General features: G+C 39.5%; 1 protein-coding gene across 1 annotated transcript; it reads left to right on the forward strand.

Annotated features, from left to right (window-relative positions):
• The first annotated feature begins 19,650 nt into the window (after nucleotides 1-19,650).
• Nucleotides 19,651-56,956, forward strand: sema3b (sema domain, immunoglobulin domain (Ig), short basic domain, secreted, (semaphorin) 3B). The gene is made up of 18 exons (XM_042491326.1): nucleotides 19,651-19,712; nucleotides 28,262-28,894; nucleotides 31,754-31,911; nucleotides 33,303-33,365; nucleotides 43,440-43,559; nucleotides 44,206-44,299; nucleotides 44,436-44,555; nucleotides 44,657-44,799; nucleotides 44,942-45,056; nucleotides 47,718-47,787; nucleotides 47,898-48,042; nucleotides 49,608-49,827; nucleotides 49,933-50,024; nucleotides 50,200-50,241; nucleotides 50,943-51,100; nucleotides 51,256-51,311; nucleotides 52,549-52,688; nucleotides 53,286-56,956. Exons 2-18 carry the CDS (start codon nucleotides 28,702-28,704, stop codon nucleotides 53,796-53,798), a joined length of 2,442 nt encoding a protein of 813 aa, XP_042347260.1. The 5' UTR covers nucleotides 19,651-19,712; nucleotides 28,262-28,701; the 3' UTR covers nucleotides 53,799-56,956.
• Nucleotides 56,957-60,948: the final 3,992 nt, after the last annotated feature.

Here is a 60,948-nt window from a genome sequence, read left to right on the forward strand (position 1 = left end):
CAGCTCATTGTTTTGGTTTTCTGGCCCGCAGCATTTCTGGTTTTACTCTGTTTCACTGATTTTCATTAGCGTTGTTTTTAGGCACAGCAGGCAGCTGCTTTTTTCAGCTGAAAATATCTCAAAACTGAACATACCTCATCTGTGTTGCACTAACCTGCAGACACACAAAGTTAGCGACTACCGGGTCAACATGGTGAGCATTTAGCAGCTAAAGAGATAAATATTTACCTCAGCAGATGGTGGAGACCAAAAATTGGGCCAAAATATAGCTAACATTTAATGTGCATTAGTCATTAATCAAAAACAGTACCCAGAGTGAATGCTTATATTGCTCTACATGTGCTAAATGTATAAATAGGCAACTGTTTTCAAATAACTTCAGCAAATCAGCCTAAAATGTAACGGTCAATGTTGGCTTCAGAGAGGTGACCTGAGTACTTTGTTTCAAAGCAGTGCATATCTCCTAACATTGCTCTTTAGTCACTAATATCCCAAAAGCCAACACAAGTATTCCTCTTCATGCCATCTTTAACCAAAACCAGTCTTGACCTACACAAATGGTCAACTTTGTGGGACCAGCTTTTTGTCCTTTGATGGGATAAGTCCCCACAACTTAATTAATCAAGTAAACATGTACAGTACTTGTTGCATGTCCGTATTTGACCAAATCCATCACAATCCTAAAAGCACGGTCCAAAAATGTCCTCAAAAGTTTCAAACTTGTCTTCACAAAGATAGAAGTGCAAGTACCGATACACACAAATCATTTCCACATCATCTTCATTATCTCTCATGTTTTTGCAGTCAAATTGTTTGCCTGGTTTTGGAAAATAATGTAATGTGATTCAGCTGGCAATTGCAGTATTTAAGCAATGACACATGTGAAGCACTAAACTGTTGTCTTTCTTTTATTGGAGCGGGTTGTGCTGCGGTCGCAGGAGGGAGGCTGCATTTAATGTGCTCGGGAGTAGTCACGTTAGCCAAGCTGGCTGTGGCGTCTTGGCGTAAGTGGCCTTGCGGTTTCATTTACACAGAGAAAGGGATCCTGTGCCTGTTTATCTGCCGTATGAGGCGTATCAGTGCTGCTGGAAAGACTCTTAATTAATCACAGTCTGTGGTTGAAACCAGGTGTTGAATCTGAAGGAGTGGCTGCTGATGCATCTTTGTATTACTACATAAATTAAACTTTGGAGAAATGGGGAATTCAATTTGAAGAGAAACAACTGTTAAAAAGGTTTTCATTGGAACTTTTATAGAAGAAAAAAATCCTATAAAAAAAAAAACTGTTGACAGGCAGTTGTGTGGATTATCCAGTTTTAAAGGACACTGATTCTTGGAAGACATGCAGAATTTCCATGTCATTACTCCATGCTGTAAGCACAGAATTTCACTTAAGTTTGGTATTTGATACTTCCTTGATTTTGTCCTCTCACCCCAACATACTTAAAGGGCAACGCTTAATCAAAGATAGACCTAATACTTTCTGGTAAAAGTTTTACTGCAGCTGCTGGATGAAGAAAAGCCTCTGTACAAGTTCAGAGGGACGGTACAGATAATACAGAACAGTTGCCTCCAAGTTCCACATGTTTACACTGTGGAAAGCAAACTGAGGCATAAACTTCAGTCTAATTAATCTTTTTAAAGAGCTGAAAGCAAAGAGAAAGAACGCTGTGTGTGTGTGTGTGTGTGTGTGTGTGTGTGTTGGCTGATGTTTATAGAGCTTTGGCCTGATCCATTCTGCCAGTGACAGGTTCCGTGTGTCCTGTCCCAGTGTAGATGTACTGTCCTTGTTGATCAGTACAGACCTCTGATCAGTGTCTTAAAGTACTTCTGTTTCTGTTTATCTTCTTCCGTCTGGAGAGCAATATTTTTTATTCCCCCTTTCCTTTACCATACACATTTATGGTAAAGTCCAAGATGCTGCTTAATGATACAGATTAAAGTTGATATTGTGGAATGGGAGATGCTTTTATGTGGCATACATCATGTGTAATAATGACCGAATCCACTTGTTGAGAGTCTTAGAGAATTGGAAATATTCAAAACAATATACAGAGAAGATTAGGCAGGATTTGCTGTTGATTTTGGGTCATGTTTGTGGAAAAGTGTGAAGCAATAAAGTTCTTTTAGAACCTGTGTGATGGTGAATGCACTTTTTGCATTTGTGACAAAGGTTCTGTTGTTTGGTGTCATTACGCAGTGAATCCTCAGCAGTTCTTATGATATCCTACAAATTAGCATACCAAGAATGACATTACATTTTTAATGTACAGTTAAGCGGTGCAAGTAAAGTTACTGTGATTGGGTTTAGAAAAAGAAAAAAAACAGTATGGTGGGTTACAATGTATCTAAAAATGACTTAAAGTTCCATCAAAGTTTACACAATTTCGAACACCGGTCTCCTGAGCAAAGTCATGTGATTTGTGACCGATCCACGTCCCCTGCCTGCTCCTACCTGGAACTTTTCTTTCTTATTTACTTCCGTCAGTGCATCGATCACATGACTGCAGCCTTCCAAAACACAAGGGTTTACACTCATGATTATGTGAGATATGCATGAATTTTGGGGCACTACTTTAATTGGAAGATGTACTAACAGTGTATGAGAACAGCCAGCATCTTGCTCTTAATATGCTTTTTCCTGTGGAGACTGGCTGTCAGCAATGGTCACTGATAAATGACAGATCCAACTCATACAAACCTATTAGTTATGAAGAGAGGGGCAATTGGATTTGATAACATAGGCATAAAACTTTGTTTCAGATTTTGCTATTTTTGCAGAAGAGTTAGAAAGCAATACGCTACAATGTAATAGGCAAAAAAGGACTAAATTGCAATGCACAAGGGGACAGGATTATGTTTCACTGGAGTTGTACCTTGTATGATTTAATGTGATAAATGATTGATGTTACCACATAAGGCACACTGTTTTGTACAAGTAACAGTTTTTCAGCAAAGTCCACGTGTCTTTTTAATGGGATCCATCCAACCATCCTGTCTACAGTGACCATCATACTGTTGATAACTCAAGTTAGAATTTAAGCAATTAGATAGAAGAACACTTTCATGTGAAGACTATCAGCTGTCTTTTTCTCATTTCCTTCCCTCTGTACATTTCTCCTTCCCTCCATCCAGATTTTCATGCTGCTCATAGTTTAAACAGCTTTGTTTTTTCCCCTTGACACGTTGGCTCCAAGAAGAGGGGAGGAGTGGAGGGAGGGAGGGAAAGTAGGGGTGGAAGGAGAAGAAAAGCTGAGCCAAACATTGGGAAATGACAGTTTGTTTGGTCAGGGCAGCCCATTACTTAGAACACTCTAATCTTCCTCCATTTGGCCGACTACCTGTAACCTCAAACAGGATGGATGGAGGGAGCCTGCAGGCAGAGGTTGTGGTGTAGAAATGAGTTCATTATATTTGTGGACTAACTTGTATATTTGACCCAATTTAGGACCATAAATAGAATAAACTACCAGGTTCTGCTTGAAATAGGCACAGCATAATATTTCCATAAATTTTAGTCTGAAAATAGGCGACACACTGCTACGAATAAAGCAACATTTATAGATTAAAACAAGCAAATCTTTGACTTTTTTTTATAATCTGGGAATGACAAAGATTACAGACTAATGCCGAAGCACAATTATATATTTCAGCATTTTTAAGATAAACTCCAGCTTGCTGTGTAACGCCTAAATAATGCCTCCTGTCTGCCAGCTGGGACATCTTGAGTTGATGTGCTAGTTTAAAGCAGAACAGGTTTTTCTATCTTTAGCTAAGGTTGGCATCAGATGAAAATAGAAGTCAATGCATAGTTCTTCAGGAAAATATAGATTCCAGATTTTATTTTAATGTGTTTGGACATTTTTTTGTGCATCTGCATATGTTTGCTCTCTGTGATTTTGGGGCTATGTTAATGACAGCTGTTGCCTCTATGATAACGAGGTGATTTCCCATGTTTCATGTTTCCCGGGCAACCAAAAATCACACCCTGTGTCATCTACTGTTGGTGTATGTTTGTGTGTGTGTGTGTGTGTGTGTGTGTGTGTGTGTGTGTGTGTGTGTGTGTGTGTGTGTGTGTGTGTGTTTGTGTGTGTGTGTGTGTATGTGCATGCAAGACGGGCTGACAGACTCCTTTTTGCCCTGCTGTGTGTCTGGAATGAATGTGGGCTCAAGTGTTCTTCAATAGATTTGCCATTCAGCTGAGTGCTGTTGTTTAAATGCCTTTGTTCTAAAATCAGGATTTGTACAAAGTCTTTAAACTTTAGAGGCATAAGAATCCTAAACATGATAAACTTGAGAACCAAATTCGTATTAAGACTCACATTAATTTTTCCACTGTCTCTCTGAGAAGCAAGTATTCGGCCCTGTGTAGGTCAACAGGAATGTGACATTGCACGATTTCCTAAAACGGCATAAAAAATAACTTTGAAGCAATTGTTGATGCTGCGTGTAGAGAGTAAAAAAATTATGCACATAGCCACTGTGACATCACCAATTGCTCTGTGGACTCCTGTTTTGAAACCTTGAGTTTGGTATTTTGGCTGAATGCTCTTTTTCCAACTTGTCACATGCTGCTGTTTTGCCAGTGGGCTTCCACATCTATTTATTATGCTCCAGGTATCCTTCTGCTGTTTATGCTTTGGGATACCACAACTGTGTTGTAAACAAATGCACATGGTGGGCTGACACTGGATGTGGTTATGTTTAGAGAACAATAGGTGCACATGGCAACCAACCCAGACCATCCACAACCACACATGGTGGCACTGATGGTTGGGTTTAGGCAACATGGGCAGGGATTGTTAGGATTAGGGAAAGGAGGTGCATGGGTAGGTGTAGATTAAAAAAAAAAATCACATTCACATAGGAATGGACCACCCCTCCCTCTCGGGTTCGGAATGAGAATGAACCGGAAGTGGTCATATTTAGACAAGCTGTTGGAGCTGTAGAGGAGCGAGGGGTGGATGTGACCCTTACTGTTGCGAAGCTTTGCAGACAACCTGTCAGTGGAAGTAGTCAAAATCTAAATTATGCAGAAATTTAAGCCTTCATAACACTCAAACTGTTGACTTGTATAAACATTCCTCCCTTTGGAAATTACCCATATGTACTAGACTGTAAACATATTTATTTCTGCTGGACAGCAGAAAGTTGGACATTTTCGCATGGTGATCTCTGGGGGTCGACTCTCATTTGGAGCCAGCCTCAAGTGGCCATTCAAGGAACTGCAGTTTTTTGCACTTCCAAATTGGTTTCATTTCTTAGCACCAGAAGTTTCCGCTTGATGCTACACAAAAACCTTAGCATGGTCACCTGATAATGAGTGGACTATCTAATGAAATAAAGTAAATTAAAAACAGCGCTCCGGTAGATGTAAACACAATTGTCTGATTTGAGTGATCATGTTGGCTGGAGCATCTGAACAGTTGGAGGAGGATCTTAGATGGATATTGCCAGGTGAAAGACAGTCCAACCATCATAAAGGTATGTCTTTCTGGATATACAACAGCACAGTTAGAAGTAACAAGGGCTGCAGTCCAGAAGGAGGTGGAGATTTTAAAATAGAACACCACAAGGACAAAAGTCTGCAACCAAGTAAAAGAAAAAGTTAAAAAAGATGATGAGGGAGTATGTGTGGGCTCTGTGGTTTCTTTATATCCTGTTCTCCCGTGCCCTCTCCTCATCATCTAATCATTTTAAGTTTTCATGTTTATGAGACTTCCTGTTGCACTCCTATATCATCTTCCCTGTTCATGCCTTCACTTTTGGCTCAAGAAATATCTTAGGTGCGAAATGGGTGGCCCCAGTGGGAAATCAACGTGGCAGTGTCTTTAACTCGTTCGACATTGGAGATGAACACCTAAATCTAATAGTCTTACAACTCCTACATATCCATAGAAGCATATCACTTTCTACTCACCCACCTCTCTTTTCATTCCCCCCCTCTAAGTGTCTTCAATTACTGGTTGATGGTGGGGATTTCTGGCCCGCCAGACACAGACAGCACTCAGTAGCATACACCTGAGAGACATGTTCATTTGCGTGTGTGTGTGTGTGCGCGCGCGCATGTGTGTGTGTGTGTGTGAGAGGGAGGGAGTTAAGTGTTTGTGTGGGAGCAGCTGTTTTGACAGCCTAAATTTAAAAGTGAAATCACAATTATGGCAAAGCTGAAAGTACTTCAACCACTTGTGTAATCTGCTGCAGCGGTTATGATCACAGGCTGTGTGTGTGTGTGTGTGTGTGTGTGTGTGTGGTTGTTCTCTGCTTGTCTGCCAGAGAGAAGCAAGCAGCTGCATTTTTTGAATTCCTCACTTTGGGAAAGTGATTGTAAGTGAAGGTTGACATGGTCTGTGAATGTTTACTTTAAGGCTTTGCTGATAGCGTGTTGTGTACAAGGAATCCAAAATAGGCGTAATTTCTTCTCACCACTGTGTTAAATCTCTGATGCTTTGTTTTGATAATTTTTTAAAAAGGACTTCAAATTGAGTTCTGAAACCTGAAAGCCTGATCTCGTCTGTTAATGTCTAAATAAAACATTTAAGGAAAATGTTTAATATTCCAGCTAGATGCAATGATTGGCAATGATATATATTATATATATATATATATATATATATATATATATATATATATATATATATTTATATATATATATATTCTTATTTAGACAGGAATGCCTATTTTAAACTTGGATAGCTATACTATAGCTATCTTTACCCTTTTTGACCACAGTAGGGTTTCAGGAAGAAGTCATCTAACCTAGGCCTGCAGGAAGTGTGCCAGGCTTTGAAGCCAGTTTGCATATGGGCAAAAAAACATTGTATCTACAACTACGTTCACCATGTGATACTATTTCCCCATAAAATTAAATTGTGAAATTTCAGCATGGAGGTTTAAAGACATCAACTTTAAACTTAGATCAACTGCCAGTTTTGGCACTTCTGCATTGGCTTCATTTTTCAGCTTTACAAAAAGCACAGAGCTTCATTAAATTAGCTCTTGCACCCTCTCCTTGTCTTCACCAAGCTTCATTTAACAACTCCTGTGAGAATTACTTCTGCCTCCAGATTAGTATAGCCTCTGAGAAATATTATATACACTGCATCCACAAATTTCTTTAATAGTTACAATTTTTCTTACAATTTCAGGCTTTGCTTTTTAAAATTTAGTCAAAAAGCTTAAAAGAATATTGAGAAAGATTTTGTTTTTTTGAAACTGGGTTCGAAAATAATTTATGTTCATAATTTGTGATTTATAACCCACTGTGCTTCCACTGCAGCAGGTTGTGTCAGACAGTGTGCATGTTACATATTTTGACAAGTAGCATCACCTGTGTGTGTCAGGACCACTAATGTTCTCATGAAATCTGCTCATTGCTGAGCTTGTTTCAGATTTCCCCTGAGGCTGTATGTGCGCACTCATACACTAATAACTGTACAATCTAGCGTCTCAACAACTCCTTGGGAAGTGTGTGCTTCAGTGTGCATGTGTGCGTGTGTGTGTGTGTGTGCGTGTGTGTGAGTGCATGCTTGTTATTAATCCGCGATGTTGCTGAGAGCAGCCTGTCTGGTTGGATCAGTGCCCATCAGGATCAGAAATCATTTCGTTGGGTCTGCTCACTGCTATCACATCTCAGGCCTTAATGAAGCAGCACAGGCAGCACAGCAACACTGCAGTGTGTGTGTGTGTGTGTGTGTGTAGGGTGGTGTGTGTGTGGGTGGGGGGGGGGGGGCATTATATACACCCTGTTCCTTATCTGCCTGCTTTTCAGCCAAAAAAAAAAAAAAAAGTCTTCTAAATCTGAATGCTGTAACGACAGTTCAGATTATGAGATTTTGTCTTTAAAATCACAGGAATAAAAGAATATCTGCCAGTTGATATGACACATTTTAAATCTTTTAATCCACCACACTCTTTTCTGGTTGTATCCAGTGCATCATTACTCTTATTTGAAAAAAAATGGAGTCAGAACATGATACTGTATGTCAACATGTTTAACAACTAAAACAGGTGCTGAAGTGACAGATTATTGACTTTGTCCTCCTTAGTGGCAGATTAGAATATGAACTAACACCACCAGAAAAGTCTACTATTTAGAACCAAGATTAACATAACTCCTTTTCCATGATTTATTATGTTGTTTATTTAATATGTATGATGGGGATTCTGGTGTTGTTTTTCTTACTTTCATTTGATTTTAGTTTAGTCAGTGCTTTGACAAGTAAAGGTAAATGGTTTTATCTTCTTTGTGTGTTTTACCTGCCTGAGTAATTGTTCTGCCTTGCCCTGATTAGATTCACCTGTCCCACACTAGGCTGGTATAAGTAGGGAGAGACACTAATTGGGGAAGTGAGAACAGGTGAGTAGACTGCAGGCCTAGTGAGGGACAGGTGAATCTAATCAGGGCAAGGCAGAACAATTACTCAGGCAGGTAAAACACACAAAGAAGATAAAACCATTTACCTTTACTTGTCAAAGCACTGACTAAACTAAAATCAAATGAAAGTAAGAAAAACAACACCAGAATCCCCATCATACATATTAAATAAACAACATAATAAATCATGGAAAAGGAGTAGAAAGAAGTCTATACATGTGAACTCCGACTCCTTTTGTTAAACTTTATTGACAAGAAAAGAATCCAAAGACAAAAACCTAAACAGATCAACCTGAAAACACACACACATGCACACTACAACACAAAGAAAACATAAGAAAACAAACAAAAAATAAATAAATAAGTCAAAAGCAACCTACCAACCTTAGTAGAACCTTGTCCCCTGTTTCACAACTGGCACAGTGAAACAGGGGACAAGGTTTTACCAGCTCATATGCCTTCAATATGTTGTTTTTAAAAATGCGCTTAAATTTGTGAAATGTTTTACATGTTTTCATTTCCATGCTACAGCTGTTCCATAAATGAAGTCCTTTGACCCTAATACAGTTATATTTAGTGGTAGTCCTCACCAATTGTTTTTTTAGCATAAAAAATCCTCTCAAGTCATGTAACCAACAACTTTTAGATATTTTTAGCACTATATATTTTTAGCACGATATTTGTAGCACTTAACTTTTTGCTCTGTAAATGATTCAAACTGTTTTGAAATCAACCAAGTCTGTGAATTTGAGTGCTTTTAATTTAAGAGTTGGTTGTCTGTAAGTGGTTTTGTTTACTAATTGCCTGTTTTTTAAGGATGAAGATTGGATGTGTTTTCCCACACAACCAGACAGGAGTGAACCTACAAAATAAAACAGGAAACACACAAAACAGGAATGAATTACATGAAACTGGGAAAAACACAGCCAGAAAAACGGCCAAAACAAAGTCCAAAAGATAACAGGCTAGACACAGAAAACTTAGGATCCTAATAGTGTATAAATGCCAGACCATAACCATCTCACTTCAGAGAGGAAGCTACTAAAATCTCAGACATGGCAAAGACAAAATGTTACCATCGCACAGTGAAATGTAAGTGGTTAAAGCTTGTTCAAAAATGAAAGTGAATCTGGGGTCGGCTTTTACTTTCGCTGGTGATATTGTTTACAAACAGTGACCAGAAATTTCTGTAAATGCTGATATTACAATACATTGTAAAATACGTACTAAAATTGCTGTTGATTTAAATGGGGCCTGGTGGGTGTGGCAATAGCCATTTCAGGGCCATCTCTTAGACAAAAGGATCTCTCTCTGTAGGGATGTTTTCCATAAAATGCCAGATACTTAGAATTACAATCTGAGCCTGTCATTTGCAAAAACAAGCAAATTTATTGGATGTAAATTGACAGTGCACAAATGCACAGAGTGGTTACATTGCATCCTGTTTCATAGCTACCAGTTGCAACACTCTCGCTCAATACTGGACCAATTATAAAAAAAGGTTGTCTCCATTAGTCACTAAGACACAAAACATGTGAAAATAGGGTCCAGGTGGAAAAATACCAAACTTACCCTTTAAGCCAATTCAAACCTTCTGCATAAATAAAAACATGCACAAGATTGGATGGCATGCGGGAACTGATGTGTGTGTGGGCCTTTAAAAAGTGAAAATTTGAGTGTGCTCTCTGTGCGGGCTTAACTTTAAAGCAACTGTCTTAAAGTAGGTGATTTCCCTGGTTTTTGTCTTTCATCCATCCTCACTGTGATCTGTCCTGAATCCCCTCAGAAATAGCAGCAGTGTGACAGCCCAGGTTTGATTAAAGGGAAGCTGAGAATTACAGGGCCCTGGCTGTACCTCTGGCTCCAAACCCATGCTTGCATACTCTCATATTTTCTAAAAATAATACTCAAAACAGTGTGAGTCTGACTTTGCCAGTGTGGCTATTTAGTACTACTGTATTTAAAAGAATAAAAAATAAAAAAAAACATATATATTGTACCTCTTCATATCTGATGGGCAATTGAGGTTACTTTAGTTACTTGTATTGTTTTTGCCTGCACTGAGTAGATACAGACCTTCATTATCTACTGATCAGCCAGCTAGATATAATAGTGGTGGGAACTAGTACCACAATGTGCATTCCACCGAGAAATAGTGCTTGTTGTGTGTGTGTGTGTGTGTGTGTGTGTGTGTGTGTGTGTGTGTGTGTGTGTGTGTGTGCCGATGTATATGTGTGTGAAAGAAACAAAGCCGTGGTCATGCAAGGTGCTGTAATCCACTCAGTGACCTTCAGAACCTTCTCTGAGGTGTGTATGTGTGTGTGAAAATGTGTCACTGAAGCTTATGCTTGAAGGTGGTCTCATCTACCCAGTGACCCTCCAAAACAGATGGTGTGTGACTGCGTGCCTGTGAGAGTGTGTGAGAGTGTGTGTCCCACCTCTGAGCCTCCTGGCACCTCAGTCAGGCCCCCACCCACCCACATAAACTGCCCTCCTGACATGCCAACCCACCATCACCCCCCCATCCTCCATCCTTTCAGTTGGCTGTGATGACATCAAAGTAAAACAGGGGGATTACAGGTTTCTGTGCCTCTGGGGTTCCCAAGCAAGACCCATCTTTCTCTCACTCAGCCTAACTGTAACACTCTCTTTCTCCCGCCACTCTCCACTGGGGCCCCTATAATCCCTGTGGTGTCAGGAGGTCAGGGCACCGTGTCACGGACTACTCGTCAGGACACATATAGTACAGCTAGATATGGATAGCTATCTGGCTCAGCTGGAGTACAGAGACTAGACACTACTACTACGAGACAGGTTAATGTTACACAGTTTTGTTTTTCTTTAGCTTTTCTCCCTGCCTGCTAAAGTTCTGTTCCTTCCTTTCTTAGTTTATTTCAGCCCTTTATTGTTTTTTCCATTTTGTTTTTTTTTTTTGTTTGATTTCTGGCCATGTAGACACAGTGACTGCTTCACCATGAAGCCCTAAATAACACCAAAATGGCTTTTTGTTCTATTCCATTTCACCTGGAATGTATGCCAACTCTGTGGACAATGGAAGGTTTCCAGTTGTAGATTGTTTGTAGAGTATTATTTACCAGTTATGTTTGTGCAGCAGGTAAGCAGTCTTTGTGGAGAGGCAGAACAAAGCGGCAACTCCCAGGCTGAAAAATGAAGCTAACACGAAGTGCCAAATACTGCAGTACCTTGAATGGCCGCTTGAGGCTGGCTCCAAAACCAACTCAATCCCTGCAGACCACCATGTTAAAGTGATACATTTTTCAGCAGAAATAAACATGTTTACAGCCTGGTATGAAAAAAAAAAAAATGTTTTGGGCTTTATAGCTAATTTAAACATACATGACATGAATTAAAAGAAAATATATTTTTTTTAAAAAAGAAAGAAGTAGATACATGGTATTCCTTCAACAATATGAAATTTCTGCACAAAAACAGCGACGTACTATGCTGTATCATTTTTTCCCCCAACCCTAATAGCCAGTGGGTTCCGACATTGCTGTGGATGCTATTAATAGACAAATTCACTTTACGCGCATTCAAACACACAAACACACAGCATGTGGTTACAGCTGGCAGCATGGGCTCCAGAAATGCAGTGATGCTAATGATCCACTTAGTACTGGTATTTCTTTCATGTAAAGTCTGTGTGTAACACCCACAGAGCCACAAATCAGAGAGAGAGAGAGAGAGAGAGAAAAAGTTCTTGGCTGTCTCAGTGGTATTTCATGCTGCTAATTTTACAGGCGTGGCATCTAGGCCTGGATATATCTGCATCTGTTGAACAAATGTTTACAATGCAACACTTGTAATGTTGGCAGGTGTCACGCTACTGCAATGTCACACCGATTTCACTGCTATGGTTGGCCTGCTGTACATACATGCTGTTTGAATCCATTGTTCCTCCCTTGCTTTTGAAGAGACTGCATCTGTCCTGCAGGATTCCTCATGCAGGTGGAGCAACAATAAAATGTGACTCCGTAGATTTCGATCAGTTATCCAGCTAAAGCAAAAGATATGTTGAGGAGAACAAACATACACAGTAGGTCGAATGGAAGTAATCATTACTAAATAGGATGGAAGCGCGTCTCTAATATAGCCAGTTTGGCCCTGAAAAAAGAGCATCACTAGAAGGATGCAGTGAACACCAAAAAGGTCTGTATATTGACTCCTAAATTGGTTTATCGACAACGTCTGTATAGGCCATAGTCAAATTCTTCAAAAGCCGTGTACACATATCCCAAAATACATTGAATGCCAGTCTGTTCTCATTTCAAACTCATAAAATACTGGTGCTTTGACAGTACATTTGCATAAAGCCACTTTTCACATCTGCATGAATCAAGGCTGGACAATGTCATGTTGAAACACTGCCGGCAATAACAAAATATAAGGGGCAAGGTGCCTATAGGGCAGGTGGGAAGGGCGGGCGGATGGTAGCACAGTAGCAGTATCGTGAGTAATGTGAAGAGCAGATGCAGAAGGATACCTATTGTGTAATATTTAGACACAGAAGTCCAATACAAAGTGGCAATATGTGATGACTTGGGATGAGAATGTGCATGCTGGCCTCTTTGCTGGAAGAGGCTAATTGAGGGCAGACTTAGACTGACACAATGGTGAATTCTCTGTAGCCTACCTCCAGCCTGTTCATCTCTCATCCATTGGCAGCTATACATTTGTCGACCATGTCCTTCAAAGGAGGTGGCTTCCAAAATATGAACACAGCTATAACACCTACGCCTATGGCAGAGAGAATGAAGCTGAAGGCTGGTGGACTCCACGGTTACATACCAGAACACATCTTGAGATGTTGAAATGACTATTTGAAGCCAATATTTTGCTCAGGGATTCTCTTCCAACAAAAACACTCTGTTTCCACAGCTCTGTTAATAGGTGCAGTTTTTAAAGTCAGTATGCCGTCATTAACTTCAATGAAGCATGACCACCTAACACTGAAGCACTATTTTCCTTTAATGCCAGGTGTTTTGTTTAAAGTTGCCTTCAAAACTGATTCGTTCCTGCATTAATATTAGTATAATACACCCCCACAGTTGAAATACCTCCTTTAATTCTTATTACCTGATTAACCTATTCTGGGCCTAGCCTTTAGTTTAAGAAGAAAGCTTCCAGTCTTACTGTATTTTTCTGTTGAGCCCTAGAAGTAGAAGGTAGCAGAGCTTCTCAGCATCTGCCATTGTGCAGCTATGCTTGGGTAAGTGTTACTGTGGCATCTGAGTAGTTTCTAACAGTATATCCTCTGGAATAATTTGCAGCTAAAGAGGTATGTTTACATAATGAACTTAACTGTTATGTTTTTGCAAGACTGATGTAATCCAACACGAGAATGTGTGTCTTTGTGGTACGTGATGTTTTGCATTGCATTATAGATACTAAGCTTTACATAACACATGTGGATAAGTTAATCATCTTACGAGACTAATAGCCTTTATTCTGATTACGCCATATGTAGAAAAAAGAGAAGAAACAATTTTGTCTAATGAAATGTGAATGGAGCTTGCTAATATCTCAAATTACCTAATTTTTAGACTTGGTTGATGTTCCCTATTAATCAAATTAACACATATTTACTTAGGTCTAAGCTTAGGTCTAGAGTTGAAGAGTTATGGGATTTGTTTTTTTTAAATATTAAAATAGACTCCCTTAAAAGTTAGTTCAGGTATGATAATCTGAATTTCCATCACATATTCTGAAAGTAGTGACCTACACAGTTAGGCCTAAATAAGTCTTAAACAAGTACATTAATTCATGTGTCATGTGAGCATTTGCCTGCTCTTCTGTTTACAAAACATTAAACATGACAAAAACACTTCATGAAAACAGTGAGCTCTGACTATAGGAAACAACACAGCACATTTAGGGGTTTGTATTCTGTATAAGTAATATTCTCTATTACTAAATGTATGAGGTTAATATGATATTGATATGTTTGTCTCAAGTTGATCTGCATGATCAAGCCAAAGTCCAAACCTTCCTGCAACTAGAGTCACAGACGGACCCTTTCTATTGACATTATACAAAACATTGCAGAAGCCAATATAATATATCATATTTTTTATGACATGAAATAATTTTGATGCAGATATATTTACTTTTTCGACATAGTTAAATTACTTTACTCATTGTATTGTAGGCCTGCTGTAGGCTACAATGCAAAGATGACTACATTTTAGAATTCCACTTTCATCTTTTGTTTTCTCTTCTATAATTTTTTTTTGGAATACCTTAATTGAATAAGACCACAGGGGGAGACTCCAACATGGGAGACACCAAGTCTGATTGTGGTCACACAACAATCTAAAGATCATTTCGGTTCATTGACTTGCAATAAAACAAAGATTCACTAAGACGCTATTAGGAAACTGAGCCCTCATCTGTTTCAAAAGCACAGAGGCTTTGGCTTAGACAAAAGCCTTTGTCAGGATCACAGCGCTCTCTCTGCAGTCTGCAGAGACATCAGACTGGTTTATGACAGACAGGTCAGCAGGGGGCCGGGCAATGGGGCTGAAAACATACCGACGAGCACACACACAAACACACCAATAGCTTCAATTGTGCCAATGCCCATGTGCACAAGAGTGTTTAAAGCACTGAAGGCAAGGGTGTATTGTGGGTAGAAATGCAGGCAAATGTAGAGGCAACACCCACACATACTCCAGTGAACCCCCAATGTGAGACCCATGACCTCTCTGTATAGGCACCCTACTTTGGTGAGAGTGAGTATGTAGGTGTGTGTGAGTGTGTGTGTCAGGGTTGCCAGGCAAATCACTGCACCGGCAACTGGAATGAAGAGTGAAGGAATAGGGCAAGAGTGGAAAAGATGGACACACTCACAATTGCGATTGTAACGGTGTTAAAATCACTGTACATCGATTGAGGGTTTGAGCCTGAAATTTAAAAAGTTAATGAAACACTACAGTTATGCAATGTGCTGGATTTAAAGGGAGGTGGGCAGAATGGTGGACATACCAAATGCAGAACTGTGACACCCGAGTCTTGGATTCACATCCAGACTCCTGTCTGTTGTTAAGTTGTTGTTTACAAAAGTACTTTAGTTAAGGTAAGGGAAAGATTGTGATGTTGGCTAAATATGGGACTAATAAAAAAGGTTAAAAAAAAAGAATTAAAAAAAATAATGCTGTAATCAGTATGGGTGGAGTCACTGTTTAATTTATTGCAAGGCTGCCTATTTTGCTGGAAAACAAATGAAATACCTTGTCAATAAACATGTTGCTGATATGTTTAGTATCAACCATAGACAGTATATAGTATAGTAAATGTAAACAGTTGAGTTATTTAAAAAAAAGAAATCAACCTCCACATAGTTCTCATAAATGTTGAAATTAGCTATCATGACCAAAACCATTTTTTGTACCAGGGTGTAAACCTCTTAATTTCTGCTGTAATGTTGGACATTTTAACATGGGTGTCTAAAGGAATTCACTCAGTTTTAAAGCCAGTCTCAAATGACCATTTGAGGAACTGCAGTTTTTGGCTTAATTTTTTAGCCTCAGAGATTGGTATCAAAACATCCTCATACAACAATTCAAATCGTATCCTCTGAATTTGCACCCGAGGGATAACATTATGCATTTAATTTTAAGTTACTAAGGGATAAGTTTAGTCAAGTAAAGTTACTATGAATACCTGTGTAAATGCTGGTTTCCTGTAGAAAGTTGTGAGGGTTAGTCCCGTGTTTTGTGAGCAGTTTACCACCCCAACCAACCTCCTTATGGGACCTCTTCCCTCTTTACTTTTGTCATTTGCATTGGCCCCCTGATCACAGCCCTCCCAAATATCTAAGTTATGCATGAAATACCGGCTCATGATTACAAGTGATAAGATTGAATTTTGGTGCATTACTCTTTACAGAAAAACGTATTAAAAGTTCATGATAACATCCTGTCAGTCTCAACATTTTTGTGCCAGGTACCTTAATTAGCAACATTTCTTTGTTATGTTAACTGAAAAAAAAAATTTCTCTCTTCATAATGCTTCCCTCAAACATAAAGGCTGTTTTAGACTGGTTGTATATGAATATAATTTCAAGGAGACAGGGCTGCATTTTGTTTATCAACTCATCATTTCATGTTACCCTCCACCCAGTCTGGGTGTTAGGAACATCGTGAGCATATCAGTGGACAGGAGTGGATTATGCTGCAGGAGTTATTTGATCAGTTGAATGGATGCTTTGATACTTTCTTTCCCTCGTGAAAACATGTCATCAAAGGAATACATTGTAGCTGAGTGCAATGAAGCAAACAACAGCAAATGTTATCCATAAGAACAACAAAAAAAGAAAACTTTCACAACCACCGATCAAGTCTATATGGGTAAGTGTTAAATATACAATTGAAATCTTTCTGAAAAAATATCACTTTAAATCCAACCATGTGAATTCTTAGAATTAAAAAATAAGTTAAACTTTAAGATCCCTCCTGGACCTTAAATTTCTCAAACTTGGGTATTATGTTTGAGAAGTGACATTACAGATGTCTTTGTATTTTTTTGTAAACTTTAATCTTTACATTATTATAGTTTTTTCCTTGCTTTCAGGACTTTGATACATTCATGTATTCAGATGCTGCTATCATGGATAGCTGACCCATACTTCAACTCTGATAAGTGCACTGGATGATGTAAACCCTCATGTGTTATAAATGTGTGCCAATTACCCTTTTACTGTATTTACAGTAGCTTATCAGTCTACATGCTGTCCACACCAGCATACAGTCACTCTGTAGTGTCTGCAAATCTTTCTCTCTGTTTTTGTTTGCAGTGATCTTTATCCAAACTGCTCTGTTATCTAAATACAGAAATAAACTGTGCGTCAAAGTTGTTTTTTGAGGCAAGTCATGTGTCTGTCAGAGTAAAGTTCAAGACAAGCCTCAAGTCAAGTCACGTCTCACAGCAGTTAACCCAAATCTCAAGCCTCATTTTTGTGGCTTGAGGCTTTGGTCTACAAACTGTGCAACCACCGTGATCTTGGGTCATACCTGTTAACCTGTGCAATATCAGTTTGGAGGCGTGTCATGTAAGTAATGCTAAGTAAGTAGAAACACATTAGTCATGTGTCATCAAATGTAACCCAAAATTGTACTACATTTCCAGAAAACTGGCCAAAATTAGGGTGCTGGGTGCATACATTCCAGTCAGATGCCTTTAATCCATCATAGAGGAACAGGGCACAACAGGATGAGGTAATTAAACAGGTGTGAGTCAGGGTGGATAACAATGTGTGAAACATGATGGAGATATGGCATTTTCATTTGTCTCATGTATTGATTTTAGGATAGTTAGTTTTCTCGTCACAGATCTGACATTTTCAGTGGATGATAAACTAAAATAGTGTATGTACGTCATGATTTCTTTTCCAAGTCAGTTTAATTGCAATTCATTGTATGTTAATTCTTACAATATGCCAAGTTTTTCATCTCAGGCAAGCAAAGCAAGCAATCAAATTGCTAACAGATTTTTGAGGCAGGAATTCTTTAATTGAAATTGCTCTGAATCTGCAAACAGTATTTTGAAGTGTCTACTAGGACTATGGATGGATTATTGAATGGATTTATTGGGCGCAAGCTTAGGATCCCAAAGTGTCAGGGACTCCCATAACTTTCACTTGCAAAATGTCAAGTAAAAGAACACATACTGAGCAGGATGAGAGTAAAATTGACCACAAAAAGGTGGAACAACAGAGAGACAAAAAAAGTGACCGAGAAACACAAATGTACCTAAAATTGACTTTAAAAGAAACACAAAGCAACAACAAAGACATGGAGAGGTACTAAGAAAGTCACAAAATTACTGCAAAGACTCACAAAATGATGGAATAAGACACAAATATACCTCAGAAAGACACAAAATGTCCTCAAAGAGACACAAAAGAACTTTAAGGACACACAAAATTACCACAAAGAGACACAACACCAAAAGAATATGTTGGCAACTACAAAGAGATGCAAAATAACAAAAAGAGGCAAAGCCAGCACAATGTGTGTTTGCTTCTATGTAGTTGAGGTGGTGGGGCCTTTTGCAAGTCTGTGCACAGGGGCCCATCATCTCTTAATCCGCCCATGTGAACCAGTGTGTTGAACTAACAAAGATTACTCATGTTTCTCTCACAATTGTCAACTTTCACCCCAAAATAACACAGTAAATAGAGACCTTTCAGACTGACCCAAGTCAAAGTCACCAGTCTGTTTTGTGGAAGGAGTCACTGCTGCTGTATTGAAGTCTAATATTAAAGTTTACTTAAGTTCAATTCAGTTTACTTAATATTAATCAACATCACTGAAGTTTTATGCAAGTATGCAAATATACAGTAGCACACACATGCATACACATATTGAGACTAACACACTGTCCCTGCCCCTTTCCACTCCCCTCCTCTCACCTCCCACCCTCCCCTCCTCTCTCCAACCCCACCCTCCCTCCCTCCCTTTTTCTCTTCCTCTCCCTCTCTTTCTCTCTCCCCTCTTGAATTAAGTCCATTATTCCTGCCTGCTCTCCCTCTGAGCACTTCTACTCCGCTCAGCTCCTGTGAAAACTGTGTGTGTGTGCGTGAATGTGTGTGTGTGAACTCCTTGCGTGTGTGTGTTAAGAAGAGTTTTATGTGTGTGCATAGGGGATGTGTGTTTTTCTAAGTGGAGCTGGAGAGCAGCCGTTCATCAGTAGAGTTGACTGCAGACAGGGGAATACTCAGATCTCACTGCGCTGCTTTTTAACTCACACACCGGCTGCTTTTTTGGGACTTTTTTAAGACTCACTGGACTTTTTGCACCAAAGTGGGACTCTGTCGCTGCTCTCTTTCTGCCCTCCAGGCACCATTCTCATCACTGGAATTACAGAAGTTTTTTTCACCACTTCTTTTTAATATAATTTTGTTTATTTCTGAATAGAATTTTTTCAGACCTGCCTCATACTTTTTAAAACCTTTTTTAATCAATTCATGGACTTCACTTTTCTGTGCATTCTCATTGAATTTAGACATGCTCAAGCCTGAGAATGGGTGCTTTGCAAGCACATAACAAGAGCTCAGTGAGTTTGTGTAGGTGTGTATACGGCACTCTCTATACTGTGAGCATATAATCAAAAGGGTTTGTCTCACAGGGGCATGTTTGTTTCCCTTTTTATTGCAATGGAAAGACTATGAGAGGTTAAACAGGATAAAGCAGAGCAGTAACTATGGAAACGGTCATTGCTGTCAGAGGCATGTCGGGCTCAGGTGGACGCTGATCCCGTCTTGGAATGTTCTGAACTCTTTCGGAATTTGGTTCCTCTTGAAACGAATGGACAGGTGAGTTCATTTTGAGTTTAGTCCAGTCAGGAGCATTCAGGGTCACTGCTTACATTGGCATGTTTTCATCATTTCAAGTTATAATCAAGATATTGATGCAGCAGACACAGAATTTGGGCTTTTCTGACAATACTATGATCAATTTTGTGGTATACACTTAAATTACACAGTTGTATCAGTGTGTGCTCCAAAAGCATTTAATCACAAACTGACTTCAGTGCTGTCATGATGAAATACTGTTCATGTTTTACTCAGCCTGTTGTGTTTGCGCCCTAATGTTGTACTGCATTCCTCCTCCTGAGCTATTAAAATCCCAAGTATCTTTTTCCAAGTCACCCTGATGACATGTGGGCACCTTCCTCCGAGAACTGCTTTGAAATCTGCTCTGTAGTTTCATTTAGGGGAGTAGAGTGAGTTGTCTTCCCTCGGAGAGCTGTTTGGAGCAGCTCCAGTCAGGAGACTAGAGGCGGCTCTGTAAGGTCCTGACTTACTGCTGCTCCTGGGTTTAACATGGCCAAATGGCCGGCTACCAGCTACCAGCAGGCTGCCCTCGCCTTGATGGCTCCTTCATTGTCCCTTTTTTTCAGAGCATGTTACAACAGATGATAGGTTTAAGCCTTCTTGTGGCCACAGCGAGGCACTTGTAATGTATCAGGCTGTGCAGGCTAAACCAATAAAATATTTAAAAGATATGAATAATCATGACAGCTTAGGTTTGGCAAGGTGCACAACTTTGGCATTTTGGACACCAGCCAAGCAGGTTGAGTTGACTCCATTTCTCCCATTCAAACTTTGACTAGTGAGAATAATTTAGCCAAACTGAACAAATGCTAGCCACGGGTTCGCAGGCTGGGAAACTTTCCTTCAATGATGCTGGGCCAGATGGCTGGGTACCAGCGACCAGCAGAGTGCTGTAGCCTCCCCGGCTCCTTCATTCACTCCTTGTCTTTTAGAACAACTAAGCTCTCTAGGCCTGGTTCGTCTCCCTTTCTCTTCCTCGCTTTGTTTTTCAGTTTAAATCCCATAAAGCATGGTAGTCACTTTTGGCTAATGGCTGCTTCACTTTAACAGTTGTGTGTGAAACCTCCATTTACCTTCCCTCTTAGCTCCGACTTTTAAAGTTCATTCATGGATCACATATGTCACAATTACAACATAGAACAGTGTTATCATACACTTCCCTTTTGGTTTGAAAGTGTTCTTTTTTCATCAACCTTTGTTTCTTTTCCAAGTTTTCCAGGAAAATGAGGCACTGCTTAGCTTTCTGCTCTGCAGGAGCAAAATTATCTCATGGCTCCAACCAATAACATTGTCAAATTTGTGGTCACTGTCAAACTCCCACTTTTTACAAGCTTGTTGAGCCTCTGCTCCCGCTAGAAATTGTTTGTTTGAGTCTGCAGCATGTTCATGTGAAACCACGCCACCCTGCATCACTTTCTCTTCTTCTCTTTCTTCTCTCTGCATATTTAAGGTTTTCTGCTTTCATGTTCTTTTTTGCTGGGATTGAAGCCATCAGACACACAAGCCGAGCAGAGTTTATCTGAGCTGAATCAAAAATGGCACAGCCACAACCCAGTAACCACAAGATGATGTTGGCTTTGTAATTTTCTGCAAACCATAAATGTGTTACATTAGCACATTTCATAGTTATCATATCAAGGTTTCTAAAGTGTTAAATATTTAAGCTGACTTTGTCATCTGAAGGTGGAGGGGATAGTGGATGGCGTGTCAACATAGACTGTATAAATTATGGACATAGTCCCCCATTGGTTTGTGGCCCCTTGTCTTGAAGCCTCAAGTTTGGTATTTTGGCTGAATTTTTGGAGCCAGAAGTTACCATATTTGGACGAGACGTTCGAGCTGTGGAAGAGCAAGGGTTGGATCTGACTCATAAAATCTGGCAACGTATCGGAGACGGCTTGTCACTCTAGTGGCCCCTCTCCTAAATATGCATAAGTGGATCCTCACAGAATGTAATTGGTAGAGTTATAAAAAAATCCCCTCCCATACAGTTTTCATGAATATTGCAGTTAGCTCTGGAGACCAAAACTGTTTTTAGTACCGAGCAGTAAACATGTATTTCTAATGTAAAGTTGAGCATTTTAACAGGGTTTTACTCGGTTTTGGAGCCAGCTGCAAGTGGCCATTCGATGAACTGCATTTCATATGTGCACTTCCATATTGGCTTCATTTTTCAGCCCCAGAGGTTGTCACCCGCAAGATGCCTGCCACAATGCAGACCACTGTTGGAAACCAACAAACAATGAAACTGGTTGTGTTTAAGCAATTTATCACTGTTTTTCCACAGGGATAGTTGTGATTGTTTTTTATAGACACATTTCTGTTTTTATATATTGTGCTCACAAAAACATTTTTTTTAAGACAAAACGTGATCATTTCCTAAACATAACCAAGTGTTTTTGTGCCTAAATCAAACCTACTGGATTGTTAAAACATTTTAACATATCGACTATACAATAATGTACAAATGTATTGTATTTGAGGGTTGAGCGATCGGGTTGACAACCAAGGTGAAATAGTGAGTTTAGAGGTGCATCTTTCGACATGCTGGCTGCACTTGTACTTCTGTGCTGTACTTGTGAAGACACTGTGTTACATTCAGTCCCTGGATGCATTCCCTAAGCTTAACCATCACAATTACATAATGAACACCAACCCCTCTCTTAGTTGTTATTTCCAACCTCAACCCCTAAAACCAAGTCTTAGCACTGAGATAAATGGTTAACCTTGTGGGGATCAGATCAAAAATTGTCCCCAGATGAAAGGCTAGTCTTGGAAATGTTATGAACACACAGCATGCACGCACACGTCATTCCTCCGTAGCCTTCGCATATCAGATTTAAGGCAAATTTATGAGCCTGATTTAGCACAGAAGTAAATGCAGCAAAAAATGCCAAAATCAAAACAGTTAGTGGCCTGAAACTTGTGCATGCAACTCCAATGCATTTCAGATGTGTTTTATAAGCAGCAAAATGACACAGCTCTATAAGAATGTCTTCAATTTAACTCTTTGTTTTGTGCTGACTAGGGTCAAAATCAGACACATTTCATCATTTTTGGGAATATTTCTCTCAGGTTATTAAACTCACCCCCACCAGCTCCCCTCTTGCTCACCCACCCTGCTTCCTCCCTTCTCTCCTCCCTCCTGTTTCCCCCTGCTCCTCTTCATCACTTTTCTGCCCTCTGCTAAAAATATTCTCCATAATTTGCCTGATCTTCCACCTTCTCTTCCCCTCATTAAACAAGCTGGTGCTAAAGCCACCAGAAACCTGCTGTTTTAGTAATTTTGCTCTGTAAAGCTGCTCCCTCCTTCTCACCCTCTCCGTCTCATTCTTACTCTTCCTCCCTCCATCCATCCCTCCTTCCTTTCATTTCTCCCTCGCAGGGAGGCTTAGACTTGTTGGTCACAGGCCAGGGAAACTCTTTTCTCCCTGCAGGAGAAACAATTGGCTCCTTTCTCTCCGTCACCTCTCGCTGCGCTTATTTTCTCCTCCATCCCTCCTTCTCTTCATCAATTTTTTTTCCGTGGGACAGGATTGATGTGTTGTAACGTCTGCATCTTGTTCTGTCCTTTCTCCTTTCTCAACTTCTTGCTTCCCCCTTCTACTACTTTCCCTTTATCCAGCCATCTTCATACAGCCCTCACATACAGTTCTCCTCCTTTACTCTCTTATCCACTCGCCCTTTCTACCAGCTCTATTACAATTTGTCTTCCAACTTTCACCCCATCTCACATTTTCCTTCTCCATCTCTGCCTCACTATTTCTTTGCCTTCCCTTTTCCTTCTCCTAGGATAAGGTTTGGGTTAAAATGCAATGCTTTTAATGAGCACTACAAGGGAGTGTCAAAAACCCCTATAAAGTTACTTATTATTAAACCTCAGGTTGGTTAATTAAAAGCCCCTTGTAAAACTATTAAAAAAATGCATTTTTCTTTTTTAGGAGTCAAATTAGATAAGATTGAAGGATTAAAAGGAACAGCGACCAAGGTGAGGCAGCTGGAGTTTAAGTTCTTATTCAAATTGTAAAAGCTTCCACAGTCTCTCACCTGGCTATTAAAAATGATGGTGGGGAATAATATGACTCTCTTCTTCTCTCTCTCACTCTCACTTTACCCTTCTTCCCACCTCCTTTTGTCCAAAGAAGAAAATAGGGAGTGACCTTCCTATTCCTCCATGACCTCTAATTATGTATCCTTTCTATCTTCATATCTTCTCATCTTAATAGCTTTATTCATCATGGCCTTTTCATCCCCCACCCTATGTGTCCTACTCCTGTTGTTTCAACTCTGAGTGTCTCTTCCTCTACCCATTCCCTTTTCTGTAACCTGTCAGGGCTACAGGTTTAACTGCTGATATCCATTCATTCATTATTTTTGCTGTACTGTGGAGTTGCACTTTAACCTCACTATGAAAAGCCCGTCTCACCCTGGAGGCTGGCTGCTTTGTCTGCCTGTGTCTATTTAGGCTGGTTTTTGACAGGACGCCCACCACCCCCCACCCACCCCCCTAAAGAATCTTTCTCTGTGTCTTTCTCTTTATTTTTAATCCACTCCCTCTTGGCATGCCGCTGCTCCGTGTCTATTGAAGCTGAACTGAATGCAAGTGTCAGCGGGCCCAGTGGCTTTTTTATTAAGATGCATTATGGAGCATGCAAGCAGTTTGTATATGTGTGTGTGTGCGTGTGTGTGTGTATGTGTTTGCAGTTCTAAGTGCTGAGATGCAGGAGTTTCTGGCTCCTGCACGTGTGCACATATAAATGTGCATGAGTGTGTGTAAGTGTCTGCTCTGGGATGAGAGGAGGATGTGTGAGGAACAATGATGCTCTCTTCAACTCATGATGGCAGATTTGGAAGACACACACAAATGCTGGCACACATACACACAACTCTGGGAGACTCGGAGGAACAATGGGAACGGCCGTTCCTTTTATAGCAGTCGACAGGAGTGTAAGGGCTTCACTGCTGCCCCTGTCACTCCCAGGGACTGTGACATGAATTGTGTGTGTGTGTGCGTGTGTGTGTGTTTGTGTGTGTTTGTTAGTGTGTCATCGAGCTGCAGCTGACGAGGGCGCTGACGTCCTTCTCCTGGAAATACTGCAGCGTCTTTACAGCTCGGCACAGGACCTTGAAGACGCTAACAGTCTCACTGGCTTTTTATTCTCACTTACAAACACACACAGATAATTTATAAATACATTTTACACACAGAATCACCTCCTTGATATTGGCTGAGAGAAATGTGATGTTTTCTGCTTCACACCTGAACTCATATGACCAAAGCTATAAAAGTATCCCAGACTTTTTGCACCTCACAATACCTTTTTGTGCACTACTGAAACAGGGAATTGCAGCAGAATATGGCAGGTTGTGTGCTGTTCAAAGCTTGTATATGTGCTTTTGTTCTTTTGTGTGTGTGTGTGTGTGTGTGTGTATCTCTGTGTGTGTTTACATACTGCAGGGTATGTGGGAGTTTATGTTCCTGCTCAGCTCTGTCCTGTTGTGTTGTGGCCTGGGAGCTGTGAGCTTATGAGAGCTCTCCTGTCTCCACGCCTTAGTAGCTCCATTATTCATAAAACTCTGTGCCAACAGCCTGGACGATTCTGTGTGTGTAGAGTTTGTGTGTATATCTTCATCTTTGTTGGTGTATGTGTGTGTGTGTTAGTGATTCAGCATGCTTTAAAGACAGTTGAGATGATGATAGTGAGTCAAAAAAAAGTCACCCTGTTTACATGGTTTCAAACACAAACATTTCGCAAAAAGGAGGCTCATACAAAAATTGCTGGGTCATGATGACTTTTCGTGGGCATACGTACAAACAGTGCATGAGAACAGCCTGAGACTGGAAAAGTCCATCAAACTGCAACTCCTGTCAGCAACAACCTGTTTTTATTGGTTGTCAAATACTGAGATTTTGACATGCTCCTTGGCATCTGACACCAACCCAGAAGGCACCCTTTAGTGTCTGCATAAGACGCACAGCAGTCTGTAGGTGAAACAAGCTGCATATGTGGTTAAAACTGTGAAACTGTCTCAATTAGCTTTTGGCAACAAAACTACTTAATTAGGTTTAGAAAAGATCATGACTTGGGTTAACATAAGTACGTTTATTACAGGGTAAGGGTTAGACATAATGTGATGTACATATGTAATGTGATGTAACCTCTGGGGCTAAAAAATGAAGCCATCTCAGAGGTGCCAGGAACTGCTGTTCGAACGGCCACTTGAGGCTGGCTCCTGAAGTTAAAAGTTCCATAAAGGTAATCACAACAGACCACCATGTTTTTTTTAAAAAAAAGGTCTCTATAGCTGATTTCAGCATTCATGACAATTGTACAGGTGGTGAAAACTCACCAATTTACATTTTAATAAGGCTTGAAGTTATGCATTATTACGGGTGTGGCCGTTATGAGTGACAGGCTGTCTGCGAGGTATCACCACAGTCAGTGAGTCAGATCAGTATCATAACAGTATAAACCTCTTATTTAAATATGTCAATCTCTGTCTCCAAAAAAAACCCCCAAGATGATGACAGCCGAAATGCCGAACTTAAGGCTTCAAACTTTAGTCCACAAACCAATGGGTGACATAATGGTAACTATGTCAGTTACTTTATACACTCTATGGAAGTGATGTATGCTTGTCATTAAGGTAACGTTTCGATAAAGTAAGTCAACATTGACTTTTATTTTCATATGGCACACAAACAGTGGTCTCCTGAGTAAAAGTTCTGTGTTTGTCCAACCAATCCCCCATCCAGACCACCTCTCAATGCAGATTTTTTGCGCTATGAATTTACCCTAGATTTAGTTGAAAGCCCACTGTGTCTCTTACAGACACTAAAGGGTGCCTTGTGCATCCATACCAGATGCCAAAGGGCATTGGTTTTTGATTATCTGGGAGTGTTAACAGGTTGTCACCAACAAATTTAAATCAAGAATTCCCTCAGTTTCTGCATGAACATATGCATGATTAACCACCACTCCACATGCACACATGCATTTTATTACGATAAACAAAGCAAATCTGTGGCATTTGTAATGACCCACTTGTAGTTATTCTCATTAGACAGAAGTTCTTTAAAATATCCTCGAATCTTATGCATCACAAGCTTAGTTGGGATAATAGCAGCTGGGTGCAGGCTGTGTTCTGTCACCAGGAGTCAAAATGCAACTTGGTTCAGCCCATATATGGCTACAAAATTGGAAAAGTCTTATGGTTGCAGAGTGGACAATTTTGTCCACATGGCTTTCCTTAAGAATTACAAAGCGCCTCATTACTTAAGAACCACAAGAAATATAAAGAAAGACAACAACTGTTATTCAATTATACCAGATATTGCCCCAGTCATTGACAGACTGATCCAGTCTGATGGACAGTGATACAGGTTATTGTTAGGAGAAGAAGCAAAGACTGAAAGTGAAAAGGGAAAAGCAAACTGTCTGCTGTTACTGACTGAGCGCCAACTGTGAGGTGTAATATAATAAAGGGGACTGTTTCTACTGAAAGGCTTTATTGTCACGGCCGACCACAGAGTCCAAAGTACTGAAAGAGAGGTGTGTGTTAGCGTGTGTCTGTCCCGTGCGCACTTTTAACTACACAACATTCATATACGTGTAGGCTTAGAAACCAGTGACCTCATTCCTGCTCCTGCTGCGGTAGAGTTGTGGTTTACAACAACACACTCACAACTGAGGCACAAAGTTATTGGGGATTTTTCCGAAACAATAACATATCTGTCACTTTAAATCTGACTCCTGTTCTCAAATAACTTTTCAGAGGTTCTTTTTCTATACTCTGACCATGCTCAATTGACTCCAAGTCCCCATACACTCCAACTGAGATTATAGAAGACGTGTAAACAAGATTATAAAAAACAACATTTTGAAGTTTTGGATAATGTATAATGTTTTTGATCTACTACTGTGTAATTCAATGTTGACACCAATCCCATTACAAAGGCAAACTTTGCTTTGTGTTGCTTGGACTTTCTGTTGAGCACTGATGTTCTCATCCATTCAAACATCCATCCACGTCACTGTCGGCTCATTAGTGCTCCGCAATGAAGAGATCTCATCTGGTGACACCGTCTGCCAGTGTGGAGAGTGGGAGAGAGCGCAAGAGGGGGATGCCACTTTGAATTGGCAGAGCCACAGACATGGGGAGATTGTGCTTGGCTTGGCAGTGGACATGGCATATCTCTATCACACACACGCACACACACACACACACACACACACACACACACACACACACAGTCTTCATCCTCATGGTCAGTGTGTGTGTTTTGGATACTGTCCCTGAGCCTTTCTGTAATGTGAAGAGATTATAGTGGTGTTGCCATAATGGAGGCTGGCATTAACACCGCCTGGCAGGAGCATCAATCTGACCTGGACTAAATATACCTCAGACGCCAGGCCTTGTGTATGTGTGTGTGTGTGTGCGAGCGCGCAGGGGCATCCCTGGCACATGGAAACGTATGCTAGTAGTGTCCATTTCTAAATCCTCTCCCTTTCTGTCTCTATTTTTAGGTTTCTATGTCCATGTGTGATGTTTTTGCCCACTCTTGGATGTGAGAGTTGAACTCAGACGTCCTTCATGAGAAGAGTGGCAAATCTGCCAAGGGAGACTTCGGAAACCAAGGAGGGCGTTATAAAAATTGCGTTGAATATCAAGGAAGCCTGGAAAAGACTGAAGCTCTGCTAAAGCAAACAGCAAGAGGGAGAATCTGTTCTGGGCTTGCAGAGCTGAGCTGGTCCTTAATCCTTGCCAAACAGGACTAAGCCCAAACCAGAACAAAGACAGGTGGATTGCGTCTAATATACAGAATCAGAGCCAGACTCAAAGAAAAGAAAATAAGAAAAACCTAGGTGGAATCTAGGCCAAAATCCAGCTGACAACTACAATAAGGTCACTTTGCAGACCGAAACCTTGGAGTTGAAAGGAAGGAAGTCATTCTAAACGTGCCAAGATGATGACCATGATGATGATGATGGCGGCCATGATGGTCACCTGCAGCTCTCTGTTCCTGCTCGGTCTGGCCGCCGCCCATGCTTCCTCCAGCACCATGACCCGCACTTCCTCTACATCTTCATCCTCCTCTTCCTCCCCCTCCTCATCCTCCTCTTCCTCCTCCTCACCACGCATGAAGCTCTCATACAAAGGTAAGAACCAAAGCATTGAGGCTGAGCGTTTGGGGGTTTGGTCATGTGAGTCTTTGTCTCTTCCTCTGCACAAGTATCTCACTCTGTGTACAGTACGTGTACATAAACACTTTCTCTGTTTCATGTGAGATTCTGCCATATCCCTTTTCAAAGTAAATAGTCCTGAACAGCAGCCAGCTGTAATTTGCGGTTGCTGTGATTCGCGCATACACACATGCACACACACAGCTTAAACACACAGTAGCACGGTTTTGTGTTTCATCTTGAGCATTGTAAGTTAGAAAAAGGCAGCTCAGTGCCCAACACAACCACATAAACCAAGGATGTGTTCCATCATTGAAAGCTGACAATTATAGCCTGAACTAACTCACCAAGGACGTGAGGCTGCTGAAGGCCGTCTGCCCGGCTAAGATACAATATGTGTTCTCTTTAATTTAGACTGAAGGTAACATGTAGCACTCAGGATGTAAAGTCAGCAGAATTATTTAGTTTTAGTTGACACATGAAGGACTGAATTTATTTCTAATGATCTCATGTATCAGTGAAATTACTTTTTATTTTATCTAAGTGACTTGTTACATAACCAGCATCACAGTCTGTTTATTCAAGCACCTTCATCATTTACACTATCAGGTCAAATACCAACAATTAGTCCTAAACGTCAACCTATCACGCTCTGGGTACCCCTCCAGCCTCAGTTGCAGAGATTCAGGGACAGCGTGTACTTGTTACACACATTATTTCTTTTCAAAATAACCTTCAGTTTTCACACGAGAGGAAAGCTCCATTCGTAAATGACTACAGTCTCTTTTTAAAATAAACTTAAACAGGTTAAACACTTAATTTTAAAGTTTACTTCCTTGGGTTAGGCAAGATAAGCACGCGGTTACCCAGAGGTAACTCTGCTCACAATGGGTTTTTTTGTCTCATCAGAAATAAAACAGTTTCTTATTTGGAGATTATTAAATTCTTATCTGCTTCTCATAACTCCTGACACATCACAAGTGCAGTTTGCTAGATATACTAGCACACTACATTGTCATTAAAATAACTCAACTGACTTTTTGTTTCGTCCAGGACACAAACGGTTGGCTACCAGGTGAAAGTCTTTAGTTTGTTTGACCTTAGTTTGATCCACCTCCACTCCTGCCAACCCTATGCAGACTTTCTCAGTTTTTATTTCGTGTTGGTATCTGACGCTAAGGGCTAGTAAGTAAACATCACTAATTCCTGAGTTGGAAGTGAGACTGCATTGGTTTATTTAAGAGTTTTCAGTTTTGTCTGACTAAAGAAATGCCATTTGTAATGAGCAAAGTAATAAGCAGGATAATGTGCAAGTAAGTGATCATCAAAATAACTCTTTGATGTGGTAAATTAAGTCCCAGAGGAACTCATTTTAGCTACCCTAGCAGGACAGATCAAGGATTGACAATTTAAGTGGTTAGTCGTCTGTCTGCTAGTATATGACATTCATATGTTAGCATTACAAACTAGAATAATGAACATAGTAACATGCTAAAATATCGTCTGTTGCATACTAAATGTTAGCTTGTCAGTGTAAATAATTCTATTAACACACTTCAGACAACAGGTGTCACCGTCGGTACAGTAGGTGTCTTCTTTGGGCCCCATTACCATCACAGCATGGTGGAACTGAAAATGGCACAGTAATAAAACGAGCAGTGGACCTACAGTCCCTGATGTCATGCAGGCAGTAGTTGGGTGGCGTCACGCTCTTAATAAAAGCTATAAATTCTCATTAGAACAATGGCAGACTAATAAAGCCATTTTAAAGTCTCAGCTGAGAAGCCCTTGGTCTAGTTTTCTTGAGCTCCTGGTTTAAGCACAGGCCAATAGGGGAGGATGCAGTCCCTTTATTTCTTCAGTTTCTTGGGCCAAGAACAGTTTTTTTTTCCACTGGCTTGGGGTAACTATTATAGCTTAAGTTTACAAATACAAGCTGAATTTTCCTGGGCACTTTTCCCCCAGAATCTCTCCTTGCCAGTTTGGAAACAGCAAGGACACTCAATTTTTCCATTGAAACTAATATAGTGTCATTACTGTCAGAGGAGTATGTCCAGCCCGTTCACAAGTCACTGGCCCCGGGACACTGCCCAGAAATGTTAATCAAATGCTAAAATCTAATCTTCTGTATCAACCATATGACTTGTTGCAGCCCTGTGGCCAACTTACTGATTTGGATCTCGAGACTCTGATGACTCAAAGTTGTTTTGGTGTTGAAACTTTGATAACAAAGTCTTTTTTACGTCATTGTTAACAGTACTTGATATTTTATTCGTGGTGTACTGAAAAAGCAGTAAGCATACGGATGATGGCTGTAAATTAGGTATTTGTTCTTATTTTGCCCAACTGTTGACAGCGCACTGTGAGTTGAAGTAGCTTGCTGTTTGCATATGCCAGGAGGAAGGCATGTTCAGCTCATATTGTTATCTTGCCTGAGTCACACCTAAATTGTCTTCAGACACATGTTTCAGTGCACTGCTTAGTTATAATATGAGAGTTTGTGAACAGGAATTGGGTGATATGCTGTTTCCTATATTGTGAAAAATGAAGGCAAAATTAGATTAAACAATTAAACGAAGCAGTGTTGATCATATATAAACCAAGATTCTATTGCTGCATTGCATTTTTTTCTCACTTCAAAATTTTTCACAGACATATTTTAGCTTTCTGTTTAACTATAACATGAGATTGTTTGTTACTAGTGCCAATTTCAAAAGTCTTTGCGTCTTTCGGGTTCATAGACAACCCAGTTTTGCAAGGAGACTGCCTTCCACCGGCAAAACACTTCTTTATGAGGTTCCACCTGTCTATAATCTCACATATCTCTGATTTCAGAGTTGCAGCAGTTTCATGGAGTACGGCGGTTCGAGCTTGAGCGTTCCTGCTGCTTCAGCGCTCTGCTTTTGGATGAAGAAAGAGGCCGCCTCTTCGTCGGGGCCAAGAACTTCCTGCTGTCGCTGTCATTAGATAATATCGCCAAGCAGGAACATAAGGTTGGTCAGAACCAAAGTACAAAAACCCCTTCAATAAAACAGAAACTATTTTTGTGGGACAAACAACATAAAATCTGGGGGGTATGGAGGGTTGTTGATTACTTATGACTTAGCTATTACTTGCTGAGATTTCAACCCTTTTTAGACTTTGTTTTGATGAGCTGCTATGTCTTTAAAATTCTCATGAGCTCAGGGTGTTTGGTCTCCAAAAACAAAGGAGTATTATTCAATACTGAATGCTGCATTATCCATTGCAATACCCTATATAACCTAATCAAGAACTAAAGTACTTTTACTTGAACTGTGTTCTGATTAACCACCTTTGTGTCTGTTATTACAAAATTACTTTATTACTTAATTTGCCTTTACAACCATCTAGATCAAGGAGATTATATTGGCAAAGGATAGAAATCTGGGAGTGCTTTATTTATAGCCACTGCCTTCTCTGACTCCTAAGTATTATTAGTTGCTGTTTGTCAAGCCACACATACTTTATGAGTTTGTTTTTAATGTGGACCCAAAGGCATGGAAGAAGGAGAAATATTCAAAACCATGGACACGTTTTACCAACATGTTTCTTTTAGAACAACTGAATCATATTCTTGCACATATGAGACCACTCAAGTGAGCAGCTTCACATGTAAGAGGAGAAGAAAGAGAAATGTGTGATTAATAGAGAAAGGTAAAAAAAAAAAAATCAAAAAGGTAGACAAAGATTAAAAAAAGAGCATTTTTCTAGTGATTAATATCTAAAGGACATGGTTTGATGGAGGCCTTTGCCTTTGGGGTAGATAATGGTCATAGCCAAGGCTCACTTACATGGACTACCATAAACACAATTGAATGGACAATATATATGTGCCCACTGGCAAAACATTTGTGCAGTCAAATGCATAGAGAGACACAAAAACACTGATACACTAACAAAATACAGCCCGCTATAAACATCTGTTCACAGCTGTTTGGAGTAAATTGCATGCTTGGTGTGTTAGATGTGAAGCTTCTGTTGGTTTTAGGTATAGGGGCGAGTTTGATTTATGACCTGGGTGTGCAGATTCACCATATCTAAAGCTGTTTTTCATCGTCCTCTACAATAAAAATGGAGGATGAGGATGAGGATAGAGGGGAAAGTAGCAGATGGGAAAGGATGGAAGAGCGAGGATCAGAAGGAAATGAAGTGAAGATGGTCAAAAGTGAGAGAGGCTAAAAGAAAGCCAGATGCTAAAGGGCATATTATTAATTTAGGGGGAACAAGGCTTCTTGTTAATGATGCTTCAAAGTTACATTTTCCAAAATTTGATGCAAGCAGGCCTAAAGTTAGGAAATTAATCCAGATAATGACTTCAGAGTTCAGCGACAGGATCATCTGACCTTTGCCTGTTGTGTTTCAGATCTATTGGCCTGCTCCTGTCGACTGGAGGGAGGAGTGTAACTGGGCTGGCAAGGATATCACTGTAAGTCAACCGCAATCAAGCATCATAGTTGTACTAGTGCCTTAAGTATTCTGCAACAGAAAATGTGAAGCTCACACTTTTTTTGTCCAAAGTAAAAAGAGTTATTTTGAACTTGTCAGGTAAACAGAGTGACTGTATAAACCATAATGCATTACATAACATCCTTTTTAAAAAGCACTCCTACAAGGCTCCACGTGGAGGAGGTAAATGTCCATCCCTACCCAGCACAACACAATGCTACCTTTTAATCCACTGGAGTCATGGGAGTCATCACAAGACAGAAACACCACATTTAAACAAATAACACGTAATAATAGGTGTGACACTCCTACTTTGGACCTGCCCTGTGGTAAGATTGCTTCCTCAAAATCTGTTTGTTTAAAACGCTATCTGTATTCTGACTGATACTGAGCGAGTCAAAGAGATTTGTCTTTTCCACTGCAGTTTACAATCAGTGCCTTAGCAAGCATTCTGTGGCTTTATGCAGTAAACAAATTTCTTTAACGTCATGTACTGTAAATGAGAAGCTTCAGTTTTGTTTAGGAATTAGATAAATCCAGTTAGCACAGCTAGATTCCTAAGAAACCTGATTTCTTGGCCATGTATACACATTACATAGGTTAGCCTAGAGTTTTTACACGTGAGCATGCACGACACAGAGGGGAAGTATTGCTCTGACAGCAATGCAACGGGATAGAAGGAAAGACTGGAAGTGGCACTTCAGTTTACAGTTTACCTAAAATTATGATTTCATCTGAAATTGACACTTTGTAGCTTCTTGAGGTCAATGATATGTCTGTCTCCTTAAGTCAGTGTCACAACTGAACCAACTTTTTCTCATTCCCAACTCATTAAATACTGATGTGTGGTGAGTAGCTCCTCAAGTCACAATATGGCACACGAGGTATCCCTTCTGCATTCCGTATTTATGCTCCTGAGTGTGATGGCTTCCTGGTCCTATGTTGCCCAGCTTAAAAAAATCTTAATATGACACATTAAGGACACTTTTCAAAGAGCTTAATGTTCTCAGCAATGTTTGTACCCTTAGTCAAATATTTAGTATGTATTTCCTTGGGTCACTATGTTGACCAGTAAACTGTAAAACTACAGTTTATACTTTTTAAAACCTATGCCCTCAGAATTGTAGGCAGGACAGTTTTTTTTCTTTACTTTAGACATTAGTATCTCAACAGTGGCTGTACAGATTTTTACCTTTCAAACTGCATTAGAAACATCTATTTGTTTATAACCCTACTGTGTCTAAACATTTGTTAGGTTACATAAGATTTCAGTGTATCCTTAGACTTTCTTTAACAAGGAAGGCATGATTGAAGTTAAAACTGTCCTTTTCAGGACTAACAAACTAACAACATTAAAGAAAATTATGATCCAACACATGTCACAAGATCAGAACCTTTAAAAATGCTAATTGTGAAATCATAAACCAAAGGTCACATGGTTTCCTGTGTGCTTGTCAATGCAGTATGTGCAGGAAGGGTCTGACAAAAAGTTAAAAAATCAAGAATTTCTATTTTGATCTGCAGAAGAAAAACATTTAGTTTCTAAGAATATTTCAAGTAAATACTGTATGTGATGATTATGTGTCTAAATGTGATGTATATGGATGAAGTCTGGGCAGATTAGGCTCTGCTTCACTGACCAACATGTAGAGGCCACCAAGAGCATATAGACCACCCAGGATTACATCACACACAATTAGCTTACTCATATATGTGTGTGTGTGGGTGTGTGTGTGTGTATGTCTGTGTGTCTCAGCGTGTACATGTGTGTTTTAAACAGTAACTTCCCATCAATGTGTGCTGACATGCCACAAATCTGCCTATATATACTGTATTCATGTGTTTAACAGCGTGTGTATTCATTTGGTCATGTATGTTTAAGTGTCCTGTGTGTGTGCCGGTCAGTCTTTGTGTGTGTGTGTGTGTGTGTGTGTAAAACAAACCCTTCATCAGTGTGATTACACAGCTGTAGCAGACAGACAACGAGCTCTATTCATTCAAAACTCCAGGCTCCAGTTTCACCTGACCAGGAGTCTGTCTGTGTGTCTGTGCGCGCGTGTGTGTGTGTGTGTTCAGGTTTCTGTGCGTATGTGTGTTTGAAAAATAGAGTCACAGAGGAGACAGGGAGTTGTGGAGAGAATTAGTAAAATTGCTCCAGAGGAAGAAGTGAAGGGGAGGGTGGAGGGAGAAATAAGATAAGAAAATAAAAGAAAAATTGGGGGGATTTTGAAGACAAATGTTGCATTGAAAGGACTTTTCCCCTAGTCAGTTGTTATCCCTGCCTTTCTGGCCTTAAAATGTTATTTCTATTCTTTGTTAAACACTCACTCCCTTCTTTTTCCTTTTGACTTTTAGTATCTTTGTGAACACTCACCCACACACTGAGAACTGAACTGACCTCACACCGTTGACCCTAATTACAGAGAAGTGTGTTTCTCTGTGTGAGCAGGCCAACATCTCTCTCCCCCACTGGATCTCTTCTCTCCTACTTCCCTCTCTCTCTCAGTCCTCCCCTCTTCCCGTGCTCTCTCTGTATCTCATATTAGTTGCTCTCTGGGAACCAAAAGTTTCTCATGTTGTTTGCGACCCCCCTCACTTTGATCATTATTTCGATGTACTCATTAATGGAATTACACTACACTGTGATAACTTAATATCACAATATTAGTCTCTTTTAGAGTTGTCTTCATGACACAGGGATGATGCCTTAGTAAACACCACAGAGATTTAATCTGGGGTTGGTTGCTTCTACTTTGGTACTCCATCGAACAAGATTCGGAAGTGGGAAGCCAGTGAGGGATCTGAACACTGCAGTAATGAATGAATGATGTGTTTCACATCATCTGAGATGTGGACTGTGCTTCAGCTGAAATCAGGCTAACTTCTGCTTGACCGGGTCAATATTGCGGGGGATAGCGTGAACTTTTGTGAGTTTACTCTTACTTTTTTGTCTTAGAACTATTTTGTGGTACTCACTATATTCAGTTACTCACTACATGTGCTGCCAATTGTTTTAGACTTTAATGTCCACAATCTACTGTTTAAAAACAAATTTTATACAGATTTAAGCATAAGAGCCCAAGGATTTTCCACAGCTGATCCCTTGGTAACCTCATGGTGATGACAAGAAGTCATTGCACACCCCTTTAAAACCATAGTTTTTCATTTTAACCCTTTTTTCTTCAGAGCCAGACTATAAGTTTCCCCTGTTTCCAGTCTTTAAATTGTGCTATGCTATGTTAAGCTAAGCATCTATTGGCTGTAGTTTCACATCTAATGGAAAATCATGAGTTTGGTTTCATTCTTCTTATCTTAGCAGAAAAGCAACATGTCAAACAGTTCCTTTGAGAGTAGAAAAGGTTTGCAGCATTTTCTGATATACAGGTTACATTCTTTTGTATAACATAAATTTGAATAAATTATCTACAATGCCAGCTATCTCAAAAATGAGTTTTTGAGCAGATTAGTTACACACTGTCACAGTAGCTTAACATACACACACGACATTTGGAGGACTTAACAAGTAGCCCACATAAAGACAAGTAATAAACACTCCATCACTCACACACACCCATAGACCACAGAAAAGCCACCTAACATGCACACAGACACACTAACAAAAACACAGACACATGCACATAAACACAGTCAGACAGTGGCAGTAAACAGTTGACAGTTCACCCAGACACTCAGTCTGACTCAGCACTCTGTCTGTAGAGCTGGAGCCATATTTAAAACCTACAAACGTGATGGATTGTGTTTATGCTGTCATGTTAGCAACAGTTACGAGAAGATCACTGGTTAAATACCATTGAAAGACTGGGACATTGTGGAAAAAGAGGTTAATGTTTAGGTTGAGCAACAATGAATGCTTAAAGGCTTGAAACTTGCCTAAGAAACACCTGCACTGGTAATTTGTTGAAATTGCTTAAATTAACTAAAACCCTTCTTGACACATAAATTGTCTTTTTTCTTGTCAAGTCCTGTGCAAAATGACCCTGTCACCAATGTTCATATGTCTAAGCAGCTTTACATTTTTACGCTCAGTTGCAAAGCAGGAATTGCTCAACAAGGGATACATGGATGGATGGGAGTCCAAAGCATTTGACACCAGTGCTTACTTTGTGTCCTGCCCTCTGCAGCAGTCAGTATTGGTTTCTCTTATGGTATGCAGATGATTGTTGCCTATCTTGAAAACAGGACTTAAAATGCTAACATGCTCAAAATTACAATGCTAACATGCATGTGTTATATAGCTTAGTGTGCAAGCATGTCAATAGCTGCTAATTAGTGTTAAATGCAGCTGTGGCTGATGGGAATATAATGTATATCAGGTTTGCAAGTCCAGTCATCAGAGTTATGTACATTCAAACTTCACAAAAGCGAGCTTAAGGTATATAGACATAAAAATGAGTTAGTTCATACAGTTTGATTTTGAACTAAATCTAAAAAAATTACCTACTTTTTGTTCATTTCTTCCATTTTTTTAACAGAAAAAGAAATCTTGTAATCATCATTTACTTGCATATTTCCCAAGCTTCAACTTAATGTATTGTTTCAGATTTGTCACCAAAGTGACTGACTTTCAGACCCAACGGGCACAATTTGCATAAAAAAGTGATTTTTTTTTTTCTGCTGAAAACTGCAACTTACTGATTTGTTCTTAAAATTCCTTACAATATCCATATGCACAGGCTTCAGCAATAGTCTACAGATAGCTGAACTGTCTACCGCTATTGAGCTGTGCCGTGTCGGCATGCCTGGTGTCGTAAATACTCGGGTGCCATAAAATAAGTGTTTATAAATGTCAGTTCACCATTCACTAAAAAGTCCACTTTCAGAGCAATTTAATGTAATAGTGTCATTCATAAATCAGTGTTTGACGATTTTAAATTTTTGACCTGATGATGGTGGTTGCCAAACAATTCATCCTCAGGAGGACATTCATACTAAATTTTATGGTAATTGCATCCAACAGACATTTCCCTGAAACCCAAAAATTTCCTGCTCATGGTGGCAGAAAAGTGAGGGATCACAGAGTCTTGAGGATTTTTACCTCTGCAAACAAAGACTGCTGTACAAAATGTCAGTGCGATCTTCTTAATAGTGTCCAAGATATTTCTGACTTGACTATTGTAGCCAAATAACAAACAAACTTTCTCACTTATAGAGAAGAAGTCTCCTAGACCCATGTTCTCAACCCTTAACCACTAAATGAAGGAGCTTGGTGGCCATCAAATGTGTAAATGTGAAGCAGCATGTTCCTGAAAAACACCAAGCTTAATTATTTGACTTTTGTGTAGAATTACTGATTAGATCAGTGTAGATCATCACTGTTAGATTCACTTTACACACACGTACTCAAACAATTGAGCGCTTCAATCTAAGGAATCAAAAAAATATAATACCACTATGCTTTGATAGGTTCCTTAGTGATATTATAGCTGTACAGTCTGTAGAAGGTCAGAATCCATAAATTAGTCTGTTAGAGGAATATGTCAGACAAATGCCAGTGCTGCTCTATTGTCTGTTCAGAAGAAGCAATCAAAGGCATTGCTGGGATATTACACTGTGCGTCTTCTGTGTGTCTAATGGCTGTCTACTGTGCGGCATCGTTTTGTGTGTTCAGTCAAAGGCTCTCAGCCATTAACTTTATTAAAGTTTGCTGGACCACTGGGACTCTTTGCTCTCAGACACAACCAAAGCAGAGAAAGATAAACAGTAGCACTTTTTCTGTCTAAACTTTTATAATGAGGCTATAGAAATAGCTGAGAATGTGCATCCAGAGAGGTTGAAAAAATGTCGGCACCAGATAAATTTGAAAAAAAATGAGGGAGGCTGTTCTTCAATATAAGCAACTTTTGGTCAAATAAGATTATGACAAATAACATACACCCACCCTATAAGTAATGACATTTATTTTGACACTTAAAACTTGACGCAAGTTTGGCAGAAAAAATGCCTTAGACATCCAATTACTTTGTTTTAGGATCATAAATAAAGGATTGCAATATTAAGTAAATAGTACTTTTCCTTTGGACTTTATATCTCATTATATTATCCTCAAATAAAACCTAATTAATGTGAGTCAGATGGTGCTGGGCAGAAGTTGCAGATGATAGCTGAATAATAAATAATAGATTGGGTTAATCATTTCTAGAATAGAGAGGATAAAGGGAGAAAAGAAGAAAAAGATGTCCGCTGAGGACAATACAGCTCTACAAGACGTGAATGCAGAAGACTTAAAGCTGAGGCCGCAGTGAGGTCACAGCCGGCGTTTTGCTCACTGTTTCAACTAATGAGTCAGTGGTAGGTCAAAGGTTGTCCAGTCAACCCTTTAAAACCCACACCCACCCACTCACACACACACACACACACACAAAAACACACACCAACGAAATGTGATGGCGGGCATAATTTACCTCCCTTGTTCTCCTCCTTCCTCTCTGAACTTTTCAGGGTCTTTTAAGTGGCTTCACTATTCTTACCTTTTCTTTTCCTCTTCGTCTTTTGTCACATCAAAGAATGACTTTGTCAAACTACCGGTCCGCTGACTCCCTCACCTTTCTCTGCCCTCTGACGCACACACACACAGACACGCACACACACACGCACTAAAAGCTTAAGATGCAATGAGAGTGTCATTGAAGAGGAGGTTTTTCTTCAGCTACACACATGGGAATAGTAACAAAAAGATGCTTTATCGGGGGAACGTAGGTGTGTGGAAGCTGGTGAGTGTGTTCATTTATTGTGTAAACATGTGTGTAAGCCTGAGGATGAGGGAAAAAGTGAAGTGTAAGTACCCCTTTCTTTCAAGGGAAACAGAGGTCTCCTGTGTTTGTCAACAGCTTAATCGGCCTGTCAATTGGTTTAACACCTTCACATGTGCGCACAAACACAAACACACACACACACACACACACAGACGCACACACACACACGGAAGCATGTATGCAATCACACACTAACAACTCCAACTCTAACCCCCTAGTGGTTTTCAAAGGCAGAAAAGAAGGTCTTTGTTCTAAACCACTGAGGGTTGTTTGTGTGTGTGCGTGTGTGTGTGCGTGTGTGTGTGTGTGTGTGTGTGTGCGAGGTCTAATGAGCCACGATTCCGTCTGTCTGTCACCCTCGGGTGAGAGTGAAAGACAGAACTGTTAGATAAAGAAAGACATTTGATTAAAGGAAAGAGTAGAGATGTAGATAACCAAGAGATTGAGAAACAAAAAAAGAAAGAAAGAAAAATATACCATAGACCTCCATTCATCCATTCATAATTCAGTCTTGATTTTGAAGGAAATTTGGTTTGCAACTAGCCATTAAACACAAAGTTCACAGAAATGCACCAATGACAACAAATCCTATGCATCAAACCATAAAGTGATATAAAATATAAAAATGGAATTATTAAGAAAAGATCCAGAGAAGCCAAGACATTTTTGCTATCATCAGGGAGATTAATACCAGATCCAGAGAATGTAAAGTACAAGGTCATTTAGGCACAAATGTTCTTGGAGTGAAGTCAAAATAATAACAAAGATTAACAAATGAAATATGGATAAATCTGCAGACTTTGTAGGCAGGATGATTGTTCATTAACGGTCAGCTATGTTTTGATAAACCTCTTCTCCAGTAGCCCCCTGGGGTCCAACAGTGGCTGTAACTTGATCGACAGACAGATGTTACAGTAGCCCGTCTGGGGAAAAATAGACGGAGAGAAAGGGAGGGATTCAGATGTGAGAGCCAGTGTGTGTTTGTGTGTGTGTGTGTGTGTGTGTGTGTGTGTGTGTGTGCATGTGTGCATGCGTGCGTGCGTGCGTGCGTGCGTGCGTACGTGCGTGTGTGTGTGTCTGTGTGTGTTTACAGTAGTTTATAAAGACAGCAAGATCTTATTTGGGCCTATAAGAGTAGTTTCATAGGAAACTGACTGGTTTTGTAATGATAATTCAGACATTTGAAGGCATCATATTAGTTCATGATATATTACAGAGCCCGGGGGCCAATTGGCCACTGGTAATCATGGTGGTAATCACAATAATCATTCATGTTCTCTGCACTTAAGGGGTAGTTAAAAAGCAGGTCAGTCACTTCAAAGCGTGGTAAATGCTTACCATCCAGTCTATAAGTGTACAGTAAATCTTTTCTCCAGCTGTCTCCTGAGAGCCAGCTGACTGTAACCTGACTCTGAGATGGACAGATGTGGCAGCGGGTCAATAACCTGCTGTCTACATCAGAAGAGAGAGGAACAGACAGAAAGGGATAAAGATACTAAAATCAATGATGTGAAGAGGGATAAAGGAGAAAAAGAAATAAAAATGGTAGGAAAAGTGGCCTGTTGTTAAAAGTGAGATAATTTTTTGTTAAATTTCTTACCTTTGTTTGCCATCAGCTTGCTGATAAAAAAAGATGAAAACACAAATTTTAAGCAAGTATGTTGTTATCTAAGAGATGGTCTTACATTTTTTGGATATACGCTTTGTTTTTTTGTCAAGCAATAGATCGGAAGATTCATACCGCTCTCACTACTGCATACCTAATGCTACTGCCACCAGCTGATTGGCTCAGGATAAAGACTGGAAGCAGTCGGAAACAGTAAGCCGAGCTACTTTTGTAGGGAACAAAATCTGCCCACCAGCAACCCTGAAGCTCATAGTCTAACATGTTATATCTCTTTTGTTTATTCCATACAAATACTGAACTGTAAAAATGACACATGGTGGATTTTGCTATGGGTTTCATAGCCTAACAAAGCCAAGCTAAGCAACTCCTGGTGGAAGCTAACTGCTTTTATAGGCTTATTATCTAACTTTTTGCCAAAATTGCTTTAAAAGAAAGGTCTAATTTATTTATTTATTTATTGTATTTTGCCCATTGTGGTTCAGCTGTTGATTCACTTAACTGAGATTTACTAGTGTGAATGTTTAAAATATGCCAGCATATGTCCAATCCAAGCATAGTGCACACCTCAGGGGTTGAAAACTAACATAACCCTCAAGCCTGAACTGTGGTCCTACAGTGCCCACTTTATCTTATGCTTCGGATATGTCCTGTTGCTGACTAATAACCAAGCTGAGATGAATTCCTGAGATCAGGCATCTGAGATATTTATCAATAAACACGTGAAATCATAGATGTATGAAAATTTGGATGGATATGTTCATAATTGGATTGGTTTAGTTCAGTAGCCTACATAAACCACAATACTAGAATGCAGTTTACAAGCAACTTATTTCATTAAGCAGGAAGTATTTCCCTTTGGGTTGTCTTCTTGTTCCATCTGTTTGGCATGAAAACAGTACATGATAGCTAAGACAATCTTATGCTCAGTGTTTCACACCCACTGTGAGGCAAAAACTGTCTTTCTTGTACTGTGTAAGTTGTTATATGTCGACTGAATCACAGTTTCTGGTGCTTATTGTACATCTTAATGTTGTGTGCACAAACATGGATGTCCATAAGATCGTTTTATCTTTTGCAGAAACACATTGTAGGCATGTGTGTGTACAGCGGGGACACAAAGTCTGTCGAGTCCCCAGCTCCACCTCCAACACACTGTTGTGACAGTGTTGTCATAGGCATACAGGGAGATAGGAGCTATGTGAGGAATGTACATCACTAAACCAAAAGAAAGAGAGAGAGTCCAAGCTGTATAGTCGGTCTTAGATTTATAGTGTTTTCCTCTTGTGTTGTCAAGTCAACTTGTATTTATGCTTTAAAACTGGGCCACAGCTAACTGAGATCAGGTCCATGGTATTTTTTGGGGGATTTCTTATGTTATAGTGACCTAAATCTTTCTACCAATATTTTTCGGACCATAGACCATAGATGTGACCATTTTAGGCGAATGAATGTAAATAGAAAGATTAAATATTTCCTTATTCAAATTTTATTACTGCAGGTCTGAAATGCCCCGAAACAGCATTTACATCATGCATGAAGGAAAAAAAAGATCCAAATCCATGAAGAGTTTTTTTTTTTTTTTTTACCAAAAGACTAGCTTTTGAATTGCAATTTATAGCTAAATTGAAATTGGGTTTCTTTGTGTGTCTCTCAGTCCGACTGTGTGAACTATGTGAAGATCGTGCACCACTATAACCGCACCCACTTGTACGCCTGTGGAACTGGGGCCTTCCACCCGACCTGTGCCTTTGTGGAGGTGGGACACAGGATGGAGGTAGGGACAACACACAGAAAAATCAACATAAACACACACACACACACACACACACACACACACACACTACTTAACTACAGGATTACAAACTTCATTTTTCCTTGTTTGAGAGCATCATAAAATTTAGTATAAAAAAAGGATATTATGCAGTAAATAACCTGAGAATGCAACTACCTTCTGTATTTGTCCTCACTCAAACTTTAACAGACATACACACAAACTGTGTTCAGATGCCTGAAAATGTGAGCCCAAGTCTTCTGCCAACCTTTTCATTACAAGTGAGAACATAATCCTAACAAACTGCAGGAAAGAACCTCAAAACACAAGATTTATGTCTATAAAGAGATGAATGTTGACATCTGATATCCTGCAGTTGTTCACACTTGGAAAGCTTAGCATAGCAAAACTGACTCAAGCAAGCTGGAGTCTGATACTGACACTGTAGAAAAGGTAAATTATGGCTAAGAGGGCAGATTAATCCATCATGCTTCTCTCAAGTTCAAATTTGTTTCAAGTCCCTTGCAATGCCAAAGTCTCCTGAAAAGTCAACCCAAAATTTATTCTATGATTTTGACAAAAGAAAAACAATGTATGCTTTGGTGATCACACTTTAAAATAATTGATCTCTTTCCTTTCTCTCCATGAGGACCATGTGTTCAGGATTGACCCCTCGAAGGTGGAGGACGGGAAAGGGAAGAGTCCGTATGATCCACGCCATAATGCTGCATCTGTACTCGTCGGTAACTAAACCTATGCACATTAATATGAGCTGACTATCCATTCACTATACATTTTTACTTAAATCCATTTGAACCATATATTTGTTGTGTTCCTTTTTGAACTATTCTATTATTACTGAATAATTTTGTCTCCTAGGTGATGAGCTATATGCAGGCGTGGCCACAGACTTAATGGGACGGGACTTTACTATCTTCAGAAGCCTGGGAAAACGCCCCTCCATCCGTACTGAACAGCATGACTCCCGCTGGCTTAATGGTCTGTTTGTGTGTTTATGTTTCAGTGCAGACAAAGTTATGTTGAGAACTTACAACTTGTTTGAGAAACTCACATGTTTCCTCTTCGTTTTTGTCTACCAGAACCAAAGTTTGTTGGTTCCTTTTGGGTCCCAGAAAGTGAAAACCCTGATGACGACAAGGTGTTTTTCTTCTTTCGTGAGACGGCGGTTGAGGCCCAGGGTCTGGGAAAGTCCACCTACTCCCGCATAGGACAGCTGTGCAGGGTGAGCGATTGCTTTAATACTCAAGTCCAGCATTTAATTAAAGTGGGTGACTGGGGTCTGGTGCCCAATTTAAAACATTGCTCTCTTCTCTCACACTTTTGAGTGTAATGTCCTGACACTTTACATTTTTTCCTTGAATCAGAATGACATGGGCGGTCAGCGAAGTCTGGTGAACAAGTGGACGACATTCCTCAAGACCCGTCTAATCTGCTCAGTGCCAGGGGCCGACGGCAGCGACACGTACTTTGACGAGCTGCGTAAGTTCACTGTGCACACAGGAAGAATCTGTACCTTATAAACTCATTAAAATAATGTTGGAAAAAAAACATGGTTTAGCAAATAAACCATGTTTATGTTTATGTTTTATGTAGTTTTAAGTGAAGGCCCTGCAAAATACTCAAGTAAAAGTCATCATGTGTGTCTTTTTGAGCTTGGAGAAAGCACAGTTTTGACATCACCATGTGGAGGTAGGTTAACAGACCTCTGGCCACAACAGATGTCCCACTGTTGTGTGAATTCACAAATCCAACAACACAGTGGTTAAACTGGTCTAGGTTTCTATTTCCTGTCCTATTTTTCAGAAGTTAGAAAAAGCAAAACAAACAGTTAAAGTTTTGGCTGGTTTTCCAACCTCACTTTTTTTTTTCTTAAACTCAGAAGCATGTCTGTGGGTGCAAAGGGAGAGAAAGTCAAGGAAAGCATAATAAATTAACCAAAATTTCTGACCCCAATTGTAGATTACCATTCAGACCCACATTCCTGCAGACTTGGAGAAAGCATGAGTGAGAGATTAATTGGTAATAGATTCTGGCCTGATCCGAAGCCAGTGTTTTTGCTGTGGGTTCAGACTGAGTTGCAGCCTTGTCTCTGGTGAGTCTTCGTATGACAAAAAGCAACAATGTGATTGACTAGACAGGATCCAGAAGCAAGGCTACATTTCTAAAGCATGGGTTGTGGGCAGAGGAAATATTTCATGATAAAGAAGGCATAATTACACTCTACTCTGATTGTTCCACAAACATCTGGTGCCAGTTCAACTGAGCCATTTTCTCATAAATATTCACAATGGAGAGATAAAACTGCTTTAACCGTTATGCAACCTATATGACTTCATACAATTAAAAAAATTGGGAGGAAGTGGAAGTTAGCATATATTATTAACTAGCTTAAAACTGATGAGCTGGCAGGGATGACGTAATTTTAGGCCAACACAGAAGTTAGCTTTGCCCTAGTTCCCTTGTCAAAAAGCCAATGGGATTTTCACATTGAATTTTGGATTATTGCAGAAAATAAACTCTGGCTAAAGTTTGATACTTGCATGCTTTGTTCAGCAAGATAATCTTAACAAATAAAAACTACTTTTATGATTTTTGAAACAAACAGCAGAAGTAAAAAGCTACTGTTTCATGTAGCCACTTGATAGCACCTGCCTTTTTAAGGCATTCAAATGCTTCAAAATGTATGGATGAGGCATTTTCTGATATATTTTATGTCGTAGAACAAAACATTGAAGTCTCTTAATGTTTGTCATAAGATGCAGAGCAGGTGGAACCAAATGCAGAAGATGACAGGCTCAGGCAGATAACAGGAACTCAAAAAGATAACTATTTATTTCAAGGAAAAAGCAACTGAACATTACACGACCAAATCAAGGATCCAACGAAGACTAAACTGAAAACCAGAACTTATATACAAACTACGCTGATGTGGCAGTAAGCTGATTGGCTGGAAGAAACTGAGGAGCAGGGAGGGACTAACGAGGCTGATGCAGGGCAGGTATGTAGATGGGTAAATGAGGGAAAGACAGCAAAGGAACACAGGAAGGGGAAAACACAGTAAAAACAAAGTAAAAGACCAAGTAAAAACAAAGACAGACAAACTAATGAAGGCAACTTAAATGAGTCTTAAACAGACACTTAGTCCAGTCTTCCCAAAAGTCTGAAAGAATAAGGGCACAGCAGACTGTGACAATATTTACCACAGACCTTATTTTAGGCAACTAACCAAAAACCCATTAAAAAAACCTTTGACTTCAAGGCAAGGGAACCAGTTACAAAATGCTAATGTATTTACAGGTTTTAGGACACATTTCTGCACCACTCCATTTACAAATTAGCCATAAGAAGTTGTGTTTTTCTACCTCTATCTCAAATGAGGGATCCATTTATTCATGTTTTTTTGGCACTGGTAATGTATGTAAAATAAAAAATCAAGTAAAATCAAAAAACATCCCTCTTCAAATGCCATGACTTTGAGAAACCATTGCTTTAGTCAAAAATGATGCGTTCTTTTATTATAAACAACACATGTCAGTGTCGAGTCTCACAAAGAGAACACACCAAACCTGCAGTCATGTGGTTTGCACAGCAGCTGCAGCCTCTCTCAAGATGTTTTGGATTGATCTCTGACCATATCTGTGGGCCATATTATGATCTGACTTTGTGATTATCTCTTGACAGAGTGAAAGGTGAGCTAAGTGGAAGAATTTGTCCAAATCCTAACCCTATCTTAGGCTAGATCTGTCAATCACATTCCTTCAAATGAATAATGAGTCGCTTATCTCTTTACCAAGACCTTTCTGACCATACTTTAGGCCAAATCTTTAGAAAGGACCTCCCTGTTGAAAACACCACATATTTTATTCTTTATCAGCAAGGACAAATGCAACTTGTTTGTTGCAGACACCAACCTGAATTGTTAAAAAGATGTTTAAATCAAACTAAATGGAAAAAATAAACTTTAAAAACTGACGCTGGAAGCTGCAGGCTGGTGGATTTTGTTCCATGTCATGACTGAGTTATTACTGAAACCCCACTTTAAAGCAGACAAGGCTGTAGGGCTTTGCTTATCTTTCTTTCAACCTTTGACCCCTGGACTACCACCACCTGACCTGAGTGTGTGTGTGTGTCCGTCCTCAGGCGATGTGTTCCTGCTGCAAACGAGAGACAGAAAGAACCCTCTGGTCTACACTGTCTTCTCCACTTCCAGGTCAGAGTCCATTCATTATATGTGTGTATGTGTTTGTATGTGTGTGTGTGTGTGTGTTTAAGTGTGTGTGTTCTGATGTGTCTAACCCAGCTCCCCCTGTCCCCCAGCAGCAGTGTATTTAAAGGCTCAGCTGTGTGTCTCTACTCCATGAATGACATCCGGAGGGCCTTCCTGGGGCCCTTCGCTCACAAAGAGGGGCCAAACTACCAGTGGGTCCCCTTCCAGGGAAAAGTCCCCTATCCACGCCCAGGAATGGTATGTCAATAACTGTGAAGACTCACCCATAGAGTAGTGTTGAGAGTTTCCAAACTTTGTGAAAAGTGCAGTTGCTGAAGCTCTGAGGTACTCGTACTTTACTGGTTATTTCCATTTTATGCTACTACATTTTAGAGGGAAATATAGTCAGTTTGACTTATTTACAACACTCAACACATACATTCAACACTCATAGTGTATTACATTTTCATGGCAGCTATAGTTTCACATAGTTATTGTCTGAATGGAGCCATTCGTAAGTAAACCACTAAATGTGAAATCGTTACCTAGATCAAATGATAAATGCAAGAACTTTACTTGTAATGGAATACTTTAACATCATGGTGTTGCTGCAGTACTTATATGTGAGTCTTATGTGTGAATAGATTTAGGAATTTTTGCTACCTGCTTTCTAATATTTCCATTTGGGGCACTGAAATACAAACTTGTATCAATATGCCTACATTAATCACATGAAATCATCTTTGTGATAAAAGGCACTTCCTAGACTTGCAGTATCAGACCTAATTTCATCCAAAAGCTTTCCACAGTCCTCCCAATCAATATGTGCTTATTAGGGCTCTTACGTTCTACTAAGCACACAAGAGTAGCGTCAGCAGGATTTGTTATGCAGAGCTTCAGCTGTTACTGCCACAGCAGAACAATCCCCATTGTATGACTGCAGAATAGTAATTGTATTTGGCCTACAGTAAACCCTCTCTCACGCCACCATCACCTCACTGGGTTATAAAATTAGCGGAACGAATCAAATTAAAAGAAAACGATTGCGCTTACAAAACAATTATGCAAAACTGCACAGAAAGCAGATTCAGAGTTTAAAATGCCAAAACCACGTTTTTCACTTCATGAGCAAGTTTGATCTCCTAGACATAGAAAAGTATGAACATATATATATTTGAATTTTGTATTTGGAATGAAAGTCTAAGACAGGAATTTTAATTAGAGTGGGAGGCTGGACTCTGACCTGCAGAAAATCTCTCACGTCCCTGTGACCCATAATCACCTCACTGTGGCCTGCTGGATGTGGCTTTGTCAAGTCTGACATTTTATACCAGTTAACATGCAGAGCAAACAAATTTCCTCAGCAAGTATAGCATGAGTCATTATGGAACATTTGAGTACAAATATGGCACAGAGTACACGCAGTTTGTCCTGTTCTGCAGAGCTAAAACAAATCCCTTACAGTAGAAGTGGATTGGCTGGATTATGGAAACACTTTAAATTAGTGGGTAGGTTAAATCCTATTATAAATCAGAAACGTGCATGCTTATACAGTCCCAGGACAAGATTTTGCAATTGCAGTGGTTTCATATATGGTGATTTAAATCAGTATTTAAAAATGTTTACTTAGTGTACTTGCACCATTTTGCATCCTCATTGAAGCTCAATGAATTGTGGAGGAATCAAAAGTGCACCTGCAAAATAACTATGAATGAAATTTCTAAATTCAGGCAAGAGTCATTGCAACTTTTGGTTCTGTATCTCATTTGTTTGTTTCTTCTGCTAGGATATTAATTGACATTTTCTCCATGGCTCTCCATTAGTGTCCCAGCAAGACATTTGGCAGTTTTGAGTCCACAAAGGGTTTCCCAGATGATGTTATCCAGTTTGCACGCCACCACCCTCTGATGTACAACCCAGTGTACCCTATGAGCCGACGGCCCATCTTTGTCAGAACTAACGTGGACTACAGTTTCACACAGATTGCCGTGGACAGAGTCAACGCTGCAGATGGACAGTATGACGTCATGTTTATCGGCACAGGTGAATGACTTGTTATCAGTTCTAACTCCTACCTTTATATTTACACATGAAAATAATGACATGATGTTTTAAAAGTCACTTGATGGACTGCATTTCTTATTTCAGACAAAGGAACAGTACTAAAGGTGATAAATGTCCCCAAGGAGAGCTGGAACAACATGGAGGAACTTCTACTGGAAGAGCTGGAGGTCTTCAAAGTAAGAAAACTATGATAAAGCTAAATTTTTGTTGATATAAGCACTCATGCACTAAATCTATTTTGAGGCAGAAAACATGGTAATTTGTTCATCTTAACATGTCTGCGTTTAATGATATCTGTTTATTTGATAAGTAACTTTATAATTTGTTTGCTATATCTCCTTTACTCCTCAGGATGCCTCATCTATTATTGACATGCAGATCTCCTCAAAACGGGTATGTTTCTGTTATACTTAAAATCACTGACAGAAAAAAAGTAACATTTACGCTCCCTGTTAGGGTAGGACCCCAGAAAGCAGTTCAGGCTCAGCCAGCACTGGTTGTAGTGGTTGTAGAGGCAAGACAAGTTTTCTACGTGTGCAAGAGCAGTCCATCTGGGCCAATGTGTAGAAAGTTGGGAAAGCATGAAAAAGAACTTCACAAGAGTGAAATGTGGGACTTAGAAACAAGCAATATTAGATTTAAGCCAGGAGCCATTGATGATGTGCTTCGATCTACCCAAAATCCTAAATGGATGGAGGAAGACCCATAAGATTTGTTCAAGCAGCTTCACTTAGGCTTGTTTTACACTCTGAGAAAGTGAGCCAGTCTCATACATTTGGAGACATACCCAACTGCAAAGTACTAATTGAGCAGGAAGCAACCACAACAAGGGTCAACAAATCATGCAGCAAAATTTTTTAAACATGCATAATATATGACAGCTTAAGGCAGGGAGGCACAGGTAAATAAGAGTCTATCAAGGAAAACTTGTAGTCCCTCAGGAAATAGCTAGCACAAATCTCAAACCAGATCTTGTGTGGGCGCTTTGGATTTATAACTGTCACCAATGCAATGTCACAAGGAGATGTTATCACTCCTTTTAAAGTCCTGGAGCTCTCTTTTTAAGTGTGTCCTACAACTTTGTTTCCTCACAGCAACAGCTGTATCTGGGCTCAGACACAGGCATTGCCCAGGTTCCCCTTCACCGCTGCAGTGTGTATGGGAAGGCCTGTGCTGAGTGCTGCTTGGCCAGAGACCCATACTGTGCCTGGGATGGAACATCCTGTACTCGCTACCTGCCAAACACCAAAAGGTCTGTGACACAAACACTAATGACACACACCAGATGATCAGTTATTACACTGGCAGGAGGAACACAATGAAAACTGTTGTGCTTTCAAGTATAACTGATATTTTTAAATTCCTAATCATGTATTATAATGAACTCTTATCAACAACATTTTACAGACGCTTTCGTCGCCAAGATGTACGGAACGGGGACCCCAACACCCTGTGCTCTGGAGGTATTATTCAAAAAGTATAGTTTTGTTTGGTTGTTAAAATTAAAACATGGACGCTCAGATAGCTGTGACTATTTGGAGGAATTAATGCTGCAAAAGGTATATTCAATAAATCAGAACAAAGACTCATTCAAACACCAACAGTTTCTGTGAGTCAGACCAGGATCAAACATCTCACTGTACATGTGCCAAAAAATTCCAAATCCTTCCACCCTTCACCCCCGGTGACCTCCGTTCTGTCAGACCACAATACCAGCATTCTGCTGCTATCTGTCTTTCTGCCACATAACTGAATCAGGGTAATTGCTCAAACTTTTGGAGCTCCAAAGTAATACGATTACATCATGTGGCATGCAAGTCAGGTTCTGTAAAACTAATAAAGGTCAAAGTAATCGTCTCTGATGAGAGTGGCATTACCCCAAAGTGCTGAGCAGGGGTCAGTTTAGAAGTTCACACACTATTGTTTCCCTGATAATTTGTGTAGTGCTACTGGCTAGAGACAAAACTGATCTCTTTCTGATCCCATCTTAGTCTTGATGTTGCATGTTTTTGTGTATGTTTTGTAGAAATTTGAGCACATGTACTCTACTACTAGCTACTACTACTACTACTACCGCTTATGCTTAAGATCTCTGTCATAGACATCACTTCTTTGTCGTTATTAAACCTCATCACTCATATTGGCAACATGCATGACTTAACACTGCTAGGACCAGAAGAGTCCTTGTTTGGTGTCACACATCAATCATGTGACCAAATTTTCAAATCAACCCCCTCAAATACTGACAAATGTCCAGCAATGTTCTAAGGGATGCTGCCATAACGTGTGACTGAGTGAACTTTACTATCATCAGCCAACAGAGGCTTTCATTAATCAGTGTTGACTAAGACTCTATTGCATTAACATGTTTATTGTGCTAAGAACTAATACCATTAACACCTTTGTTGAGCTAAGAGCAATTTCTCTTGTGATGCCAATGAATAAATATATTTGTTCACAGGACTGAAAAAGACCAAGCAACTATGTTTACAGTTGACGCTTTATATATCAGGAAAACTGTTTCAAGCGTTGGTTTCTTATTGCATTATCAGCTCAATTTGTTTCTGTCCCATATCATCCTGTCTTCCTGTCTGTTGTTGTCCAGTTATTTTTACTCCTGCCTGGTCCTTGTTATTAGTGAGTTGATGTCTTTTGTTACAGTACACCCCATAATGTCCTTGTCTCTGCTGCCCCCTGCAGACCACCATAAGCATCGCGTTGCAGAGAGGAAGCTTTATGGAGTTGAGGGAAGCAGCACTTTCCTGGAGTGTATTCCTAAATCCCTTCAGGCTAGAGTCACCTGGACCTTCCAGAAACATCCACAAAATCCAAGGGAAGAGGTGAGAGGGCTTCTAAAAACTGTACATTGTCCAAAAGGACCCTTAGTTCTCTAATAGTAATGAAAATGTACATTTTATCCAGATTAAATTATTTTTCCCACATTACATTTAGTTTCTCTTAAAAGACGTTATTAGGACATTGCCCCTTAACATTGGACTGAAGATGGTACTGAAGATACTTTTTGCCTTTTTCTGAGTTCTTGGTGATGATTACTACTGCTTAAGTCAAATCAGATTAAAGAGCATTTCACTTACACAATACAAGTTTACTGGGTGCAAAGCTGTCAACCTTGACGGATCAGGTTTTAAACACAAGATTCTTTTGCAGTTAGTAAAACATGGGCTTTACCCTATAGATATGCATTCACTGTAATTTGTGCAGTGCTGTGTAGAGCCTCTGTTAGATCCACAACATAATTTCCATTCTCTTAGCTATTTCTTAAATCAGAGTCCAAATCATATTTTACAAATGTATGTGGAACTTTACTTGACAATCTCAGAACCCATTTCATACAAATGCAAAATCTATTTATAGGGAATATTTCATCACTGACATTGGTGCTATACACACTTTTTTTTTTGTTTTTTGTTTTTAAGGTGCGTCTAGATGACCGCATCCTCCAGACAGATAGAGGCCTTTTGATCCGCCGAGTCCTGAAGAGAGATATCGGCCTCTATCAATGCCATGCCATGGAACATGGCTTCACCCAAACCTTACTAGGCATCACCTTGGAAGTTGTACCTTCAACATCCTCTTCAGTCTCCAATCTACCCTCTGACGCCCCTGTCCGATTAGACCCCCGCAGCGCAGGTGGGCCCCCAATGACCAATCAAAAGCTTTGGTACCGGGACTTCATGCAGCTGGTGGACCACCCTAACCTGAGCACCATTGACCAGATTTGCGAGCAAGTTTGGGCACGAAAAAACACCGGCGTTGACCAAGTGGATAAGACCTTCCCCGCACCAGTGAAGGACGTCCCGCCTCTTGGCCCTGCTGTCCGCCCAGCAAACAAGAAGTGGAAGCATCTTCAAGAGATAAGAAAGGGGAGAAACCGCCGGACCCACGATGGAAAACCAAACCCTCGGGCGCCTCGCAGTGCAGGGGAGTAACGACATAAAGACGTGGAGGGAGAAAAGAATGACTGATCCAAGATAAACGGAGGAGATTGTTAGTTAGAGTCTGAGACCAAGAACTCCTGGAGGTGTTTACACATACAGATACACAAACGCACATAAAACACACGCAGACACACACACACAGCACCTCCTCTATTGTGTATATTTATCTATGGATGCCCCCACTATATGGTACCCCAATCCCTGAGTCCTCGTCCCACTGGCCAGCCCCTGCATGTGCTGCCTTACTGCCCAAATTGATTCTGCACGATCCCTTTACACTGTTCCAGTAGCGTAGTCGAGTGTACAGCAGGTATGTGGGAGTGAGTCCGCCTTTATCTGTTGGCAATAAACTTACACTTACCTGTCAGTCCCTTTACCACTGACTGAATATGGAAGGTGGGTTCACAGCACAGGATTACTACATCTTTCATTGGGTAAAGTTTGCCTACTACATGCCAGCTACATGTTATATCTGGATAGTGGCCCACAGTATAACTGGACTACACCAATTATAACAAAAACAGCCCCAAAGTTTTGGATGACCTATACTCACGGCTTTTCTTACCTGAAGATTTCATACCAATGTAGAAAAATTGTGGACTCGAGTTCTGCGCAAAATGGGAGAGAATTGAGAAACTGGAATATACTGGTCTGTAACTGGAAACACATTTAACTATATGTGCAATTGTACAAGCATGCAGACAAACACTTTTTTTTAAACATTATTTCTACCAAAACACATCAACTTCCTGTGGTGCTTTGTTGCACATATTTCCAGCAACCTCACTTTTCACATGGTTTTGTGTGCAAATTACATAATGCAGTCACAGAAGAGGTAGAGTTGCCAGCAGCGTGGGGCAGCCTGTGGAACAGATCAGCATGTTGCAAAACTGGTTATATTATATAGTATAAGTTTTTTAGTGGTTTCCTTAGGCACATTGAGGCATGTTGCAGCAAAATAAATCCCACAATACTTGCAGTCACGGTTAGTTGTATCTGGCAAGATATAATTATATGGCTTAACTGGTCCAAACCACTAGAGAATGAGGGGTGGAAAAACTACTGGCATTCCATGATGTGAGAGGAAGATGAGATGTTTACAGTACACAGACAAAGCTGGAGCACAAAGAAGTCAATCTCTCAAAGCAAACAAGACCTGGATTACATCTAGAAAAGTTATGTGGTATATTTAACAAATGTTGTAATAAGCATCAGAAGTGCATATAGAAGAAGAGTTTTGATATGATCCAAAACCTCACTCTAAAACTCACTATTTACAGGTTTTTAATTGGTTTTTATTTTAGGCTGTGTTTAATGTTTTTTGCATTAACATTGAGGAGAGATCATGAACATGTTGGTTTGGTTTGGAAGCATTAACACGATGAGGAGGAAGAGGGAAGTGGACTCTATGACAACCCATGTTTTTGGGCTACAGTACAGTATATATTAGCATGATATTTATGAGTGATTTTTTTTGTATTCTAAGCGGTACTTCTACTCCTTGCTCTTTTACACTGTTTCTGCATATGTTGTTTGTGATAAATAGATATATGCAAATAATGAGATGAGCGAGATGCCGACTTCTCATTCAGCACGGTAAAATGCACAGAATTCTTCTGCGCCACCCACAATGCATTTCACTGTCTGCAAAAAAAACAAAAAAACTTCCATCTGACTTCATACACTGTTGGAATCACTTCTCAACGTAGTGTTAGTCATTTATATCATTGACTTTTGCTGCTTAATGATGTCATCTCTTCCTAATGGACAATTAGTATGATAAAGTCTTCCTTCTCTCTGTCTTTAGTCTAATCTCTCTCTGTGTATTATCTGTAATAAAACCTTGTTTGTTGGTCGTCTGTGCTAACATAGTGTGTGTAGCCTGCCCCCCTTAGTGTCCATTGTGTGTACAGGCTTCAGAAGTGGGGCCTAACTGTGGTACCATTATTACAGTCTATCCACATGATAGCAACTGGCCGTGTAAGATAAAACATGCATTTATGTTTTATTCATGAAATCTTAATGATTTTTTTATGATGAAAATTTGATCTGACTTGTGTTGCTGCCACAGATTTGGCTTTTTTGTGTGTTCATTAATTCACACAGGATCTGCTAAGTGGAGGTAGCACAAATTAGGTCTGTGAGTGGATTTTAGATGTATGGAATCATTGTCATTGTTATTTATATACCTTCTTTATAGAGATGTAATTAACTCTTTAAACTGAACTGAACTGACTGACTCCTGTAAAAGACTGACTCTGCATTTTGACACATCTGGAATTAACTGCAAAAAGATAACAAAAAAAGAGTTAAATGAAGATGCTGCCTGTCTGCATTTAAACCACAGAACTAATTGAGTTTAGATTACTAATTCACTAAATTAAAATTTTTAGTCCTGTAGTTTTCTTAAGTAAGAGATAATCTACATTGGTGGTGATGTCAAATATGCTTGAGTCTCTCTTTTAAGCCAGCTGTTGTTTTGTGCTCTTTTGGAATTGCATGACCAATGTTAGTGGCTAACGCGTTTGACAATGGTGCGGTGGCAAGAAAGAGTGAGAGAAAGAAAGCACAATGTTGAATATTATTATTATTCCTATGTATTTATGTGCAAAGATAAGCTGATATGTTGTGGTGGATTTTTATTTTTCTTATAAATGTAGATTTACATCTGTATTGTTCCTGTTCTGCTGAAAAGGACTCATCCTCAACATTTTGTTGGACATTACAGCCAATGGAAAAAAAAACAAAAAACAAAAAGTTCCTCCCGAACAGTGTCCGATTAGAGTCTTTGTTGTTCACACAGCCCTCCAATCAGCACTCCTGTTGTATCCCATGCCATGTGACGCACCCCTGAACAATAGCTCGCAAGGAGAGGCTTGTGTGTCTGTGTATTTGTGTGAGTGAATTGAGTGAGAGAGAGAATTGTATGCTTGTGGTTCATGTGTGTGAGAGTTTTGGGGGGAAAGCAGAGCTCTGTATATAATGGCAAAGGAACAGTGTGTATGTGCATAGAGCGGTCTGTAGGTGAGAGTTCAAAGGTCGAAGGCCAAAGTTAATGTGGTGCACTGTAATACTCCCAGAGGTCTTTGTGAAATGTCATGTCAGATTGTTTTTGATTAACACAATAAAAATATGCAGTTACTTAAAAATGAAATTCCTGATTTGTTCTGTAAAGTAATGGGGAAAGGGAATTAGGGAGAAAAATATCTTTTTTTTTCTGGAATAATCAATGAAAAAACAATGAGTCGTATTTTGATAACAATACATAACAATGTGAGGATGAGTTGCACTGCCTGAATGCAGGAATGAATTAATGACCAGGGAATCATAACCAGAATGGCTGAACAGAGTTTGATTCATTCAAATCTATATTTGCTTGAATTTAAATCAGTTTGATTAAACTTTTATTCTACTTTGTCCAAGATCAGTAGTCCACATTATTTCATCTGCTTTTCGTCCACATGGTGGCAGTCGTGCTATAATGTAAGGTTTATTATACCCGAGAAATCTCAGTGAAGTTCTTCTTTCTATTGAACTATTTCCATTCCAGTGTTGTATAGGAATTATAGGATTACTCTACTATTGTAGAGTAAGTGTTTTGATCCTGTGCCATGCAAACCTACACTGAGGTAAATCAAGTGTCTCCTGACTCCTCCTAAAGGATCTGCTGCTGTCTCCTCCTAAAGTGAACAAAGTCGTACAGAGGTGGATTGTTAAAGGATGAAAAACATTGTGACAAGGTAAGACACCTAAACAAACATAACACGAGAGAGAGAAAAAGAGAAAGAAATAATGCACTATAATGTTTTAGTATTTGTATTTTAAAAGCTGTACTTTTCCCTGTTTAAACCACCCTGTGCAATGTGCTTTGGCAATACTGTTTGATATGGTCATGTAAGTTAAGCCTCTGAATTGAATTAAGACAAAAAATCTAAAATCTACTGTCTGTCTCTGTCCCTCTCTTTGTCTCGCTCAGTCTTTGTCTCTCTCTCGTGCTTCCTATTTCCAAATGTACATCAGTATATCCATCTTAGACATTAAGACCCACATTCTTTATACTAATATTATCATGACCTGCCTGTCACCACTAGTAACACAGATACACACAGGAACATACGATAAACACACATTATGTGGTCACCACATACAGAATTAAATTGGGTCCATATTACTCAAACTGGCAACCTATTAGGTCCCTTGTGTTTTCAATGGCCCTTAGTTTTGTTAAAACGTGTGTGTGTGTGTGTGTTTGTTTGTGTGTGTGTTTGGGTGTTAAAATGGGTCTGCAATGGTCCGTGAGGTCCCAATTGAGAGCTCATTTCCGTATGCTGATTTTACTGCATACCACTTGCCATTCGATGTGTGTGTGTGTGTGTGTGTGTGTGTGTGTTTGTGTGTGTGTGTGTGTGTGTGTACATTCTTGTTCTTCTATCTTTGTGAGGGCTTTTTCTAAGGTCTTTTTGAAAAGTGAGGACATTTAGCTGACAACTAACTCTTAAGAGAGATGTTCGATGGATAAGTATTGGTTTCGGAGTTGAAGTTAGAAAAAGAGCATTGTGGGAGCATGTTTGGGATAGCATAGGAGCTGTGCATATCCAAAGACAACACAACAGGAAACAAGGTATGGGGAAGTATGGAGGAAGTGGACAAAAACAGCAATGTTTTCCACACCATGAGAGTCACAACTGTTCACATTGCAAGACATTTTGGTCCGAGATTCTTAAAGTCTTGTAACTGGAGGCACTACATGATTAAAGGTCCCCAAAAGTATAGAACAACAAATGTGTGTGTATGTGAATGTATATGTAATTGTATTTTCCTCTTAATGTGCCCTTATTCAGGTTCATATTTATGTGTGTATGTGATACAGGTGTCTATCTCTATATCTCTCTCTTGCTTACTATATCCATATATAGTTGAGTTTATTATAACAGGGTGAATTGAACTTTGGCACACAGTGGCCTCTGTATGAAATATGATATCAATGAGAAAACACACGCACACACAGACACACACACACACACACACACACACACACACACACACTAATGCTTCTTCTATATGCCAGCATGTTTACATTCAATTTGTTGCACCAGTAAATGAGAATATAGAAGCCCTTATTCAAGCTGTTCCCATGCTGTTCAATACAACCTAAAACACAGACATATATGGAGCCGATGGAATGCTACAGTTCTCTGTGAGCTCATAACAGAATTTAGATTACAAAGATGCAGTTTTGACCTTAAATGTAAGACACAGCATGTAGGAATATTTTAGATTTTTTTTTTTGATAGTGGTCAGATCCTGGACCCTGTCTGGCGTATAATACACTTTATACAGCCTTATAAAAGCAAAGGAAATTTTACTTGGGTATATTACTGGATGAAGCCCCAAACAATATAAGATTTTTTTAAATAAGTTTAAAAGAATAGTCAAATTGGTTGACTGGACACAAATAAGTTTATTCTTATCTGTATTTTGATTCTTGTTTGTTTCCCCTACTATTGCACATGGGTACTTGTGAATTCCACAGGGTACCCTTAAGTCTTTTGGCTCAATTTTTTGTTTCCTTTTAGCAGCTAGTATCCATCTATAAAAAAGCTCATCTATATAAAAAGGCATTTCTATAACAAGGTTTCACTGTTAATATCTATCTGAAAATATATAACCCTCTAACCCCTTTAAGGAGCTGCCAGTAATAACTTAGGACTTGTGAGTGCAACATTCATGGCTATGGTATAATTTTATGAATGACACCTTGGCGTTTTATTTACTTTTTTCATTGACGTAGTATGATCCAACTGCGGCAACACACAATAGAATACAGGAGTTGTTTGTTCTGCTCTTTTTAGTAAAATTATATTTGGAGAGCTATTAGCAATAATTCTGAAAACTTGAATATAGCTTGGTCAACATATCAATTACCACGGTATAAAATTTTAAAGCTCTACACCAAAAAAATGTGTATTCTTGTTATTCTTCTTATGCAAACACAAAACCTCTCCATTAAGGTTTACTTCAAAATCAGATTCTTGTTATGGCGTGTCAGTGTCAGTAAATGTAAAAAGACTGGAGAAAAATGAAGGGATAATATCCAACAGAGATTCTAAATTCATATTGTGACCACACATCCCACCCATTTAAAAACATGCTAGCATGTTTACAGTCAAAGCTGCAGAAGCTTTGACTGCATTTGCTGAATGAATAAACACTATTCTCTCACTACATGCAGTACTGTTTATGTTGGGCTTTAAAATGAGAAACAGGAGAACGTGTATCCCTGATTGCCTTACTGTCTTGTATAATAAACACATCGTATAGTAAATGTGAAGCGGTTTCAGTGAACCATTAGAATACTTAACTGCTACCATGCCACTGTTGCTATGAGAGTTATCCAACTCATTGAGTTGTGGCAAATGTAGATCATTTCTGAATAAACAGAGGATTATATTCCTCCCATTGGCATCTTATGTTACATGCTAGAGAAATAGTCACATTAAGACTGCCATCTTTAAAATGAAACTATTTCATTTAAGTTACTCTTTACAGCTACACAACTAGACACAGCTATTGAACGTCTTTCAGTAACTAAATGAAATGACATCAACATTGCTCTTTGAGCTTTTTTGTGTGAGTGGCTCCTGAATCTAAAAAAAAAGAAAAAGAAATCAATAAATGCTCTAGAAAAAAAGCCTTGTTTTCTAAATAATTTCATAGTGACAAATTATTTGAAAAATCGAAAACAAGTGTGAAAAAAGTGTGTTGGATGCAATGCCTTTGATTTTGTTGTTCTAGAAAAAAAAGTTGCAGAAGAATTTTTTATTTATAGAGCAGATACTTCAAAAACATGCGTCACTGCCAAAACATGCCTGCAATTTGGTATCTTTATCTAAATCTTTAAATTAATTCACCCTGCTTTTTATATGAATGGAGACTACAAAATCATACGTGTGCTCTATGGAAACATAAAATTATAAGAAAAATTATTCTGGTTGCCTGCATTCTTGTGTCTTATCTTAATTGTGAGTAACACTGAGGTGTTTTATATCAAGCTGATTCAAAGAAAACTTTTTAAAGGAAAATTGTAAAGAAAATGATAAAAAAAAGCTGGAGGGTAGGACTTTTGTCTCCCACCTCTGGC

Source organism: Plectropomus leopardus, chromosome 8, assembly GCF_008729295.1.
Source record: "Plectropomus leopardus isolate mb chromosome 8, YSFRI_Pleo_2.0, whole genome shotgun sequence".
NCBI classification, from domain to species: domain Eukaryota; kingdom Metazoa; phylum Chordata; class Actinopteri; order Perciformes; family Serranidae; genus Plectropomus; species Plectropomus leopardus.

Coding starts and splice junctions, on each gene's coding strand:
- sema3b (XM_042491326.1), top strand. CDS start 28,702: ATGATGACCATGATGATGATGATGGCGGCCATGATGGTCACCTGCAGC. Junction 31,912..33,302: donor TCGCCAAGCAGGAACATAAG/GTTGGTCAGAAC, acceptor GTTGTGTTTCAG/ATCTATTGGCCTGCTCCTGT. Junction 48,043..49,607: donor CCTATCCACGCCCAGGAATG/GTATGTCAATAA, acceptor GCTCTCCATTAG/TGTCCCAGCAAGACATTTGG.